This window comes from Triturus cristatus, chromosome 9, assembly GCF_964204655.1.
Source record: "Triturus cristatus chromosome 9, aTriCri1.1, whole genome shotgun sequence".
Taxonomy (NCBI): Eukaryota; Metazoa; Chordata; class Amphibia; order Caudata; family Salamandridae; genus Triturus; species Triturus cristatus.
Window position 1 is genome coordinate 640,527,770 of NC_140592.1, and position 72,089 is coordinate 640,599,858.

At 44.6% G+C, this 72,089-nt stretch overlaps 1 pseudogene across 2 annotated transcripts; it reads left to right on the top strand.

Annotated features, from left to right (window-relative positions):
• The first annotated feature begins 20,055 nt into the window (after positions 1–20,055).
• On the top strand, positions 20,056–59,951 carry LOC146798419 (adenosine receptor A1 pseudogene; annotated as a pseudogene). 2 transcript variants are annotated; one of them, XR_014968688.1, is made up of 2 exons: positions 20,056–20,891; positions 57,637–59,951. The product of XR_014968688.1 is annotated as an adenosine receptor A1 pseudogene, transcript variant X1 (transcript). The 2 variants fall into 2 exon arrangements; XR_014968689.1 differs by having other exon boundaries at positions 20,056–20,340.
• Positions 59,952–72,089: the final 12,138 nt, after the last annotated feature.

The window sequence follows — 72,089 nt, forward strand, 5'->3', positions numbered from 1 at the left end:
TGTTTCAACAATTGAGAGAGGAAAAAACACCTGGGAATTATTATTTCAGGTAATTTTAGCATGAACCTGTTGTGGTCATATACCAGAGTCGAAATTATATTACAACAAGACCACCTATGGGCTATCACTAAACAGCTTGTAACCCCAGAGAGTAATGGGCCAAGAGGCACTGTGGGAAAGAATCTAATGAAAGGCCTGGAATCCCTTGTCCTAGGGGTTTTTAATTGTCGGTTCCAACAAGATACACCACCAGCATGGACCTACCAAGCCCTGGGCCAAAAATCCGGGATTGACTATACAAAAGTATCTTTATGCTTATTCCAAATGATATCTTCCTATGAGATTATCAAAGCAACTGAAAGTGATCATGGTCAACAAATCATGGAGATCACACTCCAATGTTTAAGACATCAGAAGTTAAAGACACTTTCTATGGAGTTGACAACCGTAAATTTCAGTAGGCTATGTTAGTCGGAAGGTTCTAAGGCCAGCATTAACAATTGGTTTAGCATTGTTTCCTAGTGGATTCTCTCACTGCAACAGCGAAATGGGCACTTTTTTACAATGAATTTAACGGCCTCCTACGCACCAAAAAAATGTTAACAAAAAACAACCTATCTGGCAAGCTAAAACATTAAGCAGGATTAGACTTTCATTCACATGTCGTATTCTGAAAGACATTGCAACAGATTATTGAGACAGCTCAAGAAGTGGCCTGATAATTATGACCTCCACACCAAATTAAAGAGGATAAACACAGATTTGAGAATGCTAATCTAGGAAGAAAAATCTAAAGCAAAACATGCTGTGAGCTTTGGTAAGGATCGAGTCCCAAACCAGAACTGGTTTGTTTATATTTTATTCCCTTGAGTACACGTCTCTTATTCAAAGCTTGTGTTCAAGTGAGGGATTAGCCTCTTATCCTCTATGCATATTGGTCTTGATGTGCAGACAGGTCTTCATGGGCTTCCTTCGGTTTCCCCTTCCTGGACTCTTGTTTCCTCAGAGTAAGAAAAGGGGAGACAGAATAGTGTGGTAAGTGTCTTCGTGCGTAAATCGCTTCGGGGAAGGGAGTGGAGGATCACCCGGTACGTAAAAGAAACTAAGGTCGTTAGGTAGTGACGGGAGCGGGGTTGGAAGCAGGCAGGAGACGTGACGGTTTCGCCCCCTAATTTCTGTCTTTCTCCCTCCTCCCGACCCATCCTGCGAACCGCTCACGTACCTGGTGAAGCCACGCACGTCCTTGAACGCGGTTGGGTGCAGCACTATACCTTTGGCCTCCTGGCTCTCCTGGGTCTCCTGCTTCTCCGGTCTTCGGTATCAGAAGTAGCCTTTCTTCCTTTGCCTTCTCAGTCGGTCTTCCCCTCGAGGCATGGACGGCGCCTTCCTCCTCGCGTTTTCCTGGTTTTTGGGCTCTCCTCCCGCAAGTCCGGACTGCCCCGTTCTACCACTGGCTCCGAGGTAGTGACGTTGGGTCTGGGGGCGGTGTCTTCGTAGAAGGGATTCCAGTTAAAGGAACCGTGCCACGAGATTGGAGTATCCGCTTCCTGCGTGTGACTTTGTACTGTGATCCAGGCTGATTGTTCATCCGGCTGAAATGAGAGGAGAGGATCGGATTCAGGGGGTACGCTCCACCAGTCCATCCTACCGTCTTTTCCCTTCCCAGGGACACAGGAATCATGACACAAGCACTTTGGGCAAAAGCACTATATACCAGTAAAAAGAAAGATTCAAGAGACTTTTGAAGTACTCCAATTTTTGAGACCCCAGAGGTGCTAGGGGTAGCACCCTATGACTTCGAGTACTTCCTGATGTGGTATTATAAAATTCTGCATATCTTGATAATATCACAAAGAACTTGGCAACAGAAGCTGAAATATGAAAAGACATCTTTATTAAACTCAAATGAGTGAGACTACGTCGCACAGAAGCCTTAGCAACTGAATGAGGCAGTCTCCAGAACAAAAAAACAGTCTTCCCTTATATACAGATTCTTGTGCTTCAGGCACACATTCTTCAGTTTATGGTATGGTCATTCAAAAGTATATATTACAAACGAAAGAGCAGAGTCATGATGACCATCCCACATTCCAGTTAAACCAGCCCGCAATTATTTACCCAGCAAGGCTCAGATCCCACATCAGATATCAACAAGCCCCAATAAACATGAGCATCTCCTGTTTGGGAAAGCAAGCCATAAAACAGGAACAGTCAGGTGTGAAAGAGATTAGCTGGAGGCTTGTGTAGGATGAAAAGGTTTTATGGTGTGTCATGCCCTGATGCTAATCACAGGTGGCCGGAGGATGGGGAGCTCGTGAGACCGGACTGACCTGGGGCAGCGGAGACCAGCTGCCCAGGTCATGGAGAAGTCAAGCAGAAAGTACATGTATTCTAAAGGCCCGTACTTGCTTATAATGTGTTTGTCTATGTGAGGGCAACTATAAGATGGCCACCGCTCCAAGATGGAACCCACGGAGTCAATGTATAATAACGTATACATAGTGCATTTTGGCAATGGGACGTTATGCAAAGCGCTTGTAAATACCGCATTGACCAATCGCGGTTTGCTAATACATGAATAAACAGGGGTAGGGCCCTGTCTCCTACGTGGTCCCAAATACCAAAGTACGACAGACCCTCCTTTTGCCCTTACATAGGCAATCACTATACTCATACTGATCTTAGTCCAGGTCTACATTCACCAGATCATCAAGATGTTGCTGATGGAGCAAAATCCTAGTACTTGGACTCTCTCTCTGGACAGGTCTCCTTGAACACGAAGAAGCACAAAGTCCACATATGGCAGGACAAAATAAGCAATACCTCTATCTAGGTAGCATAAGATCACACCCCCAACAATTCGTGATGTTCACTACTAACTAGTGTCGATGCAGAAGCTGTATAGAAGAATTGCTTACGAATTCTAATCTTTTAACCTGCTCATGTTCAGGAAAAGGGTGAAAAGAGTGCAAAGAAACAGTAGTGGAAAAAAGACATAGGTTGGGAAGCGGGTGCAGAAGTCAATTGGGTAGAGAAAAACAATCCCACCCATAAATGACAACGTCATGTTTAAAACCCACTAGAAAACACGTTATTAAGAATATATATAGACAACGGGAGAAAGTAGCGACCTCTATTACAAATGAAATATTTAGTAACATTTTAGGGCTCCTATACATTTTTTTGTATGTTCAGGTGAAACAGTGGTGACTCTGAAAATGGATTTTATTCTGCTTATACTAGACAATGCCAGCAAAACAAACAGTCTTCTAACACTTAGTCTATACAATCACACGGAAACCTCTTGTGAAACCACCTATGCCCAGAGTCCGTTCAAAAAGCCTCTCTGGCAGGCTTCTATTGTCCATCAAATCTTCTTCTGTTGTTTTCTTTTGCATGGGCCTCTTCATTCAAGCCTTACATGAGAAAAGAAAGTACTACTTAGTTGGAGTGCCCTCCGGGCAAACACTCACAGCTCACTCGAGAGTCTCAATGTTTCAAGGCAGTGCGCCAGTATCTTTCCTTTGCGGCAGGCACTACAGGTAGTGTGCTCTCCATTGATCAAGGGCACAGGTCATCTCGTGCAGATTCGGGACCATTCTCAGACTCCAACACTCGTCACTCAGTGTCAGAGGACGCTCAGGCTGCTCTTCCATGGGCACTGGAATGTAGTGCCTTCTGTCAATCTTGGATCCGCCGGTGCACTGCACTTCCATTGAAGCAAAGGAAAAGAGGGGGTGTGTGTGGCCAAAAACTCAGGCCAAGGGGCTCAAGGGACTGCACACTGTCAGAGGTTACCAGCACATGACAGGCGCTCTTTTGTACTGAAATTCTGGTTCTTGGCAAAACCAGCTCCTTCTTCCTTTCTGATGTTGAACGCCTTCTGATGAAGCAAGTGCGATGCTTTAAACAGTTCGTTGTAAAACAAGGGGACTGTAAACAGGTGGCCTGTGATTTTCAAATGAGTGGCCACATGCCATGGGACAATTTTCGTCTAGAATACACTGTCTTTCTCAGGAAGCAATACAAATAAAAAGGCAGTAGGCAAAACAGTGCCTCTAAGCTTTTCAATTGGGTTTCCGTGTGAGAGCCTCCATCATCTAAGGGTAGATAACTACACGAGAATTCTATCTAAATGGATGTCTTCACATATGGTGGCATTGTCTAATAGGGCAAACACATTTTTTTCCTGAATGATTACATATAAGTGTTTCTAAATTCCTTATCTAGGACATTTCAATAGAGAAATCACATGGTACAGATTATCATAGGCATGTAGAAACCTTTCATATCAGGTGCACTAGGCAATACACAGGCTAATAGTCAGATATGAAAACAAAAAGACAAGGACTAGAGGGTCCTGATATTTGCATGATTAGAAACTTCTGATCCCACCGAAAATTAAAGCAGCAGGAACAAAAGGGTAAAAGCTACATTAAAAAATAGACATTGAAAATTCGTCATGTTCAAAAGGGTAAACGTAAGATATCTCCTATTGGTATGGAAAACTTGTCTTACTATAATATTGAGTCAGTTAGCCAGTCTATCGCTATCCTGACAGTCAGGCTGGAAAACATTGAAGCAGGCCTAAGGAAAATTCTTGGAAACCAGTCTGGTCATGCAAAAGGGAATTGTACAGAATATGGGGGTTCTTGGTGCATCACTGCAGTCTGGAAGTATGTACCTGAACAATACACCTACAATAATAAATGGGTTGACTGGTGAAAGGAATACGGAAAAGGGAATTGGAACTAGGACACAACTAAAATCCCCAATCACTAAGCATAATGCGACATTGGGCAGGGAAGAAACAAAAGCAATAAAAAATAAAAATCTATAGGAAGGACAAGAATTTACTTGGGTGGTAGTCAGGCATGTGACATCACCAAGAGTACGGGTGATACACAAAAGGCCAAAGTCACTTACGTTTTAACTCTACCGCTGGCGACTACACCATATACGGTAATCTTAGGTAATGTTCCAGTTCCCTCTGCAGGGAAAAATGAAAACCTAGTTTCCTTTCAAGAAGCAAAGGCCATATGCTACTTAGGAGACAGGACACCATTACCTAATGTAATATAGAAATTAGGCCACCTTGAGTCACAGATCTATAATTTCATCCTTAGGTCCAATCAAGGATACATAAATGTAAGGCTGCCTGTTCCATTAAGGGAAAGGGCAGTAAGTGACACACTTTGATCCTGTAGATCTCTTTTAGTTTTCTGTAATACCATTATAGCCAATTTAGACATGCACTGGTGAAGTGTTGTCTCTCATGCTCACAGCATGAAAATATCATTAGCTGTGGAATTTAGTAACCAGAACAAGTTCAACCAACTGTTGCGTAGCGATGGGCATCGTCATGACCATCCCCTTCACAACACAGGTAAACTTTTAATAGTATAAAAAGCAGCAACAAAAACAACGAAAACATGCAAAAAATAATAAAAACGCACAAAACGTCAAGCCATCAGATATACTTGCTGTATATCAAGCACAAAAAGCATAGACAAAACAATAGCATATGTAAAAAGCGGTGACACACAACACCATGTCATGTACTTTATGCACTGTAAAACTGCAGCCCAAAACCCAATATTTGGGCCTGTTTAATTTGTCAGGTTTAAAATACTTACCCTCCTTTTTGACAGTAGATCGATCACCAGGCAATGGAAATCTGCTGTCAAATTAATGCAACACTTCGTTTTCTGTTAAAGAAGAGCAACTATAGCAGGCATTATTCTATTTCCTTTTTTAGAGCACCAATGTATCAGCAAAGCATTTAACATGATGTTTGGACTTTCAAAGAAAACCCCTTTGCTATATTTTCCCTTTGGAATTAAGTTCTTTAGTTTTAGTGATGCTATGGAGAAACCAGAAACCCCACCTTTAGAGGCCCGTGTAGCAAGGTCATTCTGCATTCCACAGAGGCAAGGCCCTAATTTAAAAGGTCATAAATGTCAACTCCATTGTTTACGGAAGAGATAGCATCTCAGCAGTGTGACCGAGCCAGCCTCTGCAGCTCTCCCAACCCCCAGCTTCTGACACTCTGAATTCGTCAAAGCCAGAAGGCCTTCCTAATCCCTCCTAAGCAATAATTCGCTCTATGTTGAAAAATAATTTCTCCTTTTTAGGCGCTAAATAATTATCCCTATTCCCAGATTGTTAAACTACATGTACTGTGAATAATTCACAAAACTTAATAACACACATACCAGTTTTTAGAATAAATGCTTGTTGCAATCCTATGCAATGGTATACATTTCATCAACCTTAAGTGAATTGTATTCACAATGAGTTTTGATATTTTTCTTCATCATTTAGTCATTTGCCTTTATTCAAGCTCTGTTCGTCCCTTTCATATTAGCATATGAAACTCAGTGCCTCCCGTTAGGTAATTACAATATTTTCACCCCTACTGCTAGAACCTGCAATCTCATCTTTCCCCTCCTACTTACTCAAACCAACACCACATTCCTTTTCATTCCCTTCGTCAATACAACCTTCCTCACGCTACTCTTCATGTCTTTATTACTCCCCTTCATCATCTCTCTTCCCTCCACGGCATTGTATTTTCCCAATTGTTCTTCTCCTTCCTACGTATTACCCAGTTCCTATAACCGTAGTTCTACATTTCTCCACCCCTCTATCATTACTGACTTCATCACGTACCTGCTCACAAACATCCTCTTTTCCCTTCATCAAAAAAGAATTCTCCATTTCTCTTTCTCTATGTGGGTGCTAACTCCATTAAGGCCGTTTTTTATTAACATCAAATAGTTGCGGGTTGCGACACCATATTTTATTTAATTTCCCCAAGTTTTTAAAAAGGTCTTGTTTTTCATAGCGTGTTCAGTAGTATTGTGACAGACACAGCTAAAGTTAGAACCTTCAACCCTGATATTGAAACAAGCCTTTGTACTGGCACATTGACTCATTGAATCATAAGAAGGCACAACCTGTAAATATATATCAAAACCTAAACGTATGCATTTACTGAAGCCTGGGACACTTTAAACAGTACTCTGAATGAAAGAAAATGCAATTGAAACAGTCTTTTTACCCAAATTCGACTTTGATATTTTAAGCATTAAAAAATGAATATCCTACAATTTTCTTGCATAATATGCATTACCAGAATGTCTATTACATAACCCATGAGTCAGGCATTGGAAATAATAACTTATACTTTATAAAAATGAGCTTGTTTGTGCCTGCGCCAAGGGAAAATTGTACGCGCGAATGCTTGTCATTTTAGTGATGCAACACAACTTAAATCAAATTTTAATGCTAGGAGGTCATAGTATGAGTATTAAGCTTTATAAATATCAAAAAACGATTTTGAAAAGCACTTATTTTTTTTAAAATAATTTTTCCCATGATTAATAATATTCTTTTAAAAAAATCCCAATTATTCGTTTTTGTGATAATTCCATGTATAAAAAACAAGCTGCATCCCTTGCCTATCATTTTGGACACATTAACTCACACGCCTAAGCGCATAAGCCCAACTTGAAACGCGTCACATTTTTGCGCCACTTTCATTTAAAAGGACGGTTCTGCCAAATTCCACCCATGTTTAACTGGGAAAGTGCTGGCTGAAGGAGCATTCCTATCAAATATACTGCAGCTGAAAAGTTTGCCTGTGAACATCTAATACAATGCATCTAAGGAAAATGATGTAAATTTATTTACTTTTGCAAAAATAGATAATTTCGTTTTTGGGGCCTGATTTATATCTATCGAATGTGTTTCTAATTTTATCCTTTAAGCATTTAACGGCAGTTTTGTATATGTGCACAATTGCTCATTCTATAAATTAAAGAGCAACACATAGCTATTGTAGCACATCACATTGTTCATTTCTGGATTTTTGTTTTAAGTTTCTACTTGATATTAATTAACCAGCAAACTACTTAACAGACTGGAAACATCAGAAGACCCACAAACACATATTGAGCTCATTTCAGACATAAACAGAAAGGGGTTAAACAGACAATACAGCGCGCTTTAGCCATTTTTCATAAACAGCGCCGTCGCAATTTACTTACAGAAGTTGCACTAATGATAAAAAACCCACAGACATTTAAACACACAGTTGACTTACAAATCAATACGCATGACAGAAAGAAAGAGCAGCTCACAGACTATACTTGAAACAAACCATTTGCGAATACTGGTTGTAGGTCATATTTACAAGCAACGCTTTTCAATAGTGTTCCAAAAGGCTGCATAAACAGCCCCACAGACAGATGCATGTCCAAGAAGTAGTGAATGCGCTCAATTCACTAGCTCTGCCTAGCAGAACACCACACAAAATCGTTGTGCATATCTTCATTCGTGAAACTGCGCAGAACGAAGGATCCTTGTTTTGTATTATGTCATATTTTAATTCCCTGGGGATACAAAATCACCAAGGAAGAAATATGTTTTTAAATCTAACCTATTTAGATATTTCCCACACTATGGTACCTTTCAAAACAAAAAGCAACACATTTTTCCATGTGAGTTTACAAACAGGCATGCCAAAAATGCTGCGGAAAACGCAAGTATTATAATCAAAACCAAATGGAGAAATATCTCCTCATTACCTGCCTACACAAATTGCAATTCGCATATCCAAACCTATACAAACCAAAAGCTACATTTCCAAATTTGCTAAGATCAGGCATCTTATAGCTCACTAATCTAGCTTCAAACTTCAAGGGTTTATCTCTACCAATAAACTCGCAAATATGCGAGACCCTCGGTTTCGGTAATTGCAATGACCAAATCAGAAACCAAGAAACCAACCCCTCGGCTTTGGTAATTGCGATAACCAAATTAAAGAACCAAAGGACTGGGAGCGACCCACTTATACTTAATTCTTATTCTTAATAATCAAAAGGTTATCCAGATTCTAATTGTCAAGTTCTACACGTCTTTTATAATACTCACGCCAAAAGGGTTCTTTTTCTTACCTTTTGAGTGACATCATGTGGAGGATCAAAATCAGGAAGAGCAGAAATATACCGGACTACATAACCAAAGAATCTCCAGAATCCCTGTGCACAGAGTACCTTCTTGGTAGAATCCCGTTCTGTCCTTCCAGTAGATTTCAGTCTCCTGACAAGATCACTCCCACAGAAAGTCACTTCTCTGATGAGGCCCAGCTGGTGGGCGCCAACTGAAGTACTCCAATTTTTGAGACCCCAGAGGTGCTAGGGGTAGCACCCTATGACTTCGAGTACTTCCTGATGTGGTATTATAAAATTCTGCATATCTTGATAATATCACAAAGAACTTGGCAACAGAAGCTGAAATATGAAAAGACATCTTTATTAAACTCAAATGAGTGAGACTACGTCGCACAGAAGCCTTAGCAACTGAATGAGGCAGTCTCCAGAACAAAAAAACAGTCTTCCCTTATATACAGATTCTTGTGCTTAAGGCACACATTCTTCAGTTTATGGTATGGTCATTCAAAAGTATATATTACAAACGAAAGAGCAGAGTCATGATGACCATCCCACATTCCAGTTAAACCAGCCCGCAATTATTTACCCAGCAAGGCTCAGATCCCACATCAGATATCAACAGGCCCCAATAAACATGAGCATCTCCTGTTTGGGAAAGCAAGCCATAAAACAGGAACAGTCAGGTGTGAAAGAGATTAGCTGGAGGCTTGTGTAGGATGAAAAGGTTTTATGGTGTGTCATGCCCTGATGCTAATCACAGGTGGCCGGAGGATGGGGAGCTCGTGAGACCGGACTGACCTGGGGCAGCGGAGACCAGCTGCCCAGGTCATGGAGAAGTCAAGCAGAAAGTACATGTATTCTAAAGGCCCGTACTTGCTTATAATGTGTTTGTCTATGTGAGGGCAACTATAAGATGGCCACCGCTCCAAGATGGAACCCACGGAGTCAATGTATAATAACGTATACATAGTGCATTTTGGCAATGGGACGTTATGCAAAGCGCTTGTAAATACCGCATTGACCAATCGCGGTTTGCTAATACATGAATAAACAGGGGTAGGGCCCTGTCTCCTACGTGGTCCCAAATACCAAAGTACGACACTTTTGGAAAATCATTAACAGCCTGAAAAGAGCCAACATGATTATAGCATCTACACTAATGGAAGCTAGCTGGATAGGTTTTTTCACAACACATTTTACTCATATTTCAGACGTTAACCGATGTTCCAGGCCAGAAAGCCACAGCAGAACAAAAGAAAAAATAAGCATTGAAAATTAATTGATTATTACAGAAGATCAGGTTTGCAACTCATTAGAAAACAGGGACAAGATGGTGCACCCATCTCAAATGGAATTCCGTTTGCCCTGTATAAGGATAACCCTACTGTTTGGGTAAGATACTTGACGAGAGTTTTTAATAATGCAGTTCAGTCAGCAATCGCCCTGGAGTCATGGAAAGGCTCTATCATAACAACCATCTTTAAAAATGGCAAGTGGGCACAACCAGCCAATTATCGTCTCATTGCGCTGCAAGATACAGAGGCTAAACTCAGGAATTCTAATAACAAAACTATTAGATTGGGCAAAAGAGAGGCAGATAATTCTGCCAAATCAATCAGGCTTTAAGCAAGGAATGGGTACGGCGTCCATTATCCTAGCACTCTCAGTACTAATAGACAAATCCAAATCCAGGAAGCAACCACTATACCTGTGCTTTGTGGATTTTAAATCCGCGTTTGACTGTGTACATTGGCAAATTATTTGGCAAAAGTTAGAGAAACTAAGAATACCAGTCAGCCACCTAAAGGCAACTCAATTATTGTACTCAGATACGTTGACCGGAGTGAGAATCGGCAATGGTTCACACCTATCCAGGAAAATATAAACCTCCCAGGGGCTAAAACAATGGTGTGTACTTGCTCTATACTTATTTAACCTGTTTTTATCGGATTCAACACATGCCCTGGACAAGGAGAATGTACATCATCTGAAGTTAGCAGAAAGGTACAAATCAAATGTATTAAATGCTGATGACGTCATTCTGCTAAACCAAACTAAGATTGGGTTACAACAACATAGATAGAACATCAAATTATTCGGTGGCAAATGACTTGGCAATAAATGGGAAATAAAATAAAAGTGATGGTAGTAAGTTACAAGACACAGAAAAAGACACAGAAAAACACAAGTGGTATCTACAAAACCGTCAATTGGCGCAGGTGAAAACCTATAGGTACCATTAAAGTAATGAAAAAATGGCAGAAACAGGAAAATATTAAATTATCTGATAACTGTTGGAACACTTTAAATAAATTTAATTTCATGGTTTTGAGAGGGGCCAACTGGAGACGAATGCTTTTCTTTAGTAAGTGGCTTCTATATATATACTCCTGCAACTATGGCCAAAATGTATAGCACTACGTCGCCTTCCTGTTTTAGATGTTCTCAACCAGACCTGGCTAATTGGTCTCATATAATGGCCTTCTGTCCCAAAATTAGGACATTTTGGAAAGGATTGTTTTCTTTGTTTTCTCTTCATCTGCATTTTACAATTACCAGTTATGAAAATTTAATTATATTTGGATTTGATTCAGAGCTTAATCTGGTGGATTCTGTAGCGAAACTTTTGTACATATTAGTAGCAGTGGCCAGATCGTTGATTCTTAAGTACTGGAAGTCAGATACAGTTCCAACTGTAGATGAATGTTATCAAAAAATTAAGAGAGTTAGGAAAAGCGAATGTATGTTTGCTCAAAGGACTGGGGCAATGCGTAAATTCACCAAAATTTGGGAATCTTATTTTGAATGAAAATTGGATGTCTCTTGACAGAATCTTAATTTGTTCAGTTGTCTGTATGTCTCCGGCTGACTTCTCTGCTTATGTACTCTGTATTTATTTTTGATATATTGTATTAATTGTTTTGAATGGATTGTCAAGAACTCAATAAAATATATAAAAAAAAAAAAAAAAACCTATAGGTACCTGGGAGCACTCTTTGACGACAAAGGATCATTTCAGCAGCACAAAACGGACTTACAAAGGAAAGATTATACCTTACTCTTGGCATTCTGTACTTTACAGAGGTCCCTGGGGGGCAACCATCTCCCACTGCTAAAGGTCATGAATGCAAATTTGAGCCTAATATTAGTACGGAAGTGAGGCACTTTGTGGAAGAGATTCTACAACCCTCAATAATGTTATCACAAAGATAGTTACATTTCTTTTTCGTCTCCCTTGTAATGCGTCACCAGCCCAAATCAGGTTAGTATCTTGGTTACCTCATCAACTCACTGTAAGGAAAGGACAATGCTCGTCGGACTAACCTGCTGGATACTTTGAAGCTGCTGTCTCCCCCACGCCCGGGGCTGCTGAACCTACGGATCTTGAACTTTGGGAGGCTGTTGTGCCACATCGCTGCTCCGGGACTGCGAGGACCAGGGTGCTCGCTGTTGCCTTGAGCCAGCACACCTGTGTCCTCTTCCCGGCCCCTCCCCCATCCAGTTCATAAACTCTCGCGGCCCCCGCTTCGCGGGAGCCGCTCGTCGGACTAACCTGCTGGATACTTTGAAGCTGCTGTCTCCCCCACGCCCGGGGCTGCTGAACCTACGGATCTTGAACTTTGGGAGGCTGTTGTGCCACATCGCTGCTCCGGGACTGCGAGGACCAGGGTGCTCGCTGTTGCCTTGAGCCAGCACACCTGTGTCCTCTTCCCGGCCCCTCCCCCATCCAGTTCATAACCTCTCGCGGCCCCCGCTTCGCGGGAGCCGCTCGTCGGACTAACCTGCTGGATACTTTGAAGCTGCTGTCTCCCCCACGCCCGGGGCTGCTGAACCTACGGATCTTGAACTTTGGGAGGCTGTTGTGCCACATCGCTGCTCCGGGACTGCGAGGACCAGGGTGCTCGCTGTTGCCTTGAGCCAGCACACCTGTGTCCTCTTCCCGGCCCCTCCCCCTTTTTCCATCAACCGTGCTGCTTAAGAGTCCCGCCCTTACGCGCCAGCGGAACGCGCCCGGAGCGAAGACCGGGCTAAGAGCAGGCCGTTTGAGGCTGTTCGAGGACAGGAGAGACAGGGACAGGGCCCACTTTCCTAGGTCCTCACCTCCACTGTACTTTTGGCGCCTGCAAGAGAAACTCGGAGCAAAACAACGCAGGCTGCAGACAAGCCCACAGGTACTCTGGACTTATATTTTGCAAAGGCAGGCTCTCTATTGGTTGATGATATAACTACTCTAGAGAAGCGTATATTCCTTGAAATAGACTGGATTAGAAGATCGTCTCTAGGCCCCCTCAGACATGCTGCCTCTCCGCCACAAACGTCAGAACATGCGGAACCTGCCACGGAGGGGCTCCCTGGCTCCTCGATATTGGTGAACCCAAACAATACGTCTAACATAGACAGTGATATTTCTACCTCACTAGATTTTACCGCACTATCCCTCCCGCCACCTAGGTTTTCTACTGTCTCGTTAACACACAAATCAGATTTACCCCCTGAGACACTTACGAGCATTAGTACTACCCCTACTTCACACCTCATCCAGGGGAACAGTGAGGGAGCAATACCTAAGAAGAAGGGAAGGGCTCAAACTATAGGGGGGCGCAGGCAGAATATCCCAAAGCACGTTTCTAGGGGAAAAACAACTCCTCTGACAGCGGGGCGTGGGGAAGTGGCTATACCCCCAAGCCAGACTAATATACCTGTGAGTCCAAAAATTGCTGTGCGAAAGGAGGGCTTCTCACTTGCCGACATAAAATCTCTCATGAGTGAAATGCTCACCCCCATAATGGATCGCCTTGCAAAATTGGAATCATCCATACAAAATTTAAAATATGGACTGGACAAGCTAGGGGACACATCTAAATCAACCAAAGTAGTTGCAAAGCCCGCAGACGCACCATTATCTAGGGACAGCCCTGGCCCACAACTCCTTCCCCATTCACATCTGCCCAGATTGATTGATTCCTCAATATCTGGGCCCAAGACCTCCCCACGGAAAATTATTCCTAACCCCTCAGATATTTTACCACCATCTCCATTACGGGTGCAGGGACAGGATAGTAGACACAGATTAGTTAATCTACCACCTGAGTCAGCCCCTTACACAGTCATCCTAACGGGTATCCCGGAATTAAAATCATCGACCAGTGAACCACTGGGGGCTTTAAAAAACAAAGTCATTCATTGGCTTTCCAAGAACAGGCCTCTACCTGAGGGTGTTAATAGTGAAGTTCTTATGGTCAGGAGACTCCCGTGGCTGGGAAGCACCAAAAAAACCACCACGGGTGACTATGTATTGATCAATTTTAGGGATCCCCGTACAGTTTCTTATATATGTAGTTGGCCATATTCAACACCGGGATCTTCTATCCAATCCCTTCCACTCTCCTTTTTTTACCCTCCCATAATATTTCCGCAAGCTGAGGATGGATGGGAACTAGTGGCTAGGAGAAATAGGACAAGGGCTTCTTTGGTGGACAGGGATCAATGGCAGAAAGGATGCCCCAGTCGCAACCAAGTCCCAACTCATAACCGTTTCTCTATCCTAGATATGGTGGATTGACCGTTTGGGTTGGTGGGTGGTGGTGTCTCGAATAAAAGTACGAGTAATCAACCAGTACCTCCCAAAAAGAAAGAACATCTTCGTCATACCCAAGTTACAGAAGAGGGGGGTTTGATGGGGGCCCTTCTCCCTGGGAGCACCCCACCCCAGAGGGCTATCCAGGGAATTGACTGTGGCCAAACTCCCCCCCAGAGGCTGGAGCTGGAAGTGGTTCCCTCTCCAACCCCACTCTCTGTGGTACCAACTCTTCCCCCCCTCAAGATATTATCTTGGAATATTGCGGGTCTTTCCAACAAATTGAATACTCCATCCTGGTGTTCCTTTATTGAGCAGAAAGACATCTGTCTCTTACAAGAGACTTGGGCTAGAGAAAATATTACTTATAAGGGGTATGCATCTTTTTCCACACACGCACTCTGGGGGGTAGAGGGTGCCCCTCAGGCGGTCTTACAACATGGGTGGCCACCGACCTAGGCTGCAGGGCGGATGTATTACCCACTAATTCAGCAGATATTCTCGCTGTGCTGCTGGAGTGGCCGAATACCGGCAGCCTTTTGCTGATTAATATCTATTCACGGCCAACAAATATCACTCAGGAGTCTTCCACTATAACAGAGCTCGCTTTGGTTGTGAAGGATATACCACAGGGCACCGCTTATCTTATAGGCGGGGATTTTAACTGCCACTATGAGCCCCTCCCTGGCTTTATGGAAGGCTTGGCCACGGAGGAGGATCTCCTTTGGCACATTCCTCCCACACAGGCTCCGGCCCCAAAGAGTTGGTCCCCCCTGGCTCTCCAAATTAATTCCCTCTTGCTGAAACACGGACTACGTGCCTGTAATGGCAGGTCTAAGTCTGATACCACAGCAAGATGCACTTTTAACAGAATGGGCAGTGAGTCTAGACTGGACTATGTATTAGTCCCGGTGTCTTCTTGGCTTTTTGTCGAAGATTTTTGGGTTACACCCAGGAACGATAGCGACCACAATGCCCTTGAATTAAGCTACAGTCATCCCGGCGCCCCAGTCAGGGGAAATCAAACAGCCGATCCTACGGATTGCCGGGGACTCGAGTCTAATAGACGCAAAATAAAGTGGGAGCATTTATCCTTTCATCCGGATAAGATTTATAATCTTTATGCTCAAACATTGCCTCTTCTCGAGAAGCTTCAGGTGCTAGCCGAGAAAGCCACCAGCGAGGATACCCACTCCGATCTGGGACAGATACATGCCGATCTCCTAAAAATAGTCTCTGAAATTTTAACCAAACCAATAACCAGGACTAATAGGAAAAATCCTGGTCCATCCTGGTACAATGGCGCTTGCCGAAAGGCAAAAGCGGACCTTCTGGAATCAATCAAGGAAGGGAGGGGTGCCGTGGATATTAGGGACAGACGGAGTGTCTATAAGTCCTTGATCTTAAATGCTAAAAGTGAATGGGAACACGACAAATGGACTAAACTCACTAATTTCCTGGCCCATGCAGACTCGCGCAAATTTTGGCGCTGTGTCAACACGGGTGCTGAGGAATTGCTACCTGCCTTAGAACCAAATATCTCAGCTAAGGTGTGGGAGGACCATTTCCAGTCTCTTTATAAACTACCAGCGGATGCTGAGGAAAGTTTTAGCTTCCCCCACTGCCCCACCGAGACCGGTGAACCATTCACATTAAAGGAGGTACGAGCCGCTTTGACCGGTCTCGCCACAGGAAAGGCACCTGGCTTAGATGGTCTTCCGGGTGATCTGTTTAAGCAGGAGCCAGATGTCTGGACCCCCTATTTCTTGACCCTCTATAACGCCATTCTAGAGGGCATGGCTATTCCGGGTACTTGGCTGGGAGCAGAGATTGTCCCAATTTTTAAAAAGGGTTCACCTCTGCTCCCAGCCAATTATAGACCCATTAGCCTAATAGATGTACCGCAGAAGATTTTTGGCAGGCTCATTCTAAATCGCCTCTAGGATTGGATCGAAGAAACGGCGATTATGAGCCCCTACCAAGCGGGATTTCAACGTGGTATTTCCACCACCGACCAAATCTTCCGCTTAACTCTTTTATATTGGAAGACGGTGCTGATCGAGGGTGGCAGCCTTTACACAGTTTTTGTGGATCTTCATGCCGCCTTCGATCTGGTGCCTAGAGATAAGTTATGGTCGGTGTTAATGAAGATGGGGGTCCCTGTGGACATTCTCTCAATTTTGAGAAGGCTCCACCAGGGGAACTTCGCCAAAGTAAGGTGTGGACGGGATGGTACTCTGTCCGACGCTTTCCCTGTCGACAGGGGGGTCAGGCAGGGATGTGTCCTCGCCCCAACCCTTTTTTGTCTTTTTGTCAATGGGGTCGTAGATCATCTCTGCACCCTGAATGACATTGACGCCCCTAAGTTGGATGGCAGCAGGGTTCCTGCAATCTTGTTTGCGGATGATACCCTGCTGCTTTCCAAATCCCCCATGGGACTCCAACGGGTTTTGGATGGTTTCGTAGGTTTTTGTGAGGAACGTGGGTTGGAGATCAATGCTGCTAAAACGAAATTCATGATCTTCAACCCCCCCCCCCGTTAACCCGTGCGTGTCCTAGTATTGGGTCCTCTAGGCTGGAGAGGGTCTTTACCTTTGAATACCTGGGCATAGTTATCAACGAGCGCATGACTTGGGAGTCCCACAAATTAAGGGCTAACATGAAACTGACTCAGTTGGTGGGAGGAATTGGCAGGCTGACAAAAGGCCTAACATATAGGCCTATAGGCCCACGTATACAAATATATAAGGTCCAGGCTAGGGGGGCAATTACTTATGGTGCAGAAATTTGGGGACACACGTCCTCACAGAAGCTCCAGGTGACGGAGAATACTTTTCTCAGGCAGCTGACAGCGTTACCTGTTAGCACCCCTCTTTTGCCCCTTAGACTGGATTTGGGCTTAAGACCGATTTCAGTGGAGCTGGGCTTAAAACCCCTAACTTTCTGGTGTAAGATATGGTCTTCCCCTGAACTATCTAAATATAGATCAGAGTTGCAAGAGATTCTGCGCCTCCGCAATAATACACAAATACCTTGGCTAAGCTATATAAAGCATACTTGTGAGACACTGAATCGACCAGACTTATGGCTTGACCCTGAGGCTGCATGCCCCAGAGTCCCACGCAAACTTATCACAAAGGCTTTTCGTGAGGATTATTTGCAAGTTGACATAAGGAATGCGAAGGAGGGCTCTCATACTGCTTACTTCCTGGCTTTTAAAGACTTTTACCATTTAGAGTCGACTTATAATGATATGGGTCCCACTCTCACAAGAAAGCTTTATATGCAATGGCGCTATAATACTCTCCCCCTGAGGGCATTTACTGCTCTTTGGCCACATTCTGAACATACGGCCTCATGCCCCTTTTGCAAGCACACACAGGAGACTGACTTGCATGTCATATTTTTTTGCCCGGTATACAGAAGAGCAAGAAAGTACTGGCTTTGTCCGCTACTTAGGAACATGGGATTTAATCAGTATTCCCCCGCTTTTAGATTACTCAAGTCCGACATTTCGCCCCCAATCGCATTTGCAGTTGCCAAATTTTTAACGTCCATGTGGTTTACACGATCTGGCCTTCTTAACCCCTTCCATGCGGGGCGGATTCCCCCACTGTGCTGACTGCTGCTTGCGCGGGCGTGGTCATGACGGAACGGTTCCGTCATGAGCACAGCTCAACCGACGCTCATGACGGAACCGTTCCGTCATGAGCGTCGAAGGGGTTAAAACCATGCAATGATGTTTTATTGAGCTAATATCTTTACTACACTGTGCATTGTTTTTATATTGTAATGTGTTTTGTATTATGATGTATTCTTTTATGGTCTTAATGACCGAAATAAAGATATTTGATGATGATGATGAATAAAAACTAACATCTCCAATCCAATGTGTCAATCGCTTTTGCAGGTAATACAAACAACTCAAAATTTGCAAGTCTGGAAGTATTTCGATGGATTCTGAGCACACTCAATATGGGGCGTGTCTCCTAATCCAGAATCCTTTAAAAAGGTCATAAGTAGATTACCTCAGCAGAGCTCGTTACATGAGTAAAATGAATTAAAATTTTCTAATGTGTATGTTTGCTTCTTAAGAACGAAGCTATATTCCGCACATGAAGAGCAAATACAGCCATAGTTCATTTATATATTTTATCAAATAAAATACCATCTTTAAAAAAAAAAAAAAAAAATCATCAAACAGAATAACAAAACGATCTTCATTGCTAAAAGAAAAAAATCCTTTATGAAAAGATCACACGCATGGATGATGTTGAATGAATATAAAACTTCTAAAACACAATCTTATTTAGAAATGAGTTGGTCCATAGAACTCAAAAATGTTTCTATTAAAGCAAGCTTTGCGCTTCTCCAAGACTTGTCTCACACGATGCTGTAGTTGTGCACAACAAAATCCACGAGCTGCCGACTTTGCAAAAATGGAGAAGAAAACATTATCCATTAGTCTGTGTATGCCAGTAACTGAAGAAAGAAGGGGCTGTTAAAGAAGTCTTTTAATAATTGGGGGGTACGAACTTGCAGACAAGCATTAACAGTTGCGGCTGGGGCAGGTAAGAGCAGTGAGGCGGGTGTGGCTAATTTGCACAAAATGACTTGCACCAGAAAATGTATGCACTTTTCAAACGTTTTACCAGCAAATTGGAAACTAGACTCTTGTGAAGTGATTTTTATATAATTTTGCAGCTTATACTCATAGAACTATTTATAGGAGTGTCCAAACTGTACACATAGAAAAGCTAACCTGCACAATATGATTAGTACTGAAACATAAGCAGTGGAGACAAAGTTGATGACCTGTGAGTTATCTTGATTAGTTGTAGAAGCCAGAGGTGGCCACCCTAGGTATTTTATCGTGGATTCCTATAATTGTAATTTGAAAGCATTTTTACGTGTTTAATGTGTTTTAAAACCGGATTTTTATTAATGTGTTGATCCGTCATGATCGAAAATTGCATGATTTTAATTAAACAATAAAAATATATCACTTAAGTAGTACGTGGGGTTCAGAGTTTTTCAGTTCATACTTAATTTTGCTTTTAGAACCAATAAAAATTCAGGGCTTCTCGTAGTGATTCTGAAGTTAGTAATAGGCTTTGTGGGACTACCTCAGCTTGGATGCGAGGAGTGTTTGCGTCTCGCCCGCCTCATGTCCGGTGGTTTAGTCGCTCTCTCGGCCCTGGCTGTTTTCCCACTTAATTTCACGAAGGCATTTTATCATTGAGGGTAAACAGATCTGGGAGGTTTAGGGCCATTTGTGAGACAGCGCTAATGAAGCGTTGCACTGATAAACACCTGCCCACAACGCCTAGCCTGGAGGGACAGTCAATATTTTCCCTATGGCGATTAGAAGGCAATATTTGCTCGAGCTTTGTTTGGCAAACAGCGTAGCCGCCATGACGTTCCCCAGATTATATTGTTAGACAAACTGAGCACAATGTAACGGCCAAAGTCCAGCTTTCAGTTTCTTCCTCTTATTTTTTTGGGTGTCTAATCCTCGGCCTAGAGAAAGGATGGGAAGCAGCGGGAAGGCTTATGTGTGAATTTTCTCAAGGAGCCGCTGACACTAAAGCTTATGTCGCTGATGCACAGTCACACTTTAGCTGAAAAGGGCGTTCTCTATCTTCAGATATTTCGTGTCTGTTTGTCGGGCTGGGTGCAAAGGAGAAGGAAAGTGAATGGCCTGACAACATGGACCACAAGCCCGAGCTCTCTCTTCCCTCAAGCCTGCGCTGTGAACTGAGATGGTGGGCTGCAAATGAGCTGCTCCGTCTTGCCACTAAAAAGGTAACTTGGCTGCAAGTTGAGAAGCTCCTAAAAAGCAGGAGGAGAAGGTAACTTGGATGCAGAGCTAGAAGGTCGCTTGGTTGAAGACTCAAACATTGGCTTGTCAGCAGGAAAAGAGTTGCTAATCTATAATTAAGAAGGTGTATTGGCTTCAGACGAAAACCAGTAATTTTGCTGCTGACATGGACTGTCTCATTGCTGGAGACTGAGATTTACTTGTCTAATACAGAGGTCGCTTGATTGTAGACATAAAATTGCTTTGAAGTAGTCTGAAACAGCGCGTGGCTTCTGCCTATAGATGAAGGTGGTCCTTCAAACAGAAAGGCACTTGGCTACAGACGGAGAAGGTTGTTTTGCTGTTGACAGTAAAGGTCTCTTGGCTGCAGAAGATCACTTGGCAGAGGAGAGGAAAGATTTCTTGGCTACATTAGAATTGCTTGCTTTTCTTCTGATGTGAAGATTACTAAATTGCCAGTAGAGACGTTTGCTCGACTAAAGGGACATACTTGCTTTACCTGTGAGTGAGGATGCTTGACAACTAAAAGCAACAGGTGAGAATACATTATCTTTCACAGACCTCATTGAGAAAGCCAAAAAGTAGCATTGTGCCACTATGTATAGGGAACAAAGCAATAATTTAGTAAGAACTGTTTGGCTATAATCTGCGCTTATTCAGGATATTAATATTCTTCTAGAGTTTTATATAATTCACTTACTCCATTTGGTAAATTCTGCTATAACAGGACTTGGGGTAGGACAAGGTAGATTGGAATGGTTCACGATCCTGTACAAAGGTGGCTCAGGGAAGTTTCTTCCACTTCCACTTGCTGCTATCGATGGCAGGCGAGGTCTTCCTTGATGAGATTTGACTTCATGTTTTTAGGTCTCGCCTGACCCAGCGCGTGCGCTGGTCTGGCAAGATTTTTTGAGAGGGCTCCAAAAAGTGCTTCCAGGCCAGCCTAGACCTACAGTGCATGTGCGCGGGCACACGCGCCGTGCTTTACCGCGATTACTTTCACTTTCGCTTTGCATAGCCAATAGGTCTCGCTTTTGGGACCTTATAAGTATTTAGTTATGTAACTGTTGCATGGCTAAACACTTATAAGGTCCCAAAGGCGAGACCTTTGGCTATGCCAATGCTTGTTCTGTAGTGCAGGAGGGAAGAAGAGAGTGGCATGTCTGGCAGGATGTTATTTCAGATCGTGCATGCAAGGATTTTCTTCTGGACTTTTCCACTTCTCATCACTTGATTTCCAGTCTAGCAATGTCATTGATTGATATGTGTAAGTTGTTGACTGCCTGAAAGGGTCTTGCTTAGGTGTTAACGAATATCTCCCAATAGTATAGTAAAGTGAGAGGAACACCACAAGTTTTCCCACAGAACAGTAGTCTGACACACAGTACTGCAAATGTACTCTGCAGTATAGACGTCTTAGAAAAAGTACAGTAGTCTGTGACTCAGTTCTGAAAATGTTCATCGCAGTATCGAAGTCTCAGAGTAAGTACTCCAAGTGAGCCTCAGAGCAACTAGTGGTGGCTGACATCATATCGAGCATTCCATCAATCCCTTTTTGTTCTTGTCAATGAGTCTGAGGGAGAGTGCCACAAAGTGCACCCCTCTTTATAGCAGTGGTAGAGGGCTATAGGAAAGTGCCCCAAGTGAGTAACTACACAGTCTGACAGATGAGGTCGGACGTGAGTCTCGCAGTATAGTGATGTAGTAGAGTCATAGGTGTTTTCTTCAGTCTGTTAACTAGAAACACAATATAAGAGAGGTCTACAGGAGTGGCAGATGTTCTGCACTGAAGGGTAGCAGAGTTGAAGAGAGTGCCACTGATTCAGTACAACAGGAGAATCCTACAGCAGAGCAATTCAAAAGAAAGTGTTGCCCGTGTGCTATGTAATACAAGGTGTTATAAGACCATTTCATTATGTCTGTGTCGCAACGGTCCCTAGGATGCTTGTTGGTGAGCAAAAAAACGATGGATTTAGGCCCAGATCCCTGTACTGGGGTGAATGTATGACATTGGTCTGCATTCTGTCCAACAACTGTTGTGTTTGCTTTTGTCACCCCGAGTGGGACGGGTATGCCCAGACGTGGGTCCCGTGCTCTCCATGCCACTGGAATCAAGCTATCCTGGCTGAAGAGGGGTGAAACCCCGAAACCGGTCCTAGGATGCTTGTTTCCAGTCCAGGGAGGACCTGGCTTGGCAGTTTGGGCTGGACTGTTCCAATGTGGCACAGGGTCAAGACTGATTTGCATATGGCTCGGTTCAAACTGGAATGGCATGGTGAGCAAAAAAAACGATGGATTTAGGCCCAGATATCTGTACTAGGGTGAATGTATGACATTGTTCTGCATTCTGTCCATCAACTGTTGTTTTTGCATTTGTGTCGCAAAGAGGAACATAGGTTGCTGTAGTTTTCACTCTGACAGCCAAACAGCTGTTTCCTTATTACATAAGTCTAACAGAATATGCCAAAGGTATTCCATGCCAAACAGCAGTTTAGCAGAAAGTGCCACAGGTGTGTTCTACAGTACATTAGTGAAACAGAAAGTGACGCTGGAGTCTCAATCAATGAATCAATGGATTAATCAAACACGACTTGTAAAGTGTGGCTAATCACCCGTGAGGGATTCCAGGCGCTGAGGATTCTTGCTGCGGCGGCTCAGTCGTATAGTCAGGTCTTTATACCTTTCCTGAATTCCAACAGCAAGGGTGAGGTCCGGAGGTGAAGAGAAGGTCATTCTAGGCCCAGGCTGTAAGGTAGGAAAAGGAACGACCTCCGCTGAGGCTTCAATGTATGCGAGGTGTATGAGCGAGGTGAAGGGAGGTGGAGTGCAGGAGCCTGGAGGGTTGGTGGAATTCCAGACGGTGGTTGATGTATGCTGGTCCTTGGTTGTGCATGGCTTTGAAGGTGTGGATCAGCATCTTGAAGTGGCATCTCTTCTGAATGGGGAGCCCGTAGAGATTCTGGAGGTGGGGGATGAAGTGGGTCCACTCGGGGAGGTCAACGATGAGTGTGGCCGCATAGTTCTGTATGGTTTTCAGGAGGCCCCAGGTGATTCCTGCATAGAGTGCATTGCCATAGTCCAGTCGGCTGGTGACTAGGGCTTGGGTGATTGTACGTCTGGTGTTGATAGGCAGGCATTTGAAGATCTTGCAGAATATGCGAAGAGTAAGGAAACAGGTGGATGAGACTGCGTTCATCTGATTTTTCGCAGTGAGCCTGCTGTCCAGGATGATGCAGAGGTTGCAGGCACGATCTGTAGGTGTCGGTGAAGGTCCTAGTTCTGCTAGCTACCATGAGTCGTTCCACTAGAGAGGTGTTATTTTGGAAGATCAGTACTTCTGTTTTTTTTATTGAGTTTAAGGAAGTTGTCTTTTATCCAATTGGCGATGTTCACCATACACCTGTGGATGTTGGCCCTTATGGTGGAGGGCTTTTCTGACAGCGAGAAGATGAGCTGGGTGTCATCCGTATAGGTAATGATGTTTATTCTGTGGGTTCTGAGATGTCAGCAAGGGGGATCATGTAGGTGAGGCTGAGGGATGAACCTTGAGGGGTGCTGCAGATGATGCTCTTGTGTTTGGAGGTGAAGGGAGGCAGGCAGATTGTCTGGGTTCTTCCGGTGAGGAATGAGGTATTCATCTGAGGGTGTCTCCTTGAATTCTTATGTGGTGAAGTCTCTTGATAAGGATGCGGTGGGATACGGTGTTGAACACTGCTGAAAGGTCCAGGAGGATTAGGGTCACCATTTCCCCTCAGTCAAGGAGGGCTCTGATGTTGTCTATAGTGGTGATGAGGGTGGTTTTAGTGATGTGATTGGCATGAAATCCAGACTTGGAGATCTAAGAAGGTTGTTGTTCTTCAGATGTCCGGTGAGTTGGCGGTTGATGGCTTTTTAGAGGACCTTAGCAGGTAAAGGGAGCAAAGAAACGGGCAGAAATTCTTGAGTTTGCTGGGGTTGCCGGATGGTTTCTTGAGAAGGGGTTTGAGTTCAGCATGTTTCCATTCCTCAGGGAAGGTGGCTATGGTGATGGATGTGCTGAAGATGGTGGTGAGTTCATTGCTGATCGACTTTCTCCCAAGGTTGAAGATTTAATAGGAACAGTGGTCCATTGGAGCTCAGAGTGGGCGGAGTTCATGATGGCAGTTGTGTTTCGAATATATGAATGTTTATTCTGTAAAATCAGATAATTTTTGTAACAATGTGTCTGATCTTTGTGAAATTTTGATGTGGTTCTCTATAGTTATTTATCTTGAAATAATCAATTTTTGTATTATATGCACTCTTTATGTGACATTTTAAACTGATTTTACAGAATAAACGTTCATATGTTGGATTTTTTCAAACGGTAGGCACTCCCTGTGGAGTACGATGACCCCAGAGATGACAACAAAGTGCACTGGATATCATCCATATAAATTTGTTGAATTACAGAAAATACCGGAATACCTTGAAAAATGATACACCAAGCTGCGCCCTTCTTCAACTGTCCAGTTATTCTTCAAACATCCCCCTCATCCTAGCCCTACATTCCAGCCATAAAATACCTAATTCAAGTACCAGCATTCTACATTCCACTACAAACACCACCATGAACGACATACCTTTCCTCTGTTTACAACATAACCGATGCACACCACAATCACACTGCCAAAGACACACTCCTCAAGCGTACCTGAAAAATAACCTGCTACAAAGTTGATAATTTTTCCTGCTGACCTCCTCCACTTTCAACCACACTTATATTCTCACACAACAGCTCCTGTCTTTTATATCAATAGACTTCTACCCTACTCAAATAACCAATACCTCCACAGAGCTGACAATCTTTCCACCCTGTCTTCTGTGACCTTTCTCCTTACTACTGCAATTTGTCCATTCTACCTCTTTCTCTAAAACATTTAACATCTAAAACATCCCTACCTACTGCGAGGACCAAGCAAGGTATTTTGTGTCAATGCTGCGTGGGAGAATGACAGCCATGATCATGCTCCACTGTTAGAATGCAACTATATGGTTCTGGAGACACTGCTCTACTACAACTTAGAGTTAGAGTTGGTCCATTGAACACCAAAGACCTTCAGCATTAAGTCAGACAGTACCAAGATGGCCGCCAAACTGAAGCTGGACAAGTAGCTCCCACGGTCGGGATCATTAGCAGTTTAATATCCCGCTGATACCCTGCCTTCCACCTACCTTTTATCCCAAAAAGGCGGCTGTTTCTCCCCCTTGTTGCTGTAATACGTCTATGTATTACGGTTCCCCCTGATGGACTTTCCCCCTCCTACCTACCCTGACTCTATCAGCATTCCTCTTCCCTGTTTTCCTGTCCCTCTCTCTGTTCCACTACACACTAGCAATGCATACTACTGTGCTATTGTGGTTTCATCAGGTGTCCTTTTATGCTATTCGCTCGTAATTCTTGTCGCTGTTCCTTGTGTTCCTGTTCCATGGTTTCTCACCCCCCCTTCCAACTCCCCCAAGCTACTCTTACACTCTCTGAGCACACCTGTTCACTATCCTAACAGCGGAGTTCGAGCATTATGTCCGACACCCGGTGGAGCTGCTTGGTTCAGCTATTGAGGAGATTGGCTCTGGTTTATCACCTCGGCCGTCACCTACCCAGCCGGACATTGGGCACAGTTTCTCCCCGTCTCCCTGTTTCTCCCTTCCCTACCCTCCCATGACAAATTTTCTGTAACTCTGCCCTTTTTCTTTGGTTACTAAGTTTTGATTTCTTTTAACAAATGTAACATGTTAGCCTGTAACTCTTATCCTCATTGTGTAACCTATCTAAAATGTGTAACTTGAAACTCACTGTTCCTTATGTAAAGCGCTCTGATACCTACGGGTCTAGCCAGCGCTATATAAAACTCAAGATAAATAAATAAATAAATCTAAAAATGCATTGTTTCTAGTATCCACATTACTCTTCAGGTCACGTAAAATCTTCTGATAGGCCGTACTTTACTAATATATACCTTTACCGTGTTGTTAAATATTTCAAAAACATCAATTGGTTCTGATTTCTTTTAACAGATGTAACATGTTAGCCTGTAACGCTTATCCTCATTGTGTAACCTATGTAAAATGTGTAACTTGAAACTCGCTGTTCCTTATGTAAAGCGCTCTGATACCTACGGGTCTAGCCAGCGCTATATAAAACTCAAGATAAATAAATAAATAAATCTAAAAATGTATTGTTTCTAGTATCCCCATTACTCTTCAGGTCACGTAGAATCTTCCGATAGGCCGTACTTTACTAATATATACCTTTACTGTGTTTCAAAAACATCAATTGGTTCTGACCACCAAGCATACCCTTTCCTATCACGATTGGGTTAATAAACACCCACCCACTGTTCTGCCATGCTATTCACCTCCTTCACCTTCTTCAATGTAGGATCCATATAACCTCTCAGCTTGTGATGATGCTCCTTGACTCAATAATACCCTAATCATCCTTCCTTCTTCTCTGTCTCATACCACATTTCTCCTTTAGCCACAATAAAAGCATCTTGGTACCAGGTTTGTGTATACTCAATAGCACAATTGTGGGATACCACTGACAAATTAAGAGCTGCCCTTTATTAACATTTAGGACAAAACATTATTTGGTTGGTGTCTTGGAAGGCTTTTCATTTTCCTTAATTAACTTAATAGACTATTTGATAACCCTGCTCAATCTTTTCAACTTGGTCATTAGCATCTGGGTAGAGTACGGCTATCCTTTTGAGTTGCATACTCAAACCCAGGCCCATTATCTGAAACTTCTGTCTCAGTTAGCAATTGTCTATTAAGATCAAAAGTCCACAGTAGGGGGTGCAGGCTGACCGGCAACTGAGATGGCGGCGCTTGAGTAGAGCTCCGTATCCCGCCAGCCTAAAACCCTGTATAAATCCGACAAATATCCTACTAGAGCCCGGGATTGCTGCATCCCTGTACTTTCCGGGACCCCCGGCCACCCTGAGCAAGAAGCGGTGATCCTGTGCCCGATCGGGGCGAAGATCCAACGTTAGGGCGGTGCTGGCGGCGGTAGGCCTACAAAGCCGGGGCCTCGCACGGCGAGTCCTTGAAGTGCAGTCAGGACTGGCGTGACTGGGAGGCGCCTGGGGCGTCCTCCATGCGACCGCTCCCAAGCGGAGACTGACAGTGAAGCTGAGTGCTTGGGGGGCCTCGGGGGGCAGGAGTGGCTGTGGTTCGGTGCTTCGAGGAGGACACAGCTGTGACAGAGCGAACGCCGGACCCTGGAAAAAGATCTCCGAACCCGCCCCCCGGGGAGTCGCCGCTCGAGGGGGCATCTCCTGCGGTATTCCACCTGCCATCTCCCCCCCTCCTGAACTGACCCCGTGAGACCGAGGGGAAAGCGCTTGCACTGTTTCTTCCGACGCTGGTGAGAGTCCCTTCTTTACCCAGGATCGGCGCATGTAATGTGCGGTGGCCATTTTGAGCTGGTGACAGAGGCAGCGCTGGGTTAGCCTGGGACACGGGGAGCTGCTGAAACAGAGAACTCTCTCACGTGCCACGACTGGAGAGTCTTGTCCAGCGCTGCTTCAAGCTGTAGAGAGGAAGTATCACCTGGGCATCCACCTCTTTCGCGGCAGACATCTCATTTCAGTAACTGTCAAGTTGGTGCCTGCGATCACCCACGGAGGGTATTTCTCACTCTTGAGGGCCAGTGACCACACCCTTGGGGTTTTGATCTAAGACCTCCCTTTCTCATCTCATTGCCTATGAAGCAAAGAGAAGGATTTTTAAGTTTAAATGCCTTTTTATGTTTGTACAGTCTTCCTTGCCTGGCTCCGGCCCGTTCCTCTGCCTCACTCCGCCTCCCCTCCCTGACTCCCCCATGCAACTTTCTCTCCTGCACTTACTTTTCTGTCCCTCTGCCCCCCCCCCATATCCTCCTTCTCTGCATTTCTTCCCTACCTCCCCTCTGTCTTTCTTCCCTCTCCCTTGCACTCATTCTTCCACTTTTTTCTTCCTTTCTTTCCTCCCCCCACTACCCCCCCCCCCCTTTTTTCATGTTCTTGCCAACTCCTATTCCTCTCTCTCTCTCCATCCTCCCGCCACTGCCAGCGCGACGGCTCCTGCATGGTCTATTTTGGGATCAGGGTGTACTGCAATGTTTTCATTTGGGGATTGCCATGTCGTTGTTATTTTTGAATTCTCATTATTTTCCCTTCTGTTTATGTTTTCTGTCGCCTTGTCTCAAAATGTATTGCGCTTCTTTGTCCCTCGTCCCCTGTGTGCTTTCCTGTTCCCGCGTTGTGCTGTGCATATTAGGTGCTTTCATTGTTTCAGTGCCAGCTCCTTTTGCTGTTTCATGTGCCTCAGTGCGCGCGCTCTGTTCAGTACTACACTTCCTGCACCCCCCCCCCACCCGCATATGTTCCATTGCCCACTGATAGTCTCCTTCCTTCCTTCAACTGGGTGCCTTCGCTACAGTCTCTCCATTCACACGCACGTTTTTTTTCACCGAGCCCACCTCCTCACATTTTGTCTATCATTTGCTCTCGCCGATGATAGCCAAAAAGGGGGGCTCAGGGGTCTCTTAGTTGCACCCTTACCTCCCTCCTGTGCCCCATCACCCAACAATGACCAGCTCCCCCATAACCCAGTAATGTCCCACACCCCCCCACATATTATTTATCGCACTCTTCAGTTTGTACACGGGATTCCACAAGCTGTCCACAATCCCTCCACTGGCGAATTCATTCAGCTTAATGACGACGACCGCGATATATTGAACGACGCCTGGGACATCTTAGGGGTCCCATTTACCACAAACACCCAAATTTGCATCTGTCCACTATCCCTGAACGATCTATCTGACGCCCTCCCTGCCATATCCCTCACCCCACCATCCCCGGACACCACTTGTCCGCACTTATTGTACACCGACGACCGTTCCAATTCATCCACCCTATCTGTCCCTTACACTGCTTCTCCTATATACCCACGGTACCCCGACCATCCCTCCGCCATTCTTTTCACGGACAACGCATCATCAATAGACTCCATCCAAACAATAGCTTCTTCTGAAGCTGCTTCCATCCCCCCTCTTGACGGTCCCTATTCCCCACCACCCTCCGCCTCAGATTCCCATTCTTCCCAACAGTCCCAGGACGACACAGTATCACTCCTGAGAGCGTTCTTAGGCGACTATTTTCAGAACTCTGCAGATACCAGACCCTTGCCCAGTCTTCCTACCCTACCGCACTGCTCCCTCTCGAACTAAAGGGAATGACTGACAACTGCCTCAATAATATCACTGTATATCTGATCAATAACAATATCGTAGGCCTCTCTGACGGCCACCCAGCTTCATTTATATATGTTACGCCCCTCACTAGTGCCGTCCTTCTTACAATTTTTCAGACACTGAATATTGACTTCAGTCACCCTTGCCAAATAACTCTATCTCTCGCACCAGCATTCTCACGCCCCGCCGATTACACAAACAAGTCTCACAAACAAACCAACAAATAAGTGCTCCTTTACTCACTACACCTCTGTAATACCGGTCTGTCATTTACCTAGAGTCCGACACAAATAACAGCCCCATGCAGGCACTCCATGCAGTGTACGACAAACGAATATTTGGCACCTCAGTGCACAGAACACCCGACTGGATCTACATAGGGGTTCGGTTGCTGTCCCCAGGCTTAGAGTTACCCACCGTATTCACCTCCTCTTGGCCACGAAACCCACTGCAAAGCCAAATACGTCTTGCCTTTGCCCGCCACAATCTCGAATTTCCCGATCTTTCCCCAGAAGGAAACTACAGGGGGCCTGATGAAATGCACCTAAGATTCATACTGTACAACATAGTATGTACGGAAGTAGGTGAAGAACTTATCAGAGACCTGCCTCTCCCTGCCTGTAACACCACCCTGAACACACACTCCACAGACCCCAACAGCCCCCACAACTAGCCTCACTACGTAGACACAGGCAGCCCGTGTATTCCAGCCACACATCCCCCGCCATTTCCACGTTGCTCTACAAGTGACACAAACACGCACTAACTAGCCCTATGAGTAGGATACTGAGTTCCACTGTGTATAAAACACATACTGGGTTTCAAATATTCTTTATTTTGAAGGTCCCACCAAGAGAGACCACAGTTGTATCAGGTTTCTGGCCAAGAAATCCCCTCCAATCTAAAATAGCTGACGCCTGCTTCGGCGGACAGCTGACATTCCCTGGGTGCACCCCCTCCCAAAACATTGAATTACAGAACGGTATATATGACCGCATCCTCGAAGGGGTAGGTACAGAACTAGTGCCAGACCTCTAGGGGCGCATAGATACACCACCCCAGGAACACATTCTGCGACCGCACCCATATCCCACCATGGCGACACCCCTTCAGCACGTCCTGAGCGTATTCGGCGGACAAGAGGGAAGGATACTAAAGCATAGTAGGGAGCTCCATAAGTTGACAAAAAATATGGACCACCCTTGGCCCTCGGAAGGGAGCTTTAATAAAACTATTCTGGAGCACGCCACCACCTTCCTGAACACCAAATACACTGGTACCAAGCTGCAAAAAAGGAAGGCCACTTTAGATCTCTGGCGCATCTTTAAAGACAGTACGCAAGAGCACACGCCCACCCTGCCCACTGCCCCTTCGGCACCCCCACCCTATCAAGCTAGTGGCATGTATCCCGTGCTCCCGTCCACAGAAGGAAAAGAACTAACCTTACAGACAACCACTAATAGCATGCCGGCGGTAGGATATAGTCAGCTTCCCTGCGATATCAACGCAACATCTGAGCCCCCTCCGCCTCCCACCGATCATTGTATTGCCCAGCCACCACCGGCCACCAGCAGTGGCCCAAGCTCCCCCGTCACAGTGTCAGCCACAGCAGCCCCCATCACAGGACCATCCCCGAGCATCCCGGGTGGAGCAGCCCAGCCCCCGTCGCCCACTTCCAACAACGGTCCAACACTGCACGCTGCAGTACCTGGCCTACTAGGGCCAATAGACGCGCAATTTACATTAAGACTCCTCCCCACGGCTGCCTCTGCCCTACACACCGAAGAAAGCGATGAAGATGTAGATGATGCGTCCATCGCGTCATCTATCGCTTCCAACACATCATCGCATCATTCGTCCACTACATCTCCCCACTCACTGTATCCCCGCCAAGACCTCGACGCCCTCCGTGACGCAACTGCTCCGCAAGTCCAGGAGCAGGGAGCCACGCTCCAAGACCGCATGCCATTCTGTAACATTGACACCACCGACAACATGACCACATTCTCCTCTGTCCAACAGCAGATGGGCAAGGGGCAGCGGCTCCCTCCGCCACCACCCCCAGTCCATTATGACCAATGGAGATCGGCCCCAAACACACACGAAAGCCTAGAATGTAGTCCGACCGAATACGCCGCCACAGAATTCTTTGGCAACCCAGTGCTGCACCGCCTCGAGCCAGACTCAATAGTTCCTTCAATACGACGCATGTCGCTAAGATTGGAACAAATTAATGACCGATTAACTGAGACACTGATCCTGGCCCGCCCGGAACAATATACCGCTCAAACACCGACACGTATTCCAACAACACAACACGTGCAAAAACATACTTCCACAGCCATAGCGGGGGATGGGACACTAGGCTGTACTGAACAACAGATCACCGACCCTCCACCCCCGGGAACTACAGACCCCTCCACAGGCAAGGTGACGACACCTTTGGGGGCCTTTGAGGGCACAAGCAGGAATAACGCAACAGGCCACGACGGCCAGTCCCCACGCCCGCAGGCAGCAGCACCGATGCCCTCACTTTCCCCACAAACTACGGCACCTGTGGCGAACCCATTCGCCCCACCATCCGCCACAACTAGGGTACGATCGTCCGGCCAACCACGGGCGGCGACAAATACAAACCCCTTCCACCAAACGGCTCAGGGACTGACGAGTTCAAGGGATACAGGGGGAAAAAGGAAGCCTAGACTCACAGAAGTAGATAACCTTAGGATACTAGGAACGCACGGGCGCCCCGATGACACCGTATATGACTTCCCTGATAATGACTTCCCTGTCACTGACGCCTACATCAGCTATGATGTCACTGGTGCCGCTTCCATGCGCAACACTCGACACAAGAAAGGTAACGGCATGCTCCTCTGTAGCTCACATGCCCTACAAAAGAACAATGGCATGACTCCCAACGAAATAGTAGAAGCAGGAGAGGGTTCAGATTATGCTGTCAACCCTTTCACGGACTACCTAGCTGGCTGGACGGAGTCTCTGGCCCCACAGATGCTCCCATGGCCCAGAGACGGGTCTTTTGAACCTCAGCATCTGGCTACAGCCGTAGAATGCATCCTGCAAGGTGCAGGGGATGAGGATTGGGATTATGCCTACATGCGAGCCAGTTTAAAAATATGGCAGAAATATGCCAGACGGTATGACACCACGAGACCAACGCTTCAAGATGCGGGATTTGCTCGCCAAATGCCACTCTTGTACAAGAGGAAGCAGGACCCCCCAATATATCACTGCTGGTCGTTTGCAGAAAGAGAAGCTATTAAAAAGAACCTCCCCCCCCTCACGGAGGGTGCAGGCAAGTGGATAGTGGCCCTAGAGAAAAATACAACAGGCACAGTTCCAGGGATAGGCGATATGAAAAGTTTGCTCATTTCCCTCATGGGGAGAGAAGCGGAAGAAATTTTTAAAAGTATCAGTAACGGACTGATAACTATGAATGACACAACATACGACGGAGAACCCTTTGACAAAATAAGAGCGGGGGTTTGGACAAAACTAACACTAAAATACCCCGATGTCCCAGACATTGGGTCACTCATGTCATTAACAATGCAAGTAAATGAGGACCCGATTACCTTCATCTCTAGGATGAAGGAAAAGTGGCACCAAGAATTAGGCGACTCTTGGAATGCCACGGGGGGGAACAGCAGACTTTTTTATCACATGGTTAAGAGAGGCCTGCCAGAGGAAGTACAGGAAAAATTAGATGGCGTAGTAGCCATGGAAGCAAAGCCATGGCCTGAAATACAAGACCACATCATACATTTTTGCAAAAAGAAGATAGAACAGGAAAAAAATAGACAACTTGCCATAGAAAATGCAACTGCAAAATTGGTGCAGCAGAAGCTTAACAAAAAGAGAGACACTGTGGATACTGTCATGTTGGCCGCTCCAGTGAACCAAATGACAGCCGTCACCACATTTCCCCAAGCCGCTCAAAATGTGCTCACCGCCAATACCCAATATACTCCGCAACAGGTGCTGCAGCCTGCTGTACAATATGCACAGCCACAACAGCCACAAGTACAACAACCAGCCATACAGTATGTGCAAGCGCCGATACAACATACCATGCCCCAAGTGCAGCCCCAGCCCCTGCCACTAGTACAGTATGTACAAACGCCACAGCAACTCCAAGGGCAAAACGTTGCTGCACAACAGCACTATCATAACGACCAGCAACAGTATTACGGTATGAACAGCAATAATACGGGCATGCGAGGCAGGAGTAATGGTATGGGCCAGCAGAGAACTCAACAACAGTCAGGACCGACAATTTGCTTCTATTGTAACAAACAAGGCCACATACAAAGAAACTGTCGTACTAAGTCCATGGACCAAATTAGGGGCCAATCACAGCCGATGCGACAACAGTTCCAACAACAACAGTCATACCCGCAGCAACACCAACTACAGTACACCCACGCCCAACCTGTCCCCCTGCAGAACATGCAGCTAGCACAACTCCAAACGCCAGTAATGACACAAATTCAACAGGCACCCCCACAACAACTGGTCCCCATGCAACAGGCACAAGCTACATTACATGCTCCTATGCTTCAGCAACAGCAGATACCTACATACCAAGCGATGCCCCAAGGCCCCAGTTCGACACCCGTAGGGGGTATCATAGTCGCGTCTACACCCAACAATTCGTACCCACCAAGCACCATCCACCAATACCAACAAGGGGGGTACACTTGTTAGGCCAGCCCACAGACAACCCTTGTGTGCCCAGTTTTGTCATGCACCATGAGCGGTGAAGAGGACCCCACCGTCCTGGTCACGATAAACAACGAAACATACAGCTTTCTCATTGACACAGGCGCCACGTACTCCTGCATCACTGGCGGACTTCTGCCCATTTCCAGCCAAGTAGCGGACACACAGGGATTCTCTGGGGCAATAGAAAGGGTCCCTTTCACCAAACCAGTGCCCATACAAATAGGAGACCGGGTGTTGGAACAGCCACTGCTTTATTCCCCCCGCTCTCCAGTGAACCTTCTGGGGCGCGACCTCATGACAAAATTAAACATGTCCATACACTTCCATGACAATGGAACTATGATTTGCTCGATACCAGGCACCCCCTTGGCAAGGATGATGGCACTCGCCGTTGATTCCTCCTTGGCAGCCCACATACGAGCTCGCCCTGTAGACGAGCAAGCATTTTCCACTGCAGTACATATCGTTGTGGCCAACACCCCAGAGCTGCATGACCGCACAGTTCAGCTCCCAAAGGAGTTCCTCTTCCGCCCACAATACAGGAACGCCCAGATATCAGACACAAGCATGATTTTAGGCCTACTTGCCCTCCATATTACACCGACATATGGGGCGTTCATAGCAGGTGACGACTATATGCGTTCCTGGGCCTGTGTGATATTCATTGAGCCCGGACACCAGGTGAGAGACATTTCAGACGACCAGCTCTTTAGCGATCCCGATCAGTGCCCCATGACAGAGATTCTGTACCAGTATGAGGTGCCCCTCTCGGTGACAGTAGAGAAAAGAACACCCACTGCCCCTCCAAAAATTGATTCAGTGCGCGAGGAAGACTTAGCTCAAATTCCGTCACACCTGTGGACTACCGGCCCCAATGATGTAGGTCTCATTCGTTCTGCCGCTCCATTTAAGATAACTTTAAAAGTCGGAGCAATATTGCCACGAATAAAACAGTACCCATTGTCAAAGGAAGCAGAAGAAGGCATAGCTCCCACAATACAGGCCCTGCTTGACCAAGGGGTAATATACCCATGCGTTTCCTGTTGCAACACCTGTCTTTTTCCGGTGCGGAAGGGTAAGACCAACCAATGGCGTCTCGTACATGACCTCCGTCCCGTAAACAACATAGTGATACCCGAGTTTCCCATTGTCCCCGACCCTTCCGTCATCCTGACAAAAATTCCCCCGAACGCGAAATATTTCTCCGTAATAGACCTGAAAAATGCGTTTTTTAGCGTCCCCCTTCACCCAGACAGCCAGTACCTATTGGCATTCTCGTTCAAAGGGGTCCAGATGACATACACCCGTCTAGCTCAGGGATACTGCGAATCCCCTAGCGTCTTCAACAGGGCTGTCAGAGAAGACCTATCCAACTTCCAATGCGGCAGCACCTTGTTGCAGTATGTTGACGACATTTTGCTCTGCAGCACCACGGAACAGCAATGTAGAGTAGACACCATCGCTCTGCTCCACACCTTAGCCAACAGAGGTTACAAAGTGGATAGGAACAAACTCCAGTACTGCCAAACAGAAGTACACTATCTAGGCCAAATACTGTCAGCCTCAGGGAGACGAGTCACGCCAGATAGAGTTGATGCCATAAATAGAACGCCAGAACCCCAAACTGTAAAAGACATGCAGAAATTCCTTGGACTGGTCAACTATGTCTGGCAATGGGTCTTTGACTTCACAACAATAACAGCCCCTTTGCTGAAAGCTGTTAAAGCAGCTAAAGACAGACGCAACAAGATAAACTGGTCCCCAGACATGACAGCCTCTTTCAAACAGCTAAAAGATGAAATAACGAATGCACCAGTGTTGGGTTCACCTGACTACACTAAAGAATTCTACCTGTTCACCCACTGCAATGGTCAGGTCATGACATCTGTGCTTGCCCAGAAGTACCCTATGGGTCACAAACCCATTGCGTACTTTAGTGGCATGCTGGTCTCTGTCATGAAGGGTCATTACCCCTGTGAGCAGGCTCTTGCTGCCGCCGCCTTTGCTGTAGAAAAGAGCACCCCCATAGTCATGGGATCCCCCCTGACACTATACACTGAACACGCCGTCTTCGCCATAATTCAAAAAGCCAAGACAACGTTAACAACACAAAGAGTGTCAGGATATGAAGTAATATTATCATTACCCTCCCTGAAAGTCGTCAAATGTCACACGGTGAACCCTGCTACATTTTTTGCCCATCCCATTGCAGCCTCAGACGATGACACTCATGACTGCGCCACGTACTCTCCAGATGAGTCAGGAGCAGCAAAAGAGGACCCACTACCAGACAGCACTGTGTATTTCGTTGATGGGTCCTCTACCATCGACCAAGAGACAGGGATCAGGTACACCGGAGCAGCAGTAGTTCGGGCCCAGCAGCACGAGTCCTCTGACTCCCTAGACATTATACAGCAATTAACATTGCCTCCACATTACTCAGCCCAAGCTGCCGAGTTGGCGGCATTAATTGCAGCTTTACAACATGGGGCCGACGACCGCATCACAGTATACTCGGACTCTGCATACGTCACAACCACAACTCATTCAAGCATACTGCGCTGGAAAAGGCGCGGATTTCTCAAATCAGACGGAACACCGGTATGTCACAAGCAATTGTTAGAAGAATTGATTGCAGCTCTGACACTTCCAGCTGAGGTAGCTGTTGTCAAGTGTGCTGCACACACCAATGGACAGGACTTTGTCTCCAGAGGGAATGCTCTGGCAGACTGGGCGGCCAAAGCGGCCGCCAGAGGCCCCCCACCTGTAACGTGGCCACATACTCATAACACACCTATCCTCCTTGCCCAAGCACTGACACCGGCAGACAAGGTCTCCACGCATGATGACATCCAAGCCCCGATACAGCAGACAGACACACACCAAGACAGTTTAGATCCACAACTACACACAGGCACGACTAACGAGACACCGGACTCGACCGTCGCCTGTCCTATGGACAACACACAGCAATACGACAAGATCGCCCAACTGCACCTCAGGGAAATACAAGAAAATGCACCACATCAAGAGAAAGAGTTATGGAAAAAGAGGGGAGTACAGCAGGACCCTGCAGATTTAATTTACAGACAGTCCATGTCAGGAAAGCCCGTTATGCCACTAGCCTTACTGCAGGTGGCACTAGACCAACTCCACCTTCCTGCTCACGTCTCCCGAGATAACATGTCCACTACATTACAGGCAGACTGGTTCATTCCCAACGCCTACGAATTAATACAACTCTTCGTTAATAAATGTCTCATTTGCCAACAATACTCACCAAATCCGACTCTCAAAACAGTCACTTCCACCATCCCCAAACCCTCTGGCCCCTTCAAAGAGCTACATATCGACTATGTCGATATGATTGATCGATGTCAAAACTATCGATATCTCATTGTTGTAGTTTGCCCTTTCTCACGCTGGATCGAAGCTGGACCATGCGTCCACTGCGATGCCAAAGCAGCAGCCACATTCCTGCTCCGTGATGTTATCTCCCGCTTCGGGATCCTTGAGGCCATCCGAACAGATAACGGAAGTCATTTTTCAAATGCCATCTTCTCCTCCCTGACCACGATGCTGGGCATCAGACACAAACTGACATCTGCTTACCACCCCCAAAGTAACGGCATTTGTGAGCGCCTTAACGGCCTACTCAAGAACAAAATAAGCAAAATCAGCGCCACCATCGGTAAAAAGTGGCTCTACTGCCTCCCACTTGCCCTCTTCTCACTAAGAAACTCCCCAAGTTCGGATCACCACCTCACGCCCCACCAACTTGTCACCGGACGATCCATCAATGTAACTGTCCCTCCCACAAGGCCCAAAACGGATAGCGAGTCATCTTCTGAGATTATTAAAGCTGAGCTTTACGAATTCTTGTGCTCACTAACCCGCGCAGCGCAGTTCCTTTCTGTACAGGTATCCAAGAGGAAGGAGAAGGGCCCCACCGATCCGGAGCTCCCACCAATACGTCCTGGAACTTTGATCTTTATCCGAAAGCACGTCCGGCGCTGGAAGGATCCCAAATTTGAAGGACCTTTCAGAGTAATTGATTCATCCCCAACGGCTGTCCGGATAGCGGAGCGCAAGGCATGGATCCACAGGAAAGACGTCCGGCTCGACCCTGCCCCGCCGCCACAATAGACAATGGACTAACTGAGGAAATAGAAATGGCCAGCGTCCCCCTGAACGAAGATAGCGGCTGTCCCTCCACTGTGGAGGAAGAGGATGAGGACACTCACGTGCTGATCCACGAATACAGTGGCCGCGAAGCAAAGATATGTATACTGTCTATTGTACTGTTTTGGATTATCATTGGAGTGGCGCTAGCTACATTTAATTGGTATATCTTTTTCCTTGCTGTAAGGAGTTATCATGCTGTAAGCAATAGTGGTACAGGAGCACCCACTGATGCCATGTTACCTACAACACCAGCAACTGCACCAGCGGTCACACAGAACACAGATATCACGACACATAGCATAGGATTCTCCAGAAACAAAGACACAGCCCCACACCACACGACAGGCCCTGAACTCCCAGCCTCTAGAGCCAGTAACGTACGCACCACTTCACCTCCCGAGCCCCCAATGGTAGTACAAGACGACAAAGGGAACACTGGGGATAAGACTGCCAATCTGACGGAAAAACGAGTAGCCCATGGACACCCGTCACGCCGTCACAGAGCCCGCAGATTCGCCCCCATCTCCCCATACATAGGGAGAGCCACAAAACACCGGGTCATCCATGGTCTCCCTATCGACCCGAGACACAAGCCTAAGGGAATGCCATTTAAAACGTTCCAACACCTCGTGACGATACAGGAAGGCCTCGGGCCTATGCTCAGCCTACCCCAATCCATAAGAGAACATTCAGTCCACTCCTCCCTGGAAGAAAATTCTTGGTACCGGGACATGACAGCCATAGGGAAAAGAATGTCAAACGAGTCCTGCTATGTGTGTTCATATGTCCCCCACGCAGTTGGTGCAGACAGACTAGTTTTCCCTAAAGAGGTCCCACCACAAACAGTGATGTGCTTGCTACACCTTTACCTTTGCCGCATTGAGGGGTTAGTGCAGCTAGTAGGAGGGGCTGAAATATGGGTCGGAATTGTAAACATATCGGAATGGGACAACAACAATGTGATATTTAAGGTCACTTCTGACAAAGGGGACATAGAGCGGATGATACAAGCAAAGATCAAGAGAAATAGACCCAATATGGATCGGCGAGCAGAGCTGTATAGGCAAGCACGCTACATGTCAATTTCAACACCCTATGCGGACTGTGACACACTACCACACCTCCATCACCACTCCCACCCGGGGAATTTCCCTGGCCCAGACTGTCCATGCCAGAACAGAACGCTCCTGGCAGTACTAGCCCGAGTATATTACAACGATAAGTGGGAGGATCCTACCAACATATACTGTAAAGCAGCATCCCTGGGCCCCCCATGGTCGGGCGAAACAGAGTGGGAGGAAAATATTGATTGGGATGTAGAAGATGACTGTGCACAAATTTGGAAGGAGGCAGGGAGCAGATACACCTGGGGTGGGGACAGACTGTACAAACATAAAAAGGCATTTAAACTTAAAAATCCTTCTCTTTGCTTCATAGGCAATGGCTCCGTCTCTGTTGGGCGTAACACAGACTGTAACTCTACAATATTCAATTTCGATATGCAGTACGGCACTCCACCCTGATGGACTACTATTGGGCCTGCGGTGAACACCAGATGAGAAAGGGAGGTCTTAGATCAAAACCCCAAGGGTGTGGTCACTGGCCCTCAAGAGTGAGAAATACCCTCCGTGGGTGATCGCAGGCACCAACTTGACAGTTACTGAAATGAGGAACAAAGTAGTGAGCTGACGCAGTGGCATTTATTTTGGAGTGGCGTAGTTTATTTAACTAACACAAGCATGCTAAATATATGAAACAATGTTCACGTTGTCTTAGACTAAAACATCAGCAAAAACCTGGCTTCACTCTGCCAGGGAAAAGCATTTGAGCATCACGGCACACACTTTTATGCAATATACTGGCTAAGGATGAATGATAAGATGGATCAGTTAGAGAGAGAGAGTGACGCTTAATGATTAATGACACGATGTATTTAAACCCTCGGAAGGTTTAGATGTTCATGTAATGCATTCTTTTTGCAGATAATCATTTGAAATACAGCTATGTCTGTGAATAAAGATCTAGGTGGCTAAAACATTTCATGGTGACTACATTTGCTACGGCTAAGACCTTGAAAATATGTTTAAGACAACTTAAATGGAAGCAGAAGCTATTCTAGGAAGGCATAGTGCCCAGAGGCAACCTCAATTTAAGACAACTAATCCTTAAAACCTAATTATTAGAAGCTGAAATGCAAGGGAATGGGTGTGGATCAAAAATGCAGAGCTAAGGAGGATATCTTTAAGAGATAAAGGAAAATCCCCAAAGAGGGGGATGTTCTACCTGAAATAGGCTGTAAGGTCCCAAATCAGATAGGCAGCCGGCTGGAGAACAGGCCTGTGGACAGCACAGAAAAGTTCTACCTTCCAACTGTCGTGTTGGATCTTAAATATCTTGATATGGGGAACCAGGGGTGGACCTGACGTATTTTCTGACGCCTTTGCCAACAGGTGGCTTGACCGCATGTGTTCCAAGATACAGGAAAGGGTCAACCGCATGTGTTCCAAGGCCGTGGGTGGGGTAAGGCGGCCAGGTGGCACAACAGTTGATAGGTCATGCCTGACCGCAACGTATAAACAAAGGAAATGTTGTGATCACGTACATTTCTTACAGTATGCATGTGACCAGCACCCATAAGGCAGGTGCAGTTTTTCATCAGACATTGCGGTTTATCTTGAGCAAGCTAACTTCCAAAAATAGGGTTTCAGTGATGATAAACAATGTCAACTTGTACCAGCTGAGTTTCTGTCTACGTGGGGGTGTGCAATGGCCTTGTAACGGTGGAAAGTTACTGTGTTTTTCTAGTGGCTTGGGCTTCCTCGTGTTTTCTGGTGCAACTGAAATGCAACTCTGGAAACCCTGGGCCTAGTAACTTCTGAATGTTACATACTGATATCATGGGGTGGTGGCCTTTGGGCCTTGGGCCTCCTATTTGGGCTTATGTACGTTGGGTTCTACAGGTGCTATGGACTTCTATGTGTCTTACTATGCTCAGTGGGAATATGGTAACTTAGCATGTTAGTAGGTTTTGTGTCGGGGAGCAGAAGCCTGACATCAACACTTTATTTTGTCAGGGTAGGTTAGGGAATGGCATTTAAGTTATTAAATGGTGGCTCGAGACCCTCCATCATTGGTCACTTTTTTCCCCCTACCTGTATCTTGCTGGTTCCCCTACTGATTCCCACACCTTGAAGCAGAGCCCGGAACAGGCTTCATCCAGTGTGCTGGATTTATTCCCTAAGGCCGGCGACGTCACAACCGATTGACCTGAGAAGAAAATCGTTTTCCGCAAGAGCTTGACTATGGCGTCAGCTCACTCTGCAGGTGCTTTACTCTGGAGACCAACAGGGGCCCAATGGAAATTTGATGCGACGTGCATGGGTGAGGCGGGCGTCCTCCACCTATGTACGGAATAGTTGCAACCTCTATATTAGCTGCAGCCTGGCGAGGGACGGTCCAAAGAGGAGACATGGGGGGGCCCATATCAACGATTGCGTTATATCAACGGAGAAGGGGTCTCAGCTGATGCACCAGACCAAGCTGGACAAGTTTGCGCTATCCAAGGCAGAGAGCCTTGAGGAAGAGAATGTAGATCATGGCGCAAAGAAGCAGGCTGATGAGGGGCCCCTATCCTCCAAGATATTATGGAAGCCATACAGGGCATCCGTACCGGTTTGTAACAAAAAATAGACTCTGTTACCTCAGAAGTGACCCTAATGCATGCAGACCTGTGAACTGGTGAGAGGATGAAAACTGCTGAAAATTCTGTGTAGAATCTTCAATCCTCCGCTAAAGTATTGGAACAGGAGGTAAAGAAACTTCAAGTCGCGACGAGGGAGATGGAGGCCTGGCTGGAGGATCATCACGAAGGGAGGGCGTGCAGGAACAATGTCCGCATCTTGGGTGTGCCTGAACGGGCGGAAGGTTCGGCGGCGGACCTCTTCATTGAAGATCTAATATAGAATCACCTGCAGCCCCACTCACTCTCCCGCTATTTCTCTGTGGAGAGGGCCCACAGGGTGCCCGGTGGTCCCCCCAAACCTGGTGCCCCTCCACACCCTTTCCTAGCCAGAATATTCAACTACAGGGACAGAGACGTAATTCTGCAAACTGCGCGCTTCTCCCCCCCTACGAAATTCGAAAACTCTACAATTACTTTCTTCCCAGATTTCACAGTCAAAGTCCAGAAAATGAGGAGAGCCTTCCTGGAAGTAAAGAGGGCGCTCCGGGAAAAGAATATAAAGTACGCCATGATCTTTCCAGCAAGACTCAGAGTAACGATGGATGGGAAAGTCTGGTTCTTCTTGTCTCCAGAGGACACGTGGGCAAGCGCATGGCTCCTCGCAACACAACTCACGGCGGCGGGAGCTAGGGCTGGATGATCGACATGATGCCCTTGACTCCAGGGAAGGCCCCCAATAGGACTAATGTCGCTCTCAGTTGTTTGTCTATGTGGTGGATTCCCCACGACTGTTGTTTCCCGAGGCCGTGGTCGGGTGCTGTTCGGGACCCCCTGGGACTCAGCGATGAAGCTGTTCTTTACCAAGTAACTTTGCTCTGGAGACGGGGGTACATTGTTGCCTGTTCATCATGGGATGTAGTCCGTTTCTAGCCGGGGAGGTCACAAGCTCTCATACATGGACATTCTGGTTTGAATTGGGGTATTATAAGATCTTGGGCTGGGGTTGGCGGGGCCAAGTTCCCTCTACAAAAGTTTTATGGGGTTGGGCTCTGCACATTTGGGGGGTGGGCAGTTTGGAGTTCACGTTGCAGGGAGGCAGGGAGAGGGGAGGGGTTGGGTGGTTTCCCAGGGGTTTGTTGTTTTGTCGTTCAATGTTTACTTTCATTTGCAATATTGTTCTCTGACAGTGCAAGAGAGGTACCTATTTTGACAGTAGACCATCCAACACTAGACCATGTGATTTATTTGACCATGTTGCTGATCCTTTTACTAGAAATGAGGGACACAACATCATTGTATAAGTGTTGGGTCCGGGGCCAGAGCCCCCTACTACATCTCATAAATGGCCAGAAAACAAGAACAGCCGTTGCGACTAGACCAACTTAAATTGCTTTAATGGAATGTTAACGGGCATGGGGATAGAATAAAGAGAGGGATTGTCCTACAATACTTAAAGAGGCAGGCCCCTGATGTGGTCCTGCTGCAGGAAACTCACATACAATGTTCCACATACTGCGCTCTGAATAGGTGGGGGTATAAGTTGGTGGTGCATGCAGGCTACACTAAAGGCTCTAGGGGGTGGGGATTCTTCTCCATATGTCTTCCCCCTTTCAGGTCCAGACCGTTGCACGCGATCGCTTGGGCAGATATGTGACGCTGACCGGCACCTGGGAGGGCAGGCTACTCAACATCACTTCATTGTACATTCCTCCTCGACTTCACCTCCCGACCCTTACTGGTTTGGGTGCACATCTGCTCAATCTTTCGGAGGGAGAGTTGTTGCTTGGGGGTGACTGTAACGCTGCATTAAATGGTGAAAGCGACAGGTGGCCAGCGAGGCTGGAAGAGCCGGCTGGGAGGGCGCTGGGAGAATTTTTAACAGCAATGGTTCTGTTGGACCTATGGAGAGCGTACAATCCGTCCTCCCTCCCGTACACCTTTCATTCGGGTGTACACAGGAGTTTGTTTCGTATAGATTATGTATTTTGTAGAGCAGACCGGCTTTCCCTGTTTAGTGAGGTGGGCCACCTCCCTTGGGGCATTTCAGATCATTCCCTGGTGATAGCTACATATGGTGATAGTCCCTCCAAACATAGCAGTGAAATGCAGCTTAACCCCTTATATTTGAGGCTCCTTAAGATTCGGGAGGGATTAATTGACACAACAGAAAACTTTTTCAAAGAAAAGTGGGCTCAGTGGATTCGGCCTTCATGCTGTGGGAGGCGGATAAAACAGTTGTTAGGGGGCAGGGAGTATCTATGGTCGATGGGTATAATAAAAGAAAAGCAGAAACAGTTACTTGTCCTAGAAGATGAAATAGCCCAATTGGAGAAAGACCTAGTGACTGCAGTGTCCCCTGAACTCAAACATAAGTTGCTCCTTAAGCAGAAGGAATATGGAGATATCGCCGAAGAGGCGGCTAAAGCTCACTATCGAGCCACTCAAGGTCGGGTCTATGAAATAGGGGATAAAGGGAAGAAGCTTCTGGCATGGCTGTACCGACAAGAGCAGGCCTCCAGGTGGGTTTCTGAGAATGTCACGGAGGGCGGGGGTCGCCTCAAGGACAGGAAAAGTATAGCAGGGGCCTTTGCGGAATACTTCCAAGCAGTATACACCTCTGCAAGTGTATATTTAGGAGACGAGGCAAGAGAGCTGATGTCTACCCTTAGATCCCCTGTGTTGGATGAGGCAGAGGTGGAGGAGCTCAAGTTGGATTTGACCAAAGAAGAGGTTACCAAGGCAATTGGTGCCTTACAATCGGGAAAGGCGATGGGACTGTGTGGTCTTCCAATAGAATTGTTTAAAATTAATGCGTCTACCATTGCCCCTTATTTAATGGATATGTATGAAGAGAGTGTGGTTGAAGGCATCCCTCCTGAGGCACAAAGACTGGCGAATGTGGTGGTGATTCACAAACAGGGCAACCCACCAGAATGGCGCGGATCGTATCGGCCAATATCATTACTGAATCCAGAAGTGAAAATATTGGCAAAAATTCTGGCCACGTGCTTCCCAGTCGGGATTTATGTCGGGCAGGAACACGGCACTCAATTTGCGGAGGCTTCATGGGGTCTTGGGTAGAGCTCAAACTATACAAGAAGACGCTGTAATTATGTCGCTAGATGCAAACATGGCGTTTGATCTGATAGAATGGCCCTATCTCTTTATGGCGTTTGAACGGTATTGATTTGGCCCGAAATGTCTGTCTTGGGTGGGGCTGCTGTACTCAGAACCCTTGGCAAGAGTGACGGAGAATGGGGGTCGCTCTGCGCCCTTCGTCCTGCATAAGGGGATGCGGCAGGGATGTCCGCTGTCGCCTTTGATATTTGCTTTGGTCCTCGACCCATTGGCAATCTAGATCAGTGGGAATCCCATCATCAGAGGATTGAATTGGACGGTGGATTGGGAAGATAGAATTTCCCTTTATGCAGATGATATCTTATTGTATCTGGCCCAGTCCTATTATTCTATCCATAGAATACTCCACATATTCACCCTGATTCAGAAGTATTCTGGCTGTACAATAAATTGGGATAAGTCCTCAATCTACATTCTTTCTGGGAGATATATCATATCTATATATTATATATATTTGGCACCGCAACCCGTTCTGGAGGGCTTTCGCTATTTGGGAATTTACGTTACGACGGTTCTGACGGCCTTCTATGATAATAATTTGGCCCTGCCTCCGCGCCTTCTACAGGCCGATGTACAACACTGGAAGTCGCTGCCCTTCACACTATTGGGCAGGGCGGCTTTATATAAGATGATGGCTCTGCCCCGATTTGTTTACGCATTACAAAATACGCCCTTCCCCGTTCCAAATATTTTCAGGCTGTAGAATCAGAGGTCAGGACCCTTTTGTGGAACACTGGAAATCCCCGTATCTCACGAAGAGCTGGTACGATGGTGGGATTGCTCTTCCGGCACTCAAGAGTTACTACTGAGCTTCATAACTAGTGGTCACTAATCACTGGGTACATTGGCTGGTCGATGAACCTGCCTATAGGATGGATAGGTATAATATGACAACTGGCTCTTACCAACGGGCACTCTATGGAGGACAAAAGAATGCCCTGGTATACACCCCGACTGCAAATACGGTGGTATTGTGGCACGCTGCGACCTCTGTCTTGGGCTGTAAAAATAGGATTACGCTTGCCACCCCCTTCTTTGACTCTGATTGACTCGGGCTCCTGGCTCATATTCCCGGGTTTTGCAAGTGGGATCTCATTGAGCTCTCAACAGTAGGTGACTTATGGGCGAGAGGCAGGGTGGTCTATTTTAGTGATCTACGACGTGATCATGATCTGAATCCGGGGGAAACCTTTCGATACCTGAAGGTGCGTAGCGTATTGTATAAGGCTGTCCCCATGGGCACGGACCTCCAAGCAGCCTCGCCATTGGAAGATAGACTTCTAGATGATTATTTAAAGGACAAAGTCATCTCATTGACCTATAGGAAGATTTTAAATAATTCCCCAGATGCCTTAGGGAAGATCTGTTCTAAGTGCGTGGAGGATGTGGGAAATCTAGACGATGAAGAGTGGCAGGAAGCGCTGGCATCTCCTCGAGAGGTTGCGGTGCGCTCCAGATTTAAATTGGTCCAGCTTAAGCTCCTCCACAGAGTTTATTATACAGGCGTTGCGTTATCCAGGATGGGCGTTTTGGGCTCCCCACAGTGTCCCCGGGGTTGTGGGCAAGTGGGCACATACTTACACCAGTGGTGAGAATGTCCAAGTATACGGCAGTATTGTAGGAAAGTGACCTAAAAGATGTGGGAAGTTTGTGGGGAAAGTATGGAAGTCACCCACGACTTTGCTTTCTGAACTTATGGGAAGTGACTGACCTGACGGCTAAAGAAAGGATCTGGGTCTCCCTTGGGAATGTAGTTGTGAAACATAATATAGCCAGAACTTGGAAGGGAGACACGGTACCCAAACTCCGTGACTGGGAAACAGATATGGACTGGTGTATGCAGACAGAGAGGGTGGTCTATGAAGGGTGGGGTTGCCCGGAGAAGTGGACCAAGATCTGGGGTGACTGGAATAAAGTGAGGGGAGTGTTGTGTGAGCCGTTTCTTGATCCCTCTACACAAGATGGTATGACTCTGTGACATCATTGGTCATGATGTAGAAATTGATGTTCTGTAATGTGATGGAGATGTTGGGCTACATTGACAAATCAATGGTGGTTTTGGTACTTATGCACAATGTCACTTTATTATATGCTGTCATACGTTTGTTTTTCTTAGTCAATAAAAAGATTTATAAAAAAAAAAAGTCCACAGTAGTCTCTGAAGTGATCTTTTCCATCACCCACTTCCCTCTTTGGCCCATTGTCATTCATGGTCCAACCAGTAATTCCACTACCTGTGAACAAATAATGCAAGGCTTTGTTGAGTTATTGCTTGCACCTCACAACATACACTCCCTCACACATCTAATAACCTGCCATCCATGCTATACCAGCAGAACTGTTCATGCGCTCTTCTCTTGATCCTTGACACTCCTACATTGCCTTAGTGGCTTATGTATAAAATCTACTACTTTGGACCAAAAGGAGGTACAACATGGTCAAGGTGTAGCAGAATATTTCCTTTGATTGCTATTTCCTTTTGAATCTCACCATAAACCCTTTCTTCAACACATAACTTCCTTTCTTCAAGCGATCTCAGCTAACCCTGCTAACTGACGGCCACCATTACTGGATGCACATCAGTTTCCTGATTCCACCATTCCTCAGTCACATTTGCCCTCATCACCTCATTACTAAACACACCACCCCCATCTTTCAAAGTTTAAGCTGCTTCACACTCATTTGCTTGTCCGGAGTATGCTTCTTAATTCTTTAAAGGCATACGAGACATGCACTCTGCAAGCACACTACATTTCTTTGGATCATTTTCCATTTTGTACTGAAATACCTGTAATTATGTAGCCAAACTTGACAGTCATGTCTTGAACACTCTGTCACCCCCTTGATAAACTATTATTTACTAGTGGCTTATGTTCTGTATGGTAAATTTCACCTGACCAAGGAGTATTCTTCACTATTCCACCTCCCAACTGGTTGCGAGAAGTTCCTACTCAATGGCTGAGTAGACCCCTTCTGCTTTGATCCAAATCATAGCCATTTCTTGTTATTACCAAGTTGCATTAAAACAGCACCCCCACTACTGTTGCATGCATGAACTGTCAATAAACACTCATTGCCTACTACAAATGACTTAATTGAAGGCACACAAAGAATTTCGCTCTTAATCCCATCAAATGGTCTGTCTTGATCAATGCCTCAATTTTGCATTTTCATTTAACATTTTCTAAAATGCGCAAAACTTCTTAAGAATACCCATCCAAAAATACTGCATAAAACTCAGTCAAGCCCAGAAATATAGCAGTTGTGGTTTGGCTGCTTCCAAAACTTCAGTAACGTGGCTCTGCTTCATTATGATTTTGTCGTTCGAAATACTGCAGCTCAAATATTCCTGTTCCAGGTTCGTATTGTATTCCTGCTGATTTTCGTCATAGACTAAGATATCATGCTGGAACACAAGTGCTCTAGTTACACCTTTTAAAATTGCCTTCATGGGCTTGTGGAAGAGATACACAGCATTCGCAGACCAGGCAGCATTTTTTATTTTTCCATATTGGAATAGCCCTTCTTGTGTTACTGATGCCACTGAATACGTGGACTGTACATCTACCTATCTGATGATAAGCACACACTAAGTCAAGTGTAGAAAACAACGTTCCTCTTGCCAGTGAGGATACAATTTTGTGTAATATTTGAGCCAATACCACATGATTAAAGAACAGTGAGGAACTTTTTCCTGTCATCTCTGAGATGTAAAAACAGTACGATGACTGTAATATACTTGGATCAATGACATTCTATGATGGCGGCGATAAAATCTGGAATGACGATTGTGTAATGGTGGTCCTTTCTTCCTTTCCACTGCAGGGGAGCCGAACAGAGTATGTAGCCACCTGCACGTAAATGAATTGTTTCACAAGGGGCATTTGAGAAAGGCTTGATGCCGAAACGCGTCATGCCCAGTGCAAATTAAATGAACATTGAACCCGCAAGAGTGCTCAAGTTATGTACCTGGTGAAGGGACTTTGGTTTATAATATATCGGTGCAGGCCATATGCACTCCGGAGGCACCCATCAGCAAAGAGCTTGGCACTTTGTTGGAGTATTAAATTTGAAACCTGCCAGAACCGCTGTGGCTGTGAATATTAAATATGTACCTGCTGACAGCAAGTTGGGGCGTGACCATATGGCTAGGTGGAGGTCACTGGGACTGAGCACCTTCAGGTACAAAACTTTGATTGGGCAGTATGCGGCAGATGAATGGGTTATCGTGCTATGCTAGTGCTTCCCAGAAAAAGGAACAGTGGAATGATATGGTATCAGCGCATGATTAAAGAACAGTGAGGAACTTTTTCCTATCCTCACTGAGATGTAAAAACAATACGATGACTATAATATACTTGGATCAATGACATGCTATGATGGCGGCGATACAGTCTGGAAAAACGATTTTGTAATGGTGGTCCTTTCTTTCTTTCCACTGCAGGGGAGCCGATCACAGTATTTAACCACCTGCACATAAATGAATTGTTTCACAAGGGGCATTTGAGAAAGGCTTGATGCCGAAACGCGTCATGCCCAGTGTGCAAATAAAATGAACATTAAAACCCTCAAGAGTGCTCCTGTTATGCTCCTGGTGGAGGGACTTTGGTGTATAATATATTGGTGTAGGCCACATGCACTCCGGAGGCACCCATCAGCAGAGAGTGTGGTGGAACTTTGTTGGAATATATATATATATATATATATATATATATATATATATATATATATTCACTGAAAAAACCATAGGTTTCACACATGTTATAGTTAGCGGAAATTTTACTGATAAAAAACCAATGAAATTCCCCCGTTATAGTTAGTGCAGGCAACTATAACTCACGCGACCGCAATCCTCTGCTGATGCTAATACTGTATTTAGACACTTATTTGCCCATGTCTTCTTCCATAAATTTTTAGCTATACATATATTACAAATATTTTTTTTTCATAAAGACACATATGTCATCAGCAGAAGATTGCGGTCGCGTGAGTTATAGTTGCCTGCACTAACTATAACGGGGGAATTTCATTGGTTTTTTATCAGTAAAATTTCCGCTAACTATAACATGTGTGAAACCTATGGTTTTTTCAGTGAATTTGCAAGGTTTTTTAAATGCTAATTCCTAACTATAACGTGTGTGAAACCTATGGTTTTTTCAGTGAATTTGTACGGTTTTTTAAATGCTAAGTTACTTTACGCCATTCGTGGCGTGCGCGCCCACTTAACGCAGTTCGTTCCGTGCGCGCACGGTGCGCTTCGCGCACCGCGCGCCCACTTTACGCAGTTAGTGCCGTGCACGCACGGTGGGCATGCGGTGCGCTACGCGCACCGCGTGCCCACGTTACGCTAGATGGGCCATGTACGCACGATGCGCTTCGCGCACCGTGCGCACATGGAGGACATATGATGCACTTCGTTTTGAAAGGTAATATTTAAATTTTTCACAACTCTAATAAGCCATGCACAAATGGTGCCCTTCGGGCACCATTTGCACACGGGGTGGGGAGAGTGTGGATAATTTTTTTTTTTAAATATTTTTTTACCGTACGCGTACGGTAAGCGTAATCGGCGAAATTAGCGAAAAAATAAAAATTTCGTTTTTGGCCTTGGGGGTTTCTTTGGGGACTCCCTCAACATGGCTAGGTGTTTTGGAGCTGTCCAAACAGCCCCTTTACATGTTTTTGTGCTTTGTATTTTAATCCACACTCTCAGTGCGAGAGAGAAAATGGCGGCCGCCGCTTCCTGGTTTCGGCTGATTCGAATGTTTACTAAGATCTAAGAGCCAATCAGAATCGCGCTCGCGCACGCCACCGTACGCGTACGGTAAGCGTACCGTAAGCGCACCGTAAGCTGGCTCAGATATATATATTGATTTAAAGGCTATTTTCTCAGAATCTACTGAACAGATTTACACCAAACCTACAAAAGGCACTTCCTTGACCTGAGGACTACCTCTCTGCCAAATTTCTAGTAATTCTGTTCAGCCGTTCGGGCTGTAGCTGTGTCTAAAGGTCCTATGGAAAAATGCATGGGAAAAATGCGTTTTGGGACCCCCCTTTTATCTCAGCCCCCGCTTGACGAATCCCCCCGAGACTTTCAGGGTAGGAGCGGAGTGTAGCGCCCCACCTATTTTGAAAAATTCGCGAGGATTCGTCGCCCGGCGCCAAAGTTATTCAAAATAGAATGTTGCGGATTTCCTATGGAAACGTGGTCCTAACTATAACTACCTACTGGCGACCGCCAGTAGGTAATATATATATATATATATATATATATATATATATATATATATATATATATATATATAAAATTCACAGAAAAAACCATAGGTTTCAGGGGTGTTATAGTTAGCTGGACATTTCACTCGTACAAAACCATAGAAATTCCTCCGTTATAGTTAGTTCTGCTATCTATAACTCGCGCACCCGCAATGCACTGCTGATGTCACATATTGCATCACTCATGACATGGTCAGTGATATCACTGATGACATCACTGATGACATCTCAAATGACATCACTGATGACATCACTGATGACATCATCCAGTGAATGTGGTTTAGTTTGAAATTTAAATATGTATTATATATATATACCAATCTGTATTGAAGATTGAGTGGATATATAACTGTCTGGATAGAGGATTTAGTAGCTGTCTGACTGTCTAAGTGAGTAATTAAAAGTGCCTCACTTAATACATGGATTAGTAACTAAACTAGGTGAATGTGTGCATCACTGTCTCTGTTGTTGTATAACATGCTGCATCAGTTGGTCACTAACTACATGAGTGTGTATATGAGTTATTGATTAGTTGGGTGAGTATTTGTATGGGACACTGAGTTTGTGTGTTTGGATGGGGTGTGTGTAACTCTATGCATAGATGTGTGAATGGTTGATTGACTAAGTATATAGGTTTAAGAGTGCTTGTGGAAACAGTTGTTTGGGTGACCGAGTGTATTTATTTGTGTGTTGGTGAGCGAATATATGTTTTAGTTGGACATCTTCAACAAAGTAAAAAAATAAAAGGCATTGTATGTGAGAGTTGGTGTATATAAATAAGTATATATAGGAGTCAGTGATTGTGAGAGTAACTATATGAATGAGCGTATAATTGTAATGGTGATTTTTTAACATATTAAGTTATCTATGTGTTTGAATAAATGAGGTGTTGTGTGTATAATTGTGTAAGTGAGTAAATGTAAGTGTGATTAATTTATTTCATGAGTGAGTAGTATGACTGCATAACCGACTAAGATGACTGCTGATGTGTCAATGTCTATATATGTGTATAAGTGCATTTGATAGTATTCTATTAATTAGTGACTGCATGTATAAGTGATTCTGTTTTTGAATGGGTAGTTGTGTGTGTAGACTTAGGAATCAGTGAGTGGGTATGTAGTAACTGGTATTGGTGTGTCAATGGTTTCAAATATGGTACTCTGTATTTTACAGTGAGTGATGAAAGGTTATACTAGTGTATGATGAGGTGTATCAGATTGTCACGTGGATGATGTCATCAGTGATGTCATTTCAGATGTCATCAGTGATGTCATCAGTGATGTCACTGACCATGTCATGAATGATGTACTATGTGACATCATCAGCAGTGCATTGCGGGCGCGTGAGTTATAGTTAGCAGAACTAACTATAACAGAGGAATTTCTATGGTTTTGTACGAGTGAAATGTCCAGCTAACTATAACACCCCTGAAATCTATGGTCTTTTCTGTGAATTTCTAAGGTTTTTTAAATGCTAATTTCTAACTATAACGTCTCTGAAACCTATGGTTTTTTCAGTGAATTTCAAAGCTTTTTTAAATGTTAATTTCTAACTATAACGTCTCTGAAACCTATGGTTTTTTCAGTGAATTTCAAAGTTTTTTTAAATGCTAATTTTTAAGTGTAATAGTAGTTATACCTATTTTTTCCACAGATTTTCTTCAGTTTTTTTAACTGTTTATTTATAAATATTTTATTCATTAAATAACATTATATATTTTTCAGAAAATTGCAAAAATAAAAATAAAAAATGAAAACTAAAATATTGTTTAATTTTTTTGTTTATGTTATTATATTTGTATTATTTTCTTTTTTCAATTTTATTATTCCCCCCAAAAATTCGGAGTCGCGCACCCAAAGCGTACACATCACGGTGGGTGCGCGGATTCTAGACGCCATTTTAGAAACGTCATGAAGGACTGGGGTATTGATTTTCCCCTTTGAGTTACATTGAAAAAGAGGAGATTGTAGACAGGAGACAGATCAAATAAGGCCCATTTGAGCTTAAAAACATTGGACGTTTCCTGGCTGAATCGGGTCTGTTGGCAAGTATGGTTGTGCTACCACTGCCTCTTCCTTCTGCCCACAATGGTCTATTATATTGCCACAGCTACTCTTGCCAGTCCTGTATTGTTGGTTTGTTGCCCCAGCCCCCCTTTCCACTGCCCTCCATAGTCTGTTGTGCTGCCACTGCCCTTCCTGCCTGCCCAGTGTGGTCAAATTGTTGCCTCTGCACCCTCCTACCTGCCTTTAATTTTCCGAGTCCGTGCCCCTGGCCTCTGCCTCTCAACAGTATCCTAATGAACAACTAGATTGCTAACATTCTATATTTATTACAAAAGTGTGGAACGCCTGACGTCATCTTGATGTAATCAAAACTGTAATACCTAGAGCATTTCCTTTAGAAATTACATATATGAGAGGGTTTTATTTGCATCAAAATTGTGGTTAGTGCTTTAAAAAACGAAAATAAGGACATATTTTCTGAGTTTTCAAATAGCGACAAAGCACTTTTAAATTATTTGTTATCTTTATGGTTTTTTATCTAGTTGACCACTTGATTAAATGTTGCACTTAGGGGAGAGGATGTGGTGTTACTTCACGAGCTGCAGACTTTGCGACTGGGGAACCAGGTTGGAGTTTCTGCTTCAGCTCGACATTCTGTGATTCTGGTCAAATCACTTAATCTCTCCATGTCTACAACCAAAATTAATTTGTTCTTGTGTGATGTAACCAATGCTCATGTAAAGCACTCCAATACCTGACAAATCTGCACTATATAAAACTGCAAAAACACAAAAAATAAAAAGTGTTTTGCACACTTCTGTCATTGGGCTACATGTGGGCTACATCTGGGTGATATTTGTGCTGCATTTGGGCTCTTTTGTCTCTGGTGGCCATCTTGGGAGATTTATTTGTTATGAAGTTTCCTAATTTCCTCATTTACTGCAGTCTCCTCAGTAGGAAATGCTTTCAGTTTTTTACTATGATTCCATCAAGAAGGTATTCAGATATGTCACACATTTGCCATAAATTCTGAATGTTAGCACACTAGTTGCTCATTAGATCACTGTAGTAAAGCTACTGCTCACCACGGAAGTCTGCTGCTGGTGCCCTAATTTTTCTTTCTTCAGCACTAATCATAATTTCTATGGCAAAATGAGCCCCCTCATTGTGTTCCTTTTTAAATTAAATGTTTTAAGTGATATCAGTTTATTCCAATCAAGATGGCTTCAGGTGTGCCATACTTTTGTCATAAGTAAGACAGTAAGCACTCTAGTTGTTCTTAAGAACACTCTGGGACATTCTGTCATTGGGCTATACTTAGGCTACATCTGGTGGATAATTGTGCTACATTTGGGCTCTTTTGTCTCTGGTGGCCATCTTGGGAGACTTATTTGTTATGAAGTTTCCTAATTTCCTCATTTACTGCAGTCTCCTCAGTAGGAAATACTTTTGTTTTTTTACTTTGGTTCCATCAAGAAGGCATTCAGATGTGTCACACATTTGCCATAAATTCTGAATGTTAGCACTCTAGTTGCTCATTAGATCACTGTAGTAAAGCTACTGCTCACCAGGGAAGTCTGCTGCTGGTATTCAAAGTGCATGTTTCAGTCTGCATGTCAGATTTTTTTAATGAAATAGAAGAGGATTTGAGAAGTCAAAATGTGCCCTAATTTTTCTTTCTACAGCACTATTCATAATTTCTATAGCAAAATGAACCCCCTCATTTTGTTCCTTTGCAAATGAAATGTTTTAAGTGTTACCACTTTATTCCAATCAAGATGGCTTCAGGTGTGCCATACGTTTGTCATAAGTAAGACTGTTAGCGCTCTAGTTGTTCTTTAGAACACTCTGGGACATTCTGTCATTGGGCTATACTTGGGCTACATCTGGGTGATATTTGTGCTACATTTGGGCTCGTTTGTCTCTGGTGGCCATCTTGGGAGACTTATTTTTTATGAAGTTTCCTAATTTCCTCATTTACTACAGTCTCCTCAGTAAGAATTACTTTCAGTTTTTTACATTTGATTCCATCAAGAAGGCATTCAGATGTGTCACACATTTGCCATAAATTCTGAATGTTAGTACTCTAGTTGCTCATTAGATCACTGTAGTAAAGCTACTGCTCACCAGGGAAGTCTGCTGCTGGTATTGAAAGTGCATGTTTCTGTCTGCATGTCAGAATTTTTTAATGAAATAGAAGAGGATTTGAGAAGTCACTCAAAATGTGCCCTAAGTTTTCTTTCTGCAGCCCTAATCATACTTTCTATGGCAAAATGAACCCCCTCATTTTGTTCCTTTTTAAATTAAATGTTTTAAGAGTTACCACTTTATTCTAATCAAGATGGCTTCAGGTGTGCAATACGTTTGTCATAAGTAGGACTGTTAGTGCTCTAGTTGTTCTTTAGAACACTCTGGGAAGCTGCAGTAGAAAACAAAGGAATTAACTGACAGTCTCTGCCCTTGTTGGATGTTCATGTTTTACTGAGAATGTCAGACTTCATTCTCACATGACTGAGAAAGATAATGTGAATTTATAGAAAATATGCTCTCAGTTTAGCTTATAGATCACCTTCCAAACCTCTGTGGGAAAAGCATGAGAAAATAGTTTTCTCTCAAACATGATTCATGATATCCCAGCAGAAGGCTTTTTCACATGGTAAAATCACCTTAGAACACACTACAATTCCTAAAATGAGTATGGTACCATCAACAAATGATTTATAACGTAACTAAAGTCTTAAAACCTTCTATTAACTGCAATGCTTTCTAATGAGGTGCTATCATGTATATTGGTCCCAAGATGGCTGCCAACACTTCTTGGATGAAGTGCTGACAGCCAATCAGATCTCACGATGAGATGTGTGGTTAGGCTCCACCCAGATATATCTGTGATTTTACTTTTGATTTTCTCAGCAACTACTGAACGGATTTACACCATTTAACCAAAAGGCACGAGTGTGAACCAAGGGCTACCTCTTTGCAAACTTTGGTGCAATTCTGTTCAGCAGTTTGGGCTGTAGCTGTGATTAAAGCTTCCTATGGAAAATTGCATGGGGAAAACATGTTTTGGGACCCCCCTTTTTTCTCGGCCCCCGCTTGACGAATCACCCCGAGACTTTCAGGATAGGAGCGGACCGGAGTGCCCCACCAGTTTTGAAAATTTCATGAACATTCGTCAACCAGCGCCAAAGTTATTCCAAATAGAATGTTGCGGATTTCCTATGGATAATAGGTCCTAACTATAACTACCTACTGGCGACTGCCAGTAGGTAATATATATATATTATCACAGGATCCATGCCCCTCTGGCAGATTCTGTGATATGCAGAACCTATGTAGCGTCCAAGGAGCCAAATACATTTTTACACAAGGGAAAAAAATCACAGAGCAACTATGCAGACCAGATACTTCATTCTCACGATGGGTGAGATCGGGTTCCTGGCCACAGTGCTGTAGCTGTGCATAGAGGAGATTGGTCACATGGCGGTTGGGTGCAGGGCATGACCACATGCAGGGACTATGGTAATGAGCAGAGAATGTTAGACACAAGGTTGAGCTACAGGACAGGCTGTGACAATTCCCGACTGTACATGTCCTCCCCAGTAATTGGACGCTGAGAGACACTTGTTAAGTATAGCACCTGCAGATCATATTGCTGTATACTCGCTGTAATTTGGTTTCATGACTTTTGGTCGTATCACGAATTAAACTGATATCTAATTCTTTGCAGCATAATTTAAAGTTAACAGAGAATGCAATCAGAGATGAGATGAATACATTCTCTCTCACGTCTCAGAAACATTCAGGAAGAAAATTAGGGCAGAGTCCACAAATAACAGAAGAGCATTACATACAACATAGAAAATGGTGCAGCAAAAAGAAAATAGGGTGGAAACGTAACAAATTAAAAGATGAATGAATGTCAAATTATAGTTTGGATATGTAGATGCTCTGAAATAATAACTTTTTTCTCATGTTTCAGCATGAAAAATTGAAAGAAGTGATAAACACAACTCCTGGAAGATACTTATACAGAGAACGTTTATGAAATACATGAAAGACAGCCTCAACAAAGGTCGCTATGGAACCACACACGTATCTTCACCATCCAACAATGAGCTCCTTCAATTTCTCCTACACCCCAGTAGGAGGCCACCATGATAAAGTTCCCTCCAGAATGAACATTCCTTACCTGATTACAGAAGCAGTCACCGCCCTATTGGCCATTACTGGCAACCTATTCATCTGCATGGCTGTGCTGTGGGAGAAAAAGCTACGAACAGCCACCAATTACTTCCTTGTATCTCTGGCAACAGCGGACACCTTAGTAGGGGCAGTAGGAATTCCATGTGCCATAATGCTAGATATTGGGGTGCCACAGTGCAACTATTACTTATGCATGATGATGATTTGCAACTTGATACTTTTCACAATGGCCTCAGTATATGGACTGCTGGCCATTGCAGTGGAGCGGTATATCTCCATCTTGAGGCCTTTTCAGTATGCATCGTTGATGACCACCAAGAAGTCTTTGCTATTCATCCTAGCCTGTTGGGTTCTAGCTCTGCTTACAAGTCTTATTCCTCTCATGGGTTGGCATAAGCCCTTTGCTCCAGATGATGAATGTCTCTTTGACAGCCTCATGTATGACTCTTATATAGTCTACTTCATCTTTTTTGCGTGTATGCTTGCACCCTTGTGTGTCATGTTTTTCCTTTACGCACGAATCTTCATAGAGATAAAGCACCAGATTCGATGGATTGTTAAATGGGATGTAGAAGTGAGCAGACGAGAGAGGCGCCGTATAGTTATTTGGAAGGAGTTGCAGACAGCCATCTCTCTCTTTATTGTTCTCTTCTGTTTTGTCCTGTGTTGGTTCCCACTCCAAATACTCAACGCTATCCGGCTGTTTAGGCCCTCCTGCCACATTCCTGATAATCTTATTCTTTTTGCGGTTATCCTCTCCCACTTCAACTCTGCAATAAATCCAGTTGTGTATGTCTTCCGAATGAGGTCTTTCAGGAAGGCGTTTGAGACTATATTTTCAGGTGTTTGCTACCCACCACCTGTTGTTCAGTTAGTTGAGTCTAGTACAACCCACTCATTTGACATTAAGGGGCGCAAATGGAAAATAAGGACAACTCCACTGCCTGGCAGGTGACTCTCCATTACAGGGCTTTATCATTCATACAGCAGTTCACCAGTCATTAAAAATGCAATTGGCATGCTCATGTTTGAACAAACTTTGAATCAGGTCCTGAAAACATGCAATTATTAGATATGTCTGGCATGAAATGTTACAAAATGTCCACTCTAATTCCACCATTCAACAAAGTAGGGGTCTGGTTGTTTCGAAGTTGGATTATTGTAGTGTAATGTATAAAAGTATCCATGTACCTTCTACAACCACAGAATGGTATGGCTGAGATACATAAAGAACATTATCCTTAGGTGTTATCTCCTGGTGAGATTCAGTGTAAACTTTAAGACCTTGCACCGCACACACAGAGCAAGGACAGGAAAGGGTCAGGTCTATTTCAGTAAGCTATTTTGATACCTGTGTACACTCCATATCATTAAGAACGAGGGACAATAGGTTGAGGGAAACATGGCAGCTTAAGAAAATTGGTGCTCAGAACCTGACATGACATTACGAAGAACATTTAAACACCCAGCATGATACTATGAGATTAATGGATATAAAAAAGCAAAACACCACTGTTAAAGAGAGGTTTTCAGGGCTAGAAGGCTCAAAAATATTTTCACAATATTAAAACACCAACCCACTTAGAGTTCTGAAGGCTGCCCTTGTGTGTTTAACAAAGAAAATAATAAAATAAGACAACATCATAGAGAAATAACATGATTATATTGTAGTAATTTGGTCCTTCTGCCGGTGTGGTCCACAAGCAGGCTGGATGATTTCAAAATATTGCCATAATTGTTATCAAAGATGTTTTATCCATTCCAAATTACGCCATAGAATGTTCAAAGGGGATCCAGGATGAACACAATGAAGACAGTGGAGTACAATAAACAGTTCCTAAAGGTACGTGTGATATCTTCCAGCGTGTGGGAGTTTATCTTTCCATTGTCATCTCTCCGCTCCCCTTTCCCTGTTCTCCTTGGTTCTTCCCCTGATTGTCTGAGGGCATATGATTCGTTTGGAATGTTGGGGAGACAAGATTCCAGGTGAAGCGCCCTGGCTTTGTGTAAGAAGGCAGACCAGTATGAGCTGTGGCTGAGGCGTTTGTTTATTAACTTGTCTTAATAAACCTGAGTTTTACTCATCACTCATTCCTGTGCTGGATCTTCTTTTTTCTACACTGGTGACATAGGGCGGGATATTATACAGCAGTGTTTTAAACTTCTTATGGGAGAGCAGTGTTTTCAAAGGCATTTTACTTCATTTTTAAAGTACACTGTTAATGCTCATCAGGGGATGAGAATAATATATATTTTTTTTGTATTGCTCAGTGTGTGAAGTACAAAGAACTAGTCCTTTAGGTGAAGTGCGGACAGTGTAAAGTCCACACACTATGAGCCATCAAAGCTATAACATTAACCCTCCCCAGCCTTTCTGGATTTCTGGTGTTGAGCCAACTTTAAAGTGGTTGGAATGGAAGGCTTACTTCAATAATCACATTGAAGCTTTGGATAAGGATGTCAAAATGTCTGCGGCACAGAAGAAAAGACTATTGTTGCATTCTTTGGGTCCAATTAGTTTAAAAGCATATAATGATATGATTCAACCTTGCTTTCCAGGTGATCTAAATGCATATGCTTTAGCCCTCTTTCATTTGGACACTTACTTTACACCAAAGGTTTGTATTGGCATAACAAGATATACGTTTTTCTCAAGGAAACAGAATAAGAATGAGACAGTTGATCAATATGTATCTGATTTGAAAAGGTTAGCACTTGATTGTAAGTTTGGTGTTATACAGGACGACTTGATAAGAGATCAAGTAGTCATGCATACTAGCAACCCTGTGATACAAGACAGACTATGGGTAAATGGCGATGCCCCTTTGGATGATGTTATTGCCATTGTTCGTAAAGCAGAAATTTCTGGTAGATGTGCCAATGTTCTCAAACAGGATCATAATATGAGTGAGGTGGTTAGTAAAGTATCTGTTCCAAATGAAAGAAAGAAAGTTTTTACTTATGGTAAAGATAAACCTAAGCCTAAAATTCAACCTAAATGTTATAGATGCGGAAGTTTAGAACATTTAGCGCATAGTAAAAATTGTCCTGCCATCAAGTCAAAATGGATGTATGACGTTACAACGCATACATTTACAACGCATGCACTTACAACACAATTTTTACATCGCAACATCCACTACAACGCATTCCAATACATCGCATGACACTACAACGCATTTTAAAAAACTACCTTTACAACGCATTCCATTACATCGCATACTACCTTTACAACGCATACCATTACAACGCATACTGTTACATTGCATTTAAGGTAAGTATTGGATAGTATAGGGGTAAACATTACTATTCTTACTCCAGGGGGTGCAACAGTAGGGTAAGTGTTGGATAGTATAAGGGTAAAAATTACTATTCTAACTCCAGGGGGTGCAACAGTAGGGTAAGTGTTGGATAGTGTAGGGGTTAAAAACTACTATTCTAACTCCAGGGGGTGCAACAGTAGGGTAAGTGTTGGATAGTGTAGGGGTTAAAAATTACTATTCTAACTCCAGGGGGTGCAACAGTATGGTAAATGTTGGATAGTATAGGGGTAAAAATTACTATTGTAACTCCAGGGGGTGCAACAGTAGGGTAAGTGTTGGATAGTGTAGGGGTTAAAAATTACTATTCTAACTCCAATGGTATGCATTGTAATGGTATGTGTTGTAATGCCTGCGTTGTAGTGATATGCGATGTAGTGTCTGCGTTGTAATGGTATGCGTTGTAATGGTATGCGTTGTAGTGTCATGCGTTGTAAAGGATGTTCCGTTGTAATGCCTGCGTTGTAAGTGTAGTGCAATGTAATAGTTGCGTTGTAAAGGTTGTTTCCCGTCCAAATGTACCAATTGTGGTATCAAAGGGCATTTTGCTAAGGTTTGTAATAGAAGAAGAACTAATGTAAAGTTTGTATCTAATATGGAGGAAACTGAAAATGATTACCTTACTAATAATGAGACAGAGGAAGTCACTGGGGATGTTGATGGTTTAGTAATGAACGTACGAGATAACTTAGTACTAAATATTTGTGATGAATCTTGTAAGAACAAACCTGTGTGCCTAATGGAAAAGGTGTGGAAGTCGAAATTTACGCTGACTCAGGATCTCCTTATACTATTATCAATTGTGAACTTTGGAATTCTTCTTTTGTGATAAAGGTAGGAAGCCAATTATTAGAGCCTGATATACATCCTGAAGGATATGGAGGTGAACCCATAGATCTTCTTGGTTTCCGTTGGTTCACTTTCTGGTTTAAGGGGAGAGAGTGCAGAGGTAAATTATACATTGCAAAAACTGGTCCACCTGTTTTAGGATGGTTTGATCAGAAACAATTGCATATTATCCTTGATCCCAACAGTAAAGAACAAGTCATTGTAGTTGATAAAGGCAGTATAGTAGGCACTCAAATTTTAGCACAATTTCCTAAAGTGTTTAGTGAAGTGTTGGGGAATCTTAAGGGGTTTGAGCATAAAATTATCCTCAAACAAGATGCTTCTTCTAAGGTGCATAAATGCCGTAATATTCCCATATTGGTGAGGTAGGAAGTCTCTAAGGAATTAGATAAAGTTGTTGCTGCTAACATTATCGAGCCTATCGAAACATCTGATTGGGTTTCTCCGATCGTTGTAGCCAGACGGAGCAATGGTAAAATTAGGCTCTGTGTTGACTTGAGGCATTTAAATAATAATATTGTGGTAGACAAATTTCCATTGCCAAAGATAAATGAAATGGTCACGTGTTTGGGTATTGCAAAATGGTTTTCCACAATAGACTTGTCATCTGCGTACCACCAAATCTCTTTATTCCCTGAATCCATGATGTTGACTTCTTTTACCACCCCTTTTGGGTGTTTTCAATACAAGGGTATGCCCTTCGGGCTAGCTTCAGCTGCCGCTGTTTTTCAGCGTTTGATGTTTCAGCTTTTTAATAAAGAACATGGAGTCATATTTTCTTTCAAGATATCCTTGTTTTTGGAGCTACTGAGGAAGAGCATTTAAATAGATTAATAAGAGTGTTTAGCATTCTACAAGAGAAAGGACTCACAGTTGAACATGCCAAGTGTAAGTTTGCACAAAGAAGTGTCACATATTTGAGTCATATTATTGATTACCATGGTGTCAAACCCAAACCCACCCTTGTTTCTACCTTCTCAGGAGCTCCTGTACCCACTAGTAAAGATGATGTACGCTCTTTTCTAGGTATGGCTGAATTTTGTTCAAAATATGTCCCCAATTTTTCAGAAAAAACATTCAACATTCGCCAACTTCTTAAAAAAAACTCTACCTTTGCTTGTGACAGTGATTTTGTATTCATTAAACAAGCCATTGCCAAATCCTCTGCACTTTCGAGTTTTAACCCTTTGACGGACAGTGTTGTTACCACTGATGCAAGCAAAAAGGGTCTTGGTGCGGTGTTATCACAGTTAGACAAGCATGGGAAGGAGAGTATCATTGCTTATGCTTCAAGATCCCTGTCCCCTTGTGAGGAGAAGTACCCCATTCTTGAAAGGGAGGCCTTGGCGTGCGCTTGGGTGTTGGAGCATTTTAAATCTTTTATTTGGGGTAAGGCTTGCACACTTCGTGGCGACCATAAACCATTAGTAAAAATGTTAACTACTGATGGGGCAATCACTGCATCGGCTAGACTTGCTAGAATATCAATGAGAATGCAAAATTCTATTTATAAAATAATTTATGTACCTGGCAAAAATATTGTGGTCGCAGATTTCCAACAACAATCAATCAGTCTTTATTCGATTTAAAAATACAATCATAAAAGACACAAACATAGTACCTACAAACATACATTTCAATAGATACATTAAAATACCTTATTAAAAGTACCTTGTTAAAAAAACATTAAACAATTCAATAAACTGACATATAGTAGTAAAAAGATTTTTTGGGTTAAAATTGTCCCTGGTGCAACTTAAAAGTGGGGAAAACCCGAACGCTGGATTCATTAGGGACCATCAAGGGAGCGCTTAATTGATTTTCTCCGCAATGCCCATGCCCAGCCCAGGTACTTTGCCAATGCGATGGAGACCAATATCAAAGAGCTAGTGCGCAAAATGCGTAAGGCTACAGTGCTGCTCCTTGTGCCGAGAGATCTACACATTGGTGTAAGCCAAACACGCCTTGGAATAGCAAGTGCCGGGCAGACAAACAGAAAGTGGGGAGATGTTTCCATCGCAGCCCCACATGCAGGACATTGCATTTCCGTGTTCGCGGCCCACCTTCCAGTCAAAGATCTAAGGGGCAAAGAACCAGCTCTAAACTGGAAATAGAGTTTCCTGTCACCCACATTAGTCACCACATCCCAGTATTGTTCCAGATAGGGGGATTCTTTGAACTCCAAAAATTTCCCAGACATCCCGGTTGCTTTATTCAGTACCTGGGAATCTATTCTTTCCCAGTATGCTATTTTAAGAGAACTTTTTGATGGAAACTGGGCAGGAGCTGGGTCGGTCCACAACCCTTCCATACCCATGTCTTTTAAAGACGCGTGTAAGTTCTTCAGCCACTCGATTTTGTGAAAAACATCAGATTTTATAATGTCATTCAAGCCCTTGGCATAGTGGGAAAGTTCAGGAGTAGTCCAAAGCCTCCGCCAGTATAAAACCGGACGGAGTCTTGCAATATCCTTAATGGACCTCCTACCCAGATCATACCTAAGTGGGATCAGAGGGGTGCTCTGAGGAAGACCAGTAATTCTACGCAGGAATTTGTGCTCCACATTTATCAAAGTCGCTAGTTGTTCAAAGCCCCAGAGTTCCGCCCCATAGAGGACAGAGTTTAGGGCCTTAGCTTCATAAACTTGCAAAACCGGGCTTATTGGTTTCGTGAATGACCTACTAAATTCTCTGGTCAAAGCACCAGTAATCTGCTTAAATTTTAGGGAGGCCATTTCCAGATGTCTGCGCCAATTATTTTTATTTGAGATTTGCAACCCAAGATACGTAAAACTGGTCACTAATTCTAAGGGTTGCCTATTCATAAATACTCTTTTCCCTTGGAAGCTGCTATGAGGGTTAAAGGCCATAAACTTCGTTTTTGCCACATTAACCTCTAAACCATGATCAAGGCAAAACTCATCAAACAGGCGAAGGGCTTTTTGCAGACCATTAGATGTTCTGGATACGATAAGCGTATCGTCTGCAAACAATAATATGGGGATGGAAACACCAGCCAACCTTGGAGCGTCGGTATTAGCAGAAAGCATAAGTTCAACTATCCCATTAATATAAAGTGAGAAGAGCGTGGGTGCCATAGTGCAACCCTGTCTCACACCACGCTCGACTGGGAACTCAGATGTGTCTTCTCCCGCTCCACCCCACTGAATCCTAGCATAGTTAGACTCGTGCAGACGCATCACCATAGTCAGAATTTCTTTGGGGAGACCTAGCCTCTCTAGGACTGCCCACAGCCGGTGTCGTGGTACAAGATCAAAGGCAGCCCTTAAGTCAACAAAAGCTACATAAAGACTGCCATTCCCCAATGTCACCACCTTCCAAAGGAGCTGGACAAAGTAAAAGACTTGGTCCACCGTGCTGGTTAGTTTCCGAAAGCCAGCTTGGAAGGGTGACAAAATATTGTTATCATCCATCCATTCTTGAATTTGGTTCAAAACCATCCTCCCTACCACCTTCTGAACGGAATCGATGAGGCTAATGGGCCTATAGTTTCCCGGGAGCGACCTGTCGCCTTTCTTGAATACAGGTATAATAACTGCCCCCCTCCAAGATTTTGGGACTGGCGCGCCTACAGCCACAGCGTTAGCCAATAGGGTTATATACTTGCTCCAGTTACCCTTATTGTGGAGAAAAACGTCCGAAGGAACCCTGTCCTGGCCGGGGGCACGTCCACTAGTGACCGAGCGTAGAGCCCTACTGGCATCTTGGATGCAAAAAGGACCCTGGGAGTAGAAAGCATAATTTGGCACCCATGCGAAGTTAAACAAAATGTTACAAGCATATTGAGGTTTGAAATATTGAACCCACTCTGCCTGAGAAACATAGTTGGAGGGGCTATCAGAGCGCCCACCACAGCCCCACTTAAGAATGTTCCAAAATAGCCTGGAATCTCGGGTATGGCAAGCGCTTTTTAAATCCAGCCAGTGTTGCTCGTCCCAATTTTTTTTGGCCATCCTTACAGCTTTTTTATATGCTAGTCTGGCGGAACGGATACACTCCTGTCCACCATTAGACAGGGCTTTCACCAGGTTGGACCTGGATTCCCTACAAACACCGTCGTACCATCTGTTTTTCTTAGTTGGAGCCTTATTCGTGTTCCTCAAGGGCTTCGTAAAATAGGAACCTATTTCAGCAAACAACTTCTCATGGCATGCAGTGACTTTGGTATTGCCAGGATCTTGGAATAGCATACCCTCAAGCTCAACGATAGAATCAGCTAATTTGTTGTCTATATCAGCAATGGCCAGGGTGTTATGCTCGAGCTCCCCCCACTTTAGTCTACGCATATTATTTGTTAGAGTTACCTCAGGCAGGCACGGAACCATTCCACCAGCTATTGAGCGATTACTAAACCACCATCTATGCGCAACACAGATAGGGTTATGGTCGCTCTCGACTCTGACCTCAACAACCATATCTAAGACTGGTTGCCATAATTGCAAGCTACATAGGACATAATCAATCCTGCTAGAATGTCGACCATTGTCAAAGGTCTTCGCCCCTTGCTTATCACCTGTCGTCCTCCCATTCAGGGCCCTCAAACCATACTCAAAACAGAGAGCATTGGTCCGGACAATAATCTCAGTCCACCTTTTGATTGGACTGAGGTCAAGCGCAGGTACCCCCCACAATTGGTCTTCCACAGCTTCGTTGCCCCACCCAGAATCAGGGTCTAGGAGCGGTTCAAAGGTGATATTAAAGTCCCCAGCTACCACTATACGCCTCCCACCTGAGTGCTGGTCGATAATGGAGACCAAGAGAGCCAAAACCTGGGAGCCTGTCCTATTCGGGTCCCTCAAATACAAATTGTAGATATCTAAATCGCCAAGGGTTCCAAATGTCACCCTGACTAATTGAATATCTTCGGACCCAGTAGGTATTGCAGAAGCCTTTGAAAATATGGCCTGTCGGACCCAGATTGTCAGTCCTCCCTTTGGACGTCCCCTTAAACCCTGAATTGCGGGGACATAGAAGTTCAAAAATCCCTGTAGGAACTGAGGCTCACAGGTCCAGGTTTCCTGGAAAAGGCAGACATCAAAGTTGCCTATATAGCCTAGCCAATCCGGTGAATCCATTTTTGATTTTAAGCCTGCAATGTTCCAAGAGACCATAGACCCCCCCCTCCCTTCCTTGGCCTTGGACATGGGCAGAGTTCGCACACAACTGCACAAGTCCAGATTGTGATCCCATAGGAAGATCAGGGGTTGCTATAACTACATCTACTATCTTATCCACCCCGATAACAGGGGAGTAACGTAGAGGTTCGTTGAACTTAGGCCTTCCAACAGGGATACTTGGATTGGGAGGCGTAGTAAATAACTGCGGCCCAGGTGTCGGTCAGGCAAAAGCTACTGGGGAGCACAGATCATTTGCTTCCCAATTTTCCAGAGGTGGACTAAGTCCTACAGGGCAAGAGTTGTAAAAAAACCCTAGATCATGTACCCTAATTTTTGACTGGTCGCAAGCCAGTCGGGAGCCACAAATATAATGCACTGTACGACTATCTCCAAAGTTGACAATAATGGAGTCCCCTGGGACATCTTTGGGTCTTGGACCTACCCAACTAACCCTTCTAGTAAAGAGGATCTTTCCATCTAAGTGGTTAGGAAGCGGTCTGTTCCTATTTAACCAAAACGTAACTTTGTTCTTTAGTTGCTGGTACGATTCCGAAACACCTTCCTGTAGTTCAGGGACTCCAGTCAGAACAGCAACATAGGGTGAACAGGCAGGGGGCAGATGAATATGAGTCCTAGGCAATATGCTGCTTTTGACCCCAGGTTCCGAGGACCTTATTTTGTTCATAGACTTTTTTCCAGCATTAATACTGGGCACACTCGAAAGATTGTCTCCCAAATTATCTATACATCGGTTAGTAAAGTTAGAGTTATCAATAACCTGTACCTTGGGGAGAGCGACCTCAGGTAAAACCCCATGCACTACTTCATTAGCAGGGGATGCCAGCGGGGGAGTAGGAAGGGTAGAGGACACCCCTACAGGATTGTCCCTTGCCTTGGTAGCTAGTTTAATAACATTTTTAAGTGAGCAGAAATTATCCAGAACAGTTTGTTCTAATCTATCTACCTTCTCACTAACTAGCTTAACTCTTTCCAAAACGGGGAGAATCAGAGAACGGAACATTTTTTCTATTTCAAGAACCATATTACTCGACTGGGGCTGCTCACTATGACAAGTAATATTCCCACCAGGAGATAGTGGAACATCTCCCTGTGTTGCCCCCATTGGAGATTTTTCCGTAACATTAGGGTGTTTGGCCTTCCTCCCTCCCTGGGACCCCCCTACTCGTTTCCTCTTGGCATTAGGGGGATTTACAATTCTTTTGCTAGCCCTAGTCTGTGGGTGGGTTAAAACTAATTTATTAGAGATAGGGGGGCTACGAGTTGTTGTCGCAAAGTCAACACGAGATTCCCCAGGGGCATCACACACAATACTGCAGGGCTGCGATGTGGAAGGACTTATCCCAACATTCTCCTGCAGAGCTAGTTCGCCCTTGTTCTGGCCCACTATCTTCAAAGGAGATTTGGCCCCCGCCAAAATTCCCAAAGAAGAGCGTCTAGCTTGTGCTAACTCTACTGACAAGCGACGCTCAGTAATAGCCAGTTCGTGCTCTAGACATGATACAGCTCTTGTAATGAAATGGTCGAGTGTACCGGTCACAGACCCACCCCCGCATGTACGTTTACCTTTGGACGCCATTTATACTAAGCATACAATACTAGAGCCAATGCGCTCGTTAGCCAAAAAAGGACAATTACCAGAAGATAAAATGCAACTCCACTAGAACAAAATGCTAGCTGTACAGAATGGGCAACTATGAAGCAAAGCAAGTGGATGCAACAATCTCTTCCGAGACCGAACAAGGATGAGTAAGACCTTCTACCTTGGAAATAGTGTCACAGCAGCGTTAGAGATGTTGCCCAGTCCAGTCAGGATCGGTCAGAGACGGGCAAGGACGGGCCCGCCCTTGGCCCGGGCTTCGCCCGGGCACTGCCCGCGCGCGTCCCGCGCTGCGTGAGTGCCTGTTCGATTTTAAGCAGGTCCGGCGCTGGGTAGCGTCGTCATCGGCAGGCGCCGGTACAGGGAATGCCGGGATTAGTAGTTTTCTTGAGCCGTTCCCCTCACGGCAATGAAAGTCCGCCAAAATGCAGCCAGCGACCCCACAGCAGGCCGTTCCCCTCACGGCAGGTAGGTAAAAGGCACAGCGTTCAACCTCTGGTAGGAGCGTCCCGCGCTGCGTGAGTGCCTGTTCGATTTTAATCAGGTCCGGCGCTGGGTAGCGTCGTCATCGGCAGGCGCCGGTACAGGGAATGCCGGGATTAGTAGTTTTCTTGAGCCGTTCCCCTCACGGCAATGAAGGTCCGCCAAAATGCAGCCAGCGACCCCACAGCAGGCCGTTCCCCTCACGGCAGGTAGGTAAAAGGCACAGCGTTCAACCTCTGGTAGGAGCGTCCCGCGCTGCGTGAGTGCCTGTTCGATTTTAATCAGGTCCGGCGCTGGGTAGCGTCGTCATCGGCAGGCGCCGGTACAGGGAATGCCGGGATTAGTAGTTTTCTTGAGCCGTTCCCCTCACGGCAATGAAGGTCCGCCAAAATGCAGCCAGCGACCCCACAGCAGGCCGTTCCCCTCACGGCAGGTAGGTAAAAGGCACAGCGTTCAACCTCTGGTAGGAGCGTCCCGCGCTGCGTGAGTGCCTGTTCGATTTTAATTAGGTCCGGCGCTGGGTAGCGTCGTCATCGGCAGGCGCCGGTACAGGGAATGCCGGGATTAGTAGTTTTCTTGAGCCGTTCCCCTCACGGCAATGAAGGTCCGCCAAAATGCAGCCAGCGACCCCACAGCAGGCCGTTCCCCTCACGGCAGGTAGGTAAAAGGCACAGCGTTCAACCTCTGGTAGGAGCGTCCCGCGCTGCGTGAGTGCCTGTTCGATTTTAATCAGGTCCGGCGCTGGGTAGCGTCGTCATCGGCAGGCGCCGGTACAGGGAATGCCGGGATTAGTAGTTTTCTTGAGCCGTTCCCCTCACGGCAATGAAGGTCCGCCAAAATGCAGCCAGCGACCCCACAGCAGGCTGTTCCCCTCACGGCAGGTAGGTAAAAGGCACAGCGTTCAACCTCTGGTAGGAGCGCAGATTTCCTTTCTAGAATGCCAGTTATGCTTGAAAAATGTGAAGACAGTGAATGGAATGATTTACAGGTCGCTCTCATTCATGACAATGGATTGGCTGACATCGACAAAGAAGACTGGAGTATCGAGTACAAGAAAGATGGTATCCTTCAATCAATAATTTCCTATGTCATTCAGGGTTGGCCTAAAAAAAGAGAATTTTTAAGCTCTTCCGACAGACCTTTTTGGGAAATAAGGTCTGAGTTAACTATAGTGGATAATACTTTGTTAAGAGGTGAAAGGATTATTCCTCCTGGAAATTTTCGAAAATGCATTGTTGAACTTTGTCATGAGGGTCACCCGGGCATTGTTAGAACTAAATCAATTATAAAGAGGTTGTTTTGGTGGCCAGGAATGGACTCTCAAGTTGAAAAATTTGTAAGAGAATGCATTCCTTGTTTCACTTCTGATAAGTCCTTAAAAACCTTTTGCCCTCCTATGGCCAATGGATTATTACCAAAAAACCCTTGGGAAGTTATTGCTGTTGACATTATGGGACCAATTGGTGAATCTCATTACTACCTCATTGCCCTCATTGATTTATTCTCTAGGTGGCCTGTGGTTAAAGTTGTCAACAATGCAGATACTGAATCTGTTTTACAGTTTCTTGATGAAACTTTTGTCGCTGAAGGTATTCCTTCATGCATTCTCAGTGATAACGGTGTACAATTGTTGTCTCTCAAAGCCAAATCTTATTTTAAGAAGCTTGGTATCATTCATAAAACCACTTCCCTCTATAACCCGAGTCGTAATGGAATGGTGGAAAGGTTTAATAGAGTTCTAAAAAACACAATTTAATTAGTGTCCAACAGTAATTTAGATCGGTCCACTCAAGTAGGGAAAACTGTTTGGGCGTATCGTGACACATGTAATGATACCACGGGATTTTCTCCTTTTGTACTGATGAGAGGTCGTAATCCTCGGTCAAAGTTCTCTCCTTCTTGGTTATTCTCTTCTGATGCCCAGCCCTGGCCCAAAGATGAGGTGCGTGCACACATGGAATTAATGCATAATAAAAGCAAAGCATACTATGATATTAAGCATGGTACTAAACTTCCTGTGATAAGTATCGGAGACTTGGTACGTATCAAAAAACCTGGTTGGGTTTCTAAGTGTGAAAACTGTTTTTCTGAACCTATTCAAGTGAGTGAAGTTTTATTAAATACAGTTAGAGTAAGTGATAGTAAGGTTTGGAATCTAAACAGAATTGCTAGAAGCAACTATGTTCCTTATGAACGGACTGTTGATTATGATTTGTTATCTGATGACGTCAGTGGTTTTGTTCCTTGTGAGAAGGGTTCTGAGGACAGTAATGTTAATCTTGACTCAGCTACCCCTTCCAGTAGTAGTAACACCAATGACAGTAATGTTAATATTGATTTTACTGCTTCTTCCAGTGGTAGTAACACTGATGAAGCTGTAATTGATGTCTCTACAACTTCTTCTGGTGGTGATGTTGCTGACAATTTAAAACAATCGCAAGAGCCATCTTCTTCTTCATCCACTCTTGTGGAGAATGTTTCTTGTCATTCCTTGAGGAAGAGGATGGTTCCGTTGTGATTGAAAGATTATATTGTCAGTAATAGGTAATTTTTGGAAGTCTATATCATCTGATGTATTGCTTTCTGTTTTACCTTTTTTCTTAGTCTTTTTGTTTTTTTTCTATTCCGAAGAAAGGGGGATGTGTTGTGTTCTTGCTCTCTATTAGTATTCTAGTAATGTTAACTATGGTTAGAATTTCTACATGTCATTTGGAACTATTGTATGTCATTAAGAATGTATTGTTTCAAGTGTGGGACAGTTACTTCTTGTTACCAAGACCTGTGGTCATACTGCCAGTAGCTCCTCAATTTCATTAAAGGAT